General features: G+C 42.6%; 1 pseudogene; it reads left to right on the forward strand.

Moving 5' to 3' along the window:
- Window positions 1-24,415: 24,415 nt before the first annotated feature.
- Window positions 24,416-48,532, forward strand: Nid2-ps13 (nidogen 2, pseudogene 13; annotated as a pseudogene).
- Window positions 48,533-72,089: the final 23,557 nt, after the last annotated feature.

Here is a 72,089-nt window from a genome sequence, read left to right on the forward strand (position 1 = left end):
TATAAGGCTTTATCAATCTTGGAATTTGTTTGAAATTTATTGTAAAGCTTTATTAATCTTTCAGGGAGCCATCTGGCTCCCCCCTCTTTAGAGTCATAAATACAGGTGGACCCTTTTCCCCAGACTATCACAGGGTCAGGACCCTGCCACTGTCCAGTTAGGGGGTCCTTCCAAAGAACATGAGCGTGATCCATCTTGGTTGAGGGGTGCTATAAGCGATTGGCAGCTGAACGCCCTTGATTATCCAAAGTTAAGAAATTCAAAACAAAAAGGGCATGGGATAATAAAAATTTTGCGCTGCCTTTAAGAGAATAAAGAGTTTCTTGGGCAGTAAGCTTTAACAGTGTATTCTTAAGGGTTTGATGTGCTCGTTCCACAATTCCTTGTCCCTGAGGGTTATAAGGTATGCCTGTAATATGTTTTATTTGAAATTGGGAGCAAAATTGTTTAAATTTATGACTAACATAGCCAGGCCCATTATCCGTTTTTAGCATTTTGGGTTGTCCCATAACAGAAAATGTGTAGAGCATATGAGCAATAACATCTTTTGTGGCCTCTCCTGTGTGTGCAGAGGCACATATGAACCCACTAAAGGTATCAATGGTAACATGTACAAATTTTAGTTTTCCAAAAGATGGGACATGGGTGACATCCATTTGCCATATTTCTCCTGGGATAAGGCCCCTGGGATTAACCCCAATGTGTGGCTCAGGAAGTAGGGTCAGGCAGTTTTTACAATTTTTGACAATTTGTCTGGCTTGTTCTCTAGTAATTTTGTACTTAAGCCGCAATGTTTGAGCATTAAGGTGATGGAGTGAATGTGCCATCTGTGCTTCTTTGTAAGGAATCACTAAGAGAAGCAATCATTGTCAGTCTAGTGGCCCTGTCAGCTAAATCATTACCTTTGGTTAAAGGACCGGGCAGATTCGAGTGGGCTCTGATATGGCCCACAAAGAATGGGTTTGGCCGGGCCCTTATGTGTTTTTGTATTTCTGAAAATAGTTTAAAGGTAGGTGTTGAGGGTTGTATAGTAGAGACAGTCTCCAAGACTCGGAGAGCTCTGACTACATAATGGCTATCAGAAAAAAGGTTAAATGATTGATTTATTAATTTAAATATTTCTAAAGCACTATAAAGTTCTACTAATTGGGCAGAAGCGTATGGGGTATGGACAAAAAAAACTTGATCTTTAACAACAAAGGAGGCCTTTCCATTCTTAGATCCATCTATGAAGACAGTTAAGGCATTTGGTATAGGTTTCAGCTGTGTAACCTTTGGGAAGACAAAGGGGGTAACATGGAGGAACTGTAATAATTTATCTCCTGGTAAATGAGTATCAAATGTTCCCTGATAAATAGACAGCAGGACTGTCCAGTCATCATGTCTGTGCTGCAGCCAAGCAAGCTGCTCCTGTGAATATGGAGAAATAATAATATCGGGATCGCGGCCAAAATGGCGAGTAGCCAGCTTAAGCCCCAAGAAAATGGTCTGGCAAATTAAGGAGGGATAAGTAGGAAGTATTTTAGGGGGGGTTGCGGGCAGGTGGATCCACATTAGTGGATGATTATCTTGCCATAGGAGGCCTGTGGGTGTAAACCTTGTAGCGAAAAGGATCAGATACAGTGTCTTGGAGGGGCTGAAATAACCTATGAATTGTTGGCTGATAGCCTGTTCAACCTTTAGTAGGGACTTTTCAGCCTCGGGAGTCAGAACCCTAATGGAATTAGGATCAGGGCTACCCTTCAGAATTGCAAATAGAGGTTTTAAATCACTGGTGGTTAGCTTAAGGTAAGGTCTAAGCCAATTAATATCACCCAAAAGTTTTTGAAAATCATTTAAGGTATGTAGCTGCGATCTTCTAATTGTTAGCTTTTGAGAATAAATGGATGTAGGTTCTAATTGGAATCCAAGAAACAAAAAGGGATATTGCGTCTGAATTTTTTCAGGGGCAATGGTGAAACCCCTTTTTTGTAAGGCCAGAACAATAATTTGGGCTAGTTTTTGAGTTTCCTGTAAACAAGCAGAGGAAACCAAGATATCATCTATGTAATGAATGATGTAAGCAGAGGGGAAACGCAGCCTTATTGGATCTATAGTTTGGGCCACATACCTTTGACATAGGGTGGGGCTATTAGCCATCCCCTGTGGTAACACTCGCCACTGAAAGCGGGGATTAGGGCCCACATGGTTAATGACAGGGATAGAAAAGGCAAAGCGGGCACAATCCTCCGGATGAAGGGGAATAGAAAAGAAACAATCTTTTATATCAATGACTATTTTATAAAAGTCTCTAGGAATAGCTATTGGAGAAGGCAAGCCAGGTTGTAGGGCCCCCATAGGGACCATAGTTTTATTAACCGCTCTAAGGTCTTGTAACAATCTCCAAGAACCATTTTTCTTTTTTATGACAAAAATAGGGGTGTTCCAAGGTGAAGTGGACTGTTCAAGGTGCCCTTGTAATAATTGTTCCTGCACCAACTGTAGGGCCGCTTGAACCTTTTCTTGAGGCATGGACCACTGATCAATCCAGACTGGATCATTTGACTTCCAAGATATTTTATCAGCCTGGAGTGCAGGAGGAACAGCGGTCTCTATGAAAAAAGGTCTTCTCCTAAACCTCCTCTATCTGTTTTGGGCATGGGAGTCAAGGGTTCTGTGATTCCCTGTTCATTTCTACCTAATCCTTTTCCAGGGAGGAATCCTGTCCTTAACATTTGGTTAGTAATGACCTCATTGGGACTACACATCATCACCCCCATCTGGGGAAGAATATCCCTTCCCCAGAGGTTAACAGGGAGTCCAGAAACTACAAATGGCTTAACTGTGCCTGTATTATTCTCTTTATCTTTCCAGGTCAGGAGCTTTGAACTTTGGAGTGTATCCTGTGTTTGACCTATCCCTTTTAAATGTGTGGCAGTAGCCTTAAGGGGCCAGGTTGAGAGCCAGTGTCTAGAGGAGAGCACTGTTGTATCCGCCCCTGTATCTAAAAGGCCCTGAAATTGTTTGCCATCAAGCCAAAGAGACATCATGGGTCTTTCATCAGTTAATTTTTGCACCCAATAAACATCTGAAGAGCCAGGGGAGGAAGAACCACACCCCTTTATTTTATGAGGGAACTGCCCCATGAAGGGAAGCGGTAAGGCCTGTGCAATGCGTTGTCCGGCTCTAAGCATTAAGGGGCCCTGCGTGGCAGTGGCTAGAAATTTTATTTCTCCAGAATAATCAGCATCTATTACAGAGGGAAGGATGACAAGTCCTTGAAGAGCACTCGAGGCTTGCCCAATTATTAAGAAAAACATGCCAGGCGGCGGGGGCCCAAACTTTCCAGATTCTATGATAACAGTCCCTTCCTCAGGGGTTATAATCCTGGTGGTGGAGGAACACAGGTCCATTCCTGCACTTCCTGCTGTTGCCCGGGATAAGTTGGCGTTGCAGGAGCTTGATGCTGCACTTGGGGGCGGGTGGTCACCCGTGGATAGGGGCCCCATTGTGGGGCCCTCCGCTCGTTTCCCTGGACCGCAGGGAGGGTTTGTCCACTAATGTCAGTCTTAGACTGACATTCCCTGGCCCAGTGACGGCCTTTCCTGCAGCGGGGACAAACCCTCGGGGCAGTGGGCCATCCAGCAGGGCTGGGGGACTGGCTAGGTTTTGGGATGTTGCATTCTCTAGCAAAATGACTGGGTTGTCCACATTTGAAACATGTTCTGCCTCTAGGGTGACCAGAATCTCCAGCTCTTTGGAACACAGCCCCAATTGCCAGGCTGATAGATTTAGATACTTGGTGAGAAAAAGAGTCGACATCCTTGGAAAGTTTAATCATGCCTGGGTCTTTGGTCTTGCCTCGAAGTGCGGCTCTACACGCCGAGTTAGCATTTTCGAGAGCAAGCTGTCTAACAAGAAGCCCTTCACTTTCATTTTGACCTAGGATTCTTTCAGCTGCTTCTTGTAGTCTCCCTACAAATTGAGCATAGGGCTCTTGTGCCCCCTGGATTATTTTAGTTAAGGGGGTGGTGAGCGCCTCTGTAGCGGGGACTGCTCTCCAAGCGGACAAAGCCGCCTGCGCCGTTTGTGCGAGTACACCGGGAGACAGCCCCAGCTGTTTTTCCTCAGAGGCAAATGAGCCCCTCCCACATAGCTTATCTGCCGTCCAGGAAGCAGATTTACTTAAGGGATTGTTTCTGTTTCTAGCAGCAAGGCTCTCCGCTTTATCAATAAATTCAGATTTCCAAGTCAAATATTGTCCTCTAGTGAGGACAGATTGTACTACCTTGGTCCATTCACTAGGGGTCAAATACCCAGACCCCGAAAGTCCTTCTAGGATAGCCAAGGTAAAGGGGGCATTCATACCATAATTTTTAACAGCTGAATGTAATTCCTTTACGTGTTTGAGTTTAAGTTTCTTGTATACGGGACACGAGGTCCCACCCTCATCCTGATCAGGGCTTTCCTCTTCCGAATCTGAGGGTCCCTCCTCATAGTCATTTTCTTCTTCACTTTCTTGTTCCTCATTACGGTTACGATTAGTACTGTCTGGCTCGCGCTCGTCTCTGGCCGACCTATTTAGTGTTCTAGTACTGTTTAACTCAGACTCGTCCCTGGCCTGTCTGGCGCGTGCCCTAGTCATAACTGGGAAAGTTAGTTTTGGTTGGGGTTTTCTACTGGCTTTAGCTGGCCCTTTTTGGGCATACTGTCCCTTAGTCATGGTCTCTTGTAAATCCTGGATTTCTAGTGTAAGATCCCCCAATTCCTGCTGTAGGTGTAAGATCTGTTTAAGCCCAGTAAATTGTGCTTGAAGTGCAGTCTTAGTCTGAGTCAGTTCCTCCACTACTGCGACTGGTAGAGGTGCAGGTGGGGCTGACGATATAGGGGGTAGATAAGGTGGGAGGCAGACAGGCCCAGACCTCCGAGTGAAGAAGATCTGAGTCTCCTGTGGCTCGGGACCATATCTCTCTTTCTCATACCTGGCAGCTTCCTCCTCTAATTCGGCCGCGGAGGCGGGATCTAGACCTGACTCAGAGCATTTGTTTTTCCCAGAAAATTTTTTAAGAGAAGGATAAATGGTCTTTGAATTTTTGGACATCTTGGGGTCTTCTAGAGAGCATAAGGCTTTGGATGAGGGATTTCCCTCACCCCCAGGCATATCAATAACAATGGAAGGGCAGGGAGAATGCGGCTCCCCGTTTTCTTTTTCATTGTTAGGTGAAGCCGGCCGGGAGGCTTGTAAGAAGTCCTCTGCGACAGCTAGGAGGCAGGCACTCTCGCCTCCTTCCTCAGCATCTATTATAATGTCTCTAATGATACCCCAGTAACTGAAAAAAGCCACGGACACTGGGTCGCCGGCTTTCAAAAGCCTATTAATCTCCTGACCAACCTTATTCCAAGTATGGGGGTGAATATCGGGGCCACTTAAAATTAACCAAGGACATTTTTCATCTATGAAACAAAAAAATTTGATTAAATCCTTTTTCTTAACTCTTATTCCTCTCTCCCTGAGTAAACGCTTGATTTCTCTTATGAAACAAGCCTCCTTAGACAATACCTTCCCCATGGCAATTAGACGACAATTATTCGACCGGTCCTTACCTCCCTCTCCAGCGACGCACGAGCTATACGGCCTGAAGAGTCCTCGATTCCCGCTGCAGCTCTCTTATCTCCGTCGTCCTGTAGTCGGCCTTGCTTCGGGGTCCCTGTTCAGGCGCCACTTGTCCCCGCCAGCGGGGACCCAGTTATTCAGGGTCCCGAAGAGGCTTTCTACCTGTGGGCCAAAATGGGGGTGAAGAGAAGAAGAAGACCAAGCAAAAGTTCTGTTGTCAAGGTCTCGTTTATTGGGATGAACATTGCAGCTTTTAAGGCTTTCAGGTAGGGGGAGTGACCTTTGTGAAATATGAAGGAGGGGGAGATGAGGGTATAGGCAGTGATAGCTGGAGGCAAAGAGTCAGGCGATGAGGTCAGGTGGTGGAGACACTGGGTGTTGACTGAGGAGATAACTGGTATCTGCTCGAGCTGAGGCATCCCTTGAATGTTATACTCCTGTGCCGTAAATTCATGGGAGAGGCTTTACCCAACAATCTTAAGATTTATGGCAGTCATCTTCGGGGTGAGTCTCTGTGGCCAAACAGCCCAGAGTCACTTTGAACCATGCAGTCAAAAAGCGGCTAGGCCCAAATCCAATATGGCTCCGTGCATATGAGCGTTTAGGGGACCATTAATACTCAAATGATAAAGTCAAGCATTATTAATAGAAATCAAGAACATTTTCATTTTATTGAGAAGGATTACAAATTTATCTGTATCTAGACAAATGAAACTAAACCAGGCAAAAAACAATGTATTGCAAGCCCAAGTCAGGCCTTTCTATCTTAATATGGTTCTTAAAAAGAGCAATTCTAAGCAAAAACACACTGAATTTACAAATCCTTACAGTCTATAATCAGGAAAAAAATAGAGAAAAATAATCAAGCTGCAACTTTGACTTTGACACGAAATAGATATTGTATCATTCTAGGTTGCTTAGGTACTGATTCTGGGTACTGACTACCAAAGTAGGAAATGGCTTAAGAACTATAGAAATTGAATTCATCAGACTAATTAACAAATAAATGCTACAATTTTATTAAATCAGAGTGGCTAACTTTGAAATTGACCAAGGCTGTAATTGGCCAGATAAATATTTCTTAAATAACAAGTACTTACTTAAAGTTTTTCTTTTGTTTGATTTATACCCTTGATCAAGCATAGCTCATATGGACCATGAAAACTCTCAGTAGTAAAGAATGTCATTATATTCCTGATCCTTCTGCCTCCATGTGCCTAGAAATAGAACAGCATCCATGTCCTTCCAAGCTTGGTTAAGGTGATGCTAGAGAGGGAACTCTGGCTTCACAGATACTATGGAAAGAGTCTATCTACTGAATATATACAGAGCCCAATAGAGTTCTTAGGGGTTTTTTTTTTGTTTGTTTGTTTATGTGTTTGTTTGATTGATTGATTTTTGTTTTGTTTTGATATTTTCACAAAAATCATCTACACATTCTGCTAGTGATCTTTGTGGTTTAGATCCTGACATTAAATATGGACTTGAGCAGAAGACCTTGAAAGAGCATACCCCAAAACGGGGAGCCACGTCTCTCGCTCCGATCGCGGGGTGGGGTGCCCCCAGGAATCACGAGTAGCCATTCTTTATGTAACAGCAAGAGGTAGCTTTTATTAACGAGGTCCCTATTAGTGGGATCCCGGGTCGATATGTATCCCACACAGGAGACAGAGGAATCGACCCCGAGCTTCCAAACTCGGGGGATTATATAGGGGAGGTTAGGGGCATTCGTGCGGGTACACATGATTGGTCAATTCAAATGGTGCACAGTTACTTTCGGCGCGAAATTACATCAGCAAGGAGTACATGCTCTCTAGCAGTTCGGCAGGCAGGTAGGGTGGCTCATCTCACTCAGGGGGGTGAAGGAGAGGAGGGGGTGGCAGCAGATGGTCAATGTCCTTGGGGCCGATAGCTGGTTTGGCAAGTCCTATCTCTGGCTCTCCCTCAGGCACGTCCGGCCCTGCACATCCGGACTCTGACAATGAGTAACCTTTTTAAAACTCTAGTTCTACAACCTTAAATATGGACTTGAGCAGAAGTCATGTCCTTTGATGATGGGCATCAGGAGCCCATACTTCCTTCACAGAACTTAGCTTCCACTGAAAAAGGCATCCTTTGAAGAGTTGTGTGTTCGAATAGTCAAACCTTCCTCCTGCTGCACACTCAATCTTCACCTGGCAGGCCCCTCTTCTGCCCAACTACAATGATCCTCCTCCTGCCTACAGAATCCACACCTACCAAAGAAATGCAGGACACTTAGATCCATAAGCACATGACCTTGGTTTCCTTGTATTCCCAATCGTACTGAGAAACAGAAATTGAAGGATATGTATTTATTTATTCTTTAGCAAGCCTGTCAGTGTGCACCTCAGAATTTATAGAAAGTTATAAAATAATGGCAAGGATATTTTTAAGCTTTAGTAGTGAGTCAGGCTAACTGTTTATATATGTACATACATGCATATATATATATATATGTTTATTATATTTTATATTATATATGTTATGTGATAATGGTATATATATATATGTATATGCAGTATATATGTATATATATATACTGCATCCTGAATCCTGCCTACTACACAGTACATACTACATGATACATACTACATACTATACGATAAACACTATATGATATATAATATTGTATATATGTGTGTGTCTGTGTGTCTGTGTGTCTGTGTGTCTGTGTGTGTGCTCTGCCTTCTTTTCTCTCCATGGCAACCTGCATACATATGTTCACATTCACATTTAGGCACATATATGTACACATATTTGAAAATAGCATGATTTATTTTATACCATCTTAGAAATATTGAAAAAGAAATGCAATCTCAGTTTAAATTACATCTGAATCTCAGAGAAGCAACATGAAACAAGTATAGAGCTATTCATGAACTAAACACTTGCTACTTATAATCTTCATGACTACTCTGATGAATGACCATTGATGCGCTCCTAAATTTATCCTAGATTTAGTATTCTTGTTGGTAACTAAGTACTCTGTGTTGAAAACTAAGACAATGTATACATAGATTTTAATAGCTATGTTGCTTAGATGGCGTGTGTAGGAGAGTATGTGTAGCCTTGATATTGGAGTAGAAGACTGGAGTGTGGAAAATAATAGTGAAATATTTAGGTTCTTTGGTTCCAAACAAATAATTAGATCAGCAACACATAAAAATTGATTAAAATTAGAGACTGTGTGTTAAGAAGAGAAAAGGACTCTCAAGAAGAGAAATGGCCAGAGGTGCTGGGAAAGTTTAGAAGCTATAAAACTGTTCAGGCAGGAGCATAGAAAGCATCTAGGGGTCATTTACATAGCACTGGCATTCTTCCCATTAGAGGTTTGGGATTTTCTCATGCAAATTTTGCCAGGTTTGGAGGACTCTCCAATCCTCAGTCACTCACTAGCAACTTTCACATGTTAATCAGATGCTTCTGGTTTCCAGTCCTACATTTCAGACTTAGCTTGGGTTAAGAATGCACTAGTTCGGGTTTGGGGATTTAGCTCAGCAGTAGAGCACTTGCCTAGCAAGCACAAGGCCCTGGGTTCGGTCCTGAGCTCCAGAAAAAAAGAAAAAGAAAGAAAGAAAAAAAAAAAGAATGCACTAGTTCTTGAGTCCATCTCCCAGCTACACTGGTCACTACTGGTACTATGGTAGCAGTAATAGATAACTACTCTAGCAGTAACTGCTTTTATGAGATGAAGGGTCAGTAATAATTCACTGAAATTGGGACAGATCAATTTACCATCATTTAGTTTGAAATTTCAACGTGCCTTAATGGCAATTGCAAATAGCCATTTGCAAAAAGACTTGGTTAATTTAGATGGGTTTCAACCAGTTAGACTACACAGAAAAACCTAAAGATAAATTAGCATATTTATCTAAAGTAACATAACACAAAGAATCTGTTAATAGCTATCATTTGGTCGAGATTATATCTTAGTGCATAGAACAAAAGCAAATGTAGAGTATGACTTTAAAAAAATAGGATGAACAAACATGAACAACGGTTAATCAGAACAAAGCACTAATGAGAAAAACAAAACAAAATAAGAACCTGCAAGATGAACTAGCAAATAGTGGTTGTTGCTCTGAAAGAATGATGTTGTAAGATGTGGACAACAAACACATAAACAAACAGACAAACCAAAAATCCCCACATAACTGATTTAACAAGAAGAGTCAGCGGACTGGTTAACTCTCTCTAGAAATATAAAAGATTTCACCTGCAGCAAACTCCCTCATGCATTCATATAACCACCTGTTCATTTGAATTGTAAATCAATCCTTGTTCCTCATTTCTTCTATGTCTTTTTCATCCTGAGAAATGGTTTGGAACAGATTAGGTGTGCTGGTGTGAAAGACAAATGTCCCCTGTTGTCTCACACATCTAAACATTTGTCCCCAAGCTGGTGGTGATGTTTGGCAGGTTATGAAACCTTTAAGAGGTGGAGACTTGTTAATAGGACTGGGGGTCTCATTTCACTTCCAGTTTGCCTTTTTGTAGTTTATGAACTCTTAGCTTACAGGTCCAGGTACTTGGGGTCATACCTCTACCAACATTATAGACACCCTGTCTGAAAACATAATTTGGAATGAACTTCACCATGATTAGTTTTAGTAATGGTGCTTTATCCTAATACTAAAAAGTAACTAAGATATGATAATTACATAGACCATAGATGATATATAGAGATAGACAGATAATGAATACACATATGGGTAAATGTGTGGATTAAAGATGAGGGAAACAAATATTAATAGATTTATGAATGATTAATGACCAGTCGTCTTTATTCTTAAAGACCAAAGGCTCCTGAGAATTAAATTTCCTTCAACAGGAATGCTGAGCCACCATTAATTTGTATAAACCATGTTAAGATGTGTCTAATCGGGCTTGGGGATCTAGCTCAGTGGTAGAGCACTTGCCTAGCAAGTGCAAGGCCCTGGGTTTGGTCCCCAGCTCCGAAAAAAAGAAAAAAGAAAAAGAAAAAAAAAAGATGTGTCTAATCAGTAATCAGTTGTTCTTTTGAAAATGTTATTTTTCATGTCTAAAATCTTCCAGCTATGTATCAGAGCAGCGTGTCTCTAAGTTTGTTAATATTTCATTTGTGATTCATTTTTATTTTAGTTTATAAATAGAATTATAATTGTGTTTTCATTTAAATAGTAGACCTTTGAAATTTTTATTTTCCATTCTATTCTTCAAAACATTTTCCTTATTTTTGTTTTGTTTTTAATTAACAAGTATTTGTAAATACATCTGAAAAACATCTAGAATTTTCTGGCCATTGAAGTTGCTTAAATTATATATTTTGTACTATGACTTTCTTAGGATTTATTGGTACAGTAAGTTTTTAAAGGTATTTCATATTTTCAATAAAATGAGTAAAAATGCATAAATCTCTTACAAGATGGTAAGATTTAACATTAATGAGATTTCTCACATAGTGTTTCATCCATCTTTGAATGTATCTGACTATCATAAGACTGTACCAAGGAATTACCCAAGCGTCTGCCTAGAGGTCCCAATTGTAAAGCTTCACATACTGTTGGTATTCTAAGCTCCAATCCCCCTTTCCCCCACCCCCAGCTACCTGGGAACCGCTAGGTATGTTTTAGCCCACACTTCCTGGCAACAGCCATCTGTACCTGACAGTGTTAAAGGGCTGCTTGCCCTCTCTTACCCTCTCTTACTTCTCTCTTACTCTGTATTGTTCGATGCTCTTTCCCCTACCACCCATGTGTCCATGGCCAGCCAGCTTTCCACTCTTCTACTCTTCTCTCATTAAACCTCTCCATGTAAAACCATGGTTACTGGGTGTGTTCTGTCTGGGCACGGGCAGAGATTTAAAACCTAACATTGGTGCCGAAACCTAGGATCAAACCAGGAAACTTTACATTGGTGCTGTGATTCAGATGCCCTGTGTGAGGATTTTGATCTCTCCCTGCCCACATGACCTGGTGTCCCTGCCACCCCACCGCTGACCACAGGATGGAGGATAGGCCTTTCCCACTGCATGCCTCTGCTGCCCAGAGCAACCCTCAGCCCATGGGCCTAAGGCACAGAGCCTTGGTGGAGATGGAAGGAACTGTGTGCTCCCACAGCATCCTCCCAGTGCCCGCAGTCCACACTGGGACAGGGATGCAGTTGCGGTTGCTCCTCAACATGTGCTGTGCTGTGCGTTTGCGCTGACTGTGGAGGGGATGACTGCACATGCAGGCCACTTCTGTGCACATGACCTGAGACTGTCACTGTGCGTCCTGCTGTTGGGCCCTGCCATTACATCTGCTGCTGCTTCCAAGTGCATCATAGGGATTCGAATGCAGCTGCTGCCACAACATCTACATCATCGGACCACCTCCTACTGGCAGCTGTGGACCTCAGGACTTCCACCACTTCAGCAGGCCTCCACATCTCTATGATGTCCTGCTTACAGCTGCCTACCAAGGAGAGAGCCCTCTTCAAGCACGTGGTAGTGAGCAGTACCTTCTCAATCTCTGTGTATTTTCTTTATCTCAGAGCTTGACTTTCTATGGTGTACACATGGTTTCAGGGGAGTGTTCTTGAACTTTTGAACCTGTGCTGCCTCTGGGGATGAACTTTTTATTAACTCTCATTCTAGGACCTTTTCCCTTAAGTGAGACTCTCTCTCTCTCTCTCTCTCTCTCTCTCTCTCTCTCTCTCTCTCTCCCCTCCCCCTCCCCCTCTCCCTCTCTCTCTCTCTCTCTCTCTCTCTCTCCTCTCTCTCTCTCTCTCTCTCTCTCTCTCTCTCTCTCTCTCTCTCTCTCTCTGAGACAATTTAATGCCAGGGTGGGTCTGGATAGACAGTTCTCTGTCTCAGGAGCACCTGCTCTAAATATAGCCAGAGAACTGGTCAGGGCAATTTATCCCTAGTCACAACCACTGGTCTTTAGGTCTTTGCTGCCTGTCCCCATTTCCTGGGATGTTTCGTTCTAATTTACACTAAGCAAACAACAATAATTCTGTCTGTCCTCATCCCCAGGCCTCCCCCTCCTCCCTTCCTCATTGTTTTAGCTCCTGGTTTGTGTCCATGAAAAAGCAGGCCTGACCCCATTCCTCAGGAAACCTGTCTATGAGGCCTGCTTTCCCACTCACATGCGAACCATAAGACCCTCATAAAATCTAACTCTCTCTGTGAGCACCAGTGTCCCGGCTGCGCAGGGCTTCACCCATGTGCTCAAGCCTCTTTCTTGCTCTGGAGATCTTTAAAAATGTTCATGTTGTTGACTCATGCTGTTATCTGTTTTGTAAACTTATAAGCTACAGGAAGCCCACCCAGGACTACCTCTCAAGGACCAAATAGACTCCACCCTGACAAATAAATCTGCCTAAAGTTCCCTCTTACTACCTATTTTAAAGGGTGGGATTCCTCTGGGTTTCAAATGTACACCTAAGGGAAAAACTTTTCTTTTCTCCTAAACATGTTTAAACTTATTCTCTGCCTATAATAAATATATAGGTGTGTTCCAGCATCTTGCAAGTCCAGGAACTTACTACACCCAGGACAGCTCCAGAGAAGCAACCGCCAGATGTTCCAATTTCCTCTCACAGACACATATGCTTCTATTGGACCTGTTCCTTCTGACCTATCCTCCAACAATTCGACAGACCCTGGGCAACAAGAAAATAGCCAACTCTAAGACTGGACAAACATCCCCCCCTCATAAATGGCACCAACCTGTCATTCTGCCTTTTTCTCCAGTTCCTGGACTTTTGAAAACCCTATAGGGAAGTGGATACTCCCTTTTATAACACCCTCTCTAGTCATCTTTCGGGTGTTACTATTCACTCCCTGCCTCACTAATCTTGTCTCTGCATTCCTTCAATGACAAATAAAAAAAATTCTGATCAATTTATTAAATAGTTCCTGTTACAGGATTACCAGCCACTGTCCACTAAGGAGCCTAATGCAAACATTTACCAAGTGGGCCCTGATAGTGAAAGTCAGCTGTACCCTGACATTGACGACGCCCCAAGAGAGTAGGAAGTAGCCTAAGAGACAGGGCACCCCATCCCCTTTCACCATCAGCTTCTCCCTCCCTTTTTTTCCCCTTCTTTTTATAATAATAAAAAGGGAGATATATTGTTATCAGGAATTGCCTTTAACTCTAACAGAGATAATGTTTGGTCACTGTTGCCATGGCAACAGCCATACATTTCCAGAAGATCTTTTGGCTCAATTCTCAATCCACCTGGAAGTAGTTATGTCATATTCCAAATAAAAGGCAGACTTCTTCTACCCTCCTCCTCTCTTTTCTCTTCTTTCTCTCGACCCTTCCCCTTGTCTTGTTCTCCCATTCAATCTCTACACATGGAACCATGTTGGTTTGGTGTGCTCTATCCCGATGGGTGCAGGCCGATATTTAACAACAATGATATTAATAACAACACACACACAACTCCAACGATTTTGTTGGCTATATATTTTGTTTAACCTATGCTACATATTTTGAGAGAAAGTCCCTTATAATCCAGGATGGCCTCAAGTTCACTATGTAGTCAAGAATGACTTTGTACTTGTGATTCTTCTTTCTCAATATCCTGAGAATTGGAGGTAAAATTTAAAGCAAGCATTATTGACTGGGCCTGTTGTTGCATGTCTTTCATAGACTCACAAGGCAGAATCAAACAGATTTGCTTAATTTTGAGACTGGCCAGGCTCTAGGCAGTCAGACCTACACAGGTAAACCTGTCTTCAAAACAGTAAAAAGCATACTTCTGAAGCTTCGGTATTGGTGGTAGTTCATGGAGCTAAAATTGTTGTTTCTGTGCAAAGAAGTGGGTTATACTCATAGCAATGCAGAAAGAGACATAAAAGAAATGCAAATGAGATATAACAATATTTCTCAGTGGGTAAAGAGACTTCCACAAGTCTATTATCTAAATTCAAATCCCTGAACATGAAGTGTAAGAAAATAACCAGCTTCCAAAAAGTATCTTCTGACCTTTCCATTCAAGCGTGATCTATGTACTTCTATACACGTGTACATGCACACTGGTGTAAGGACTCACCCCCACACTAATTAGTAAATAAAAGCAAGAAAAAAAACATAGGCATTTACAAACATAGATAACAAATTTTTGTGTGTGAAAAATAGTTCTGTCCCTGGCCACACTGATTCATGTGTGTAGGCATGGAACTCCAATGGTCTAAATAAAGCTAAAACAATTTATGGAACCTACAATGCTCAGATTTATTGGAGTACAGTGGGATAGAAACATTGCCAAATTGTTCAAGATGATGAAATATAAAGGTTAAAGTCATTGTTCTACTGTAATATCTGAACATAAGCTTGTCCATGAAGATTGAAATAAGGCTTTGTGAATATTATAGTGAAGGCCTGCTTACAGATAGTTAAGTTACTTTGCATCTTTAAGGTTCCTGTATTCTCAAAATACAGGATTAAGTGGCAACAAAAACGTAAATTATTTTTTTGTGGGGAAATATTTACAAATATCTACTTGTCCCATATAGGTCGTTTATCTCAATGAACCAAAGAATGTTGTTGGGAATATTTTCAGGAACATTGATGAGGATTTATTTCGGGAGCAGGAAAAGAGTCAAAGAAACCATAGCCTACCCAAACATGGGTGACAACTCATAAGAGCTGGAAGTCTAAAAGGCATCGCACACCTAACTGGCAGCAAAATGGCTCAAAGGGTGTCTTTTCCTGGTGGTTCCATCAGTCTAAGCCTCTTGTTGGCAGGCAGATAAGGTTGACCCTGAGCCTTCTAGAAAGTTTGACTAGCCTCTGTTTCTTCCAGGCTATTAGGCAGTTTCTCCTTCCACCAGCCAGCTGGGTATGTATGAGAATTTGCTTTGCAACTCGTTCTTGCAACAAACTTGGATCCCAGTATTCACATTGGGCAACTCAGAAACATTTATCACTCCAATTCCAGACAGTCCGATATTTCTTCTGACTTCCACAGATACCAGAAACTTATATGACTAATAAACATACATGTAGGCAACTACTCATAACAACAAAAGTTAAATCAATCAATCTATAATGTTTAAAAAAGATGAGTTTTTAATTTAAAGAATTTATATAGCTTCCAGGAAAACTGAAAAAAGGTAGCTCAATGGAAATTTTTTGAGGGTATGGAGATAGGAGGGAGTGCCTTATAATGCTTTGTCTATTTTTGTTTGTTTTTCCCCAACAATTTTTTTTTTAGTAATATATTGTGATTCCTGATTTTCTTTCCTTATGAGGTTTCTGTTTGCCAACATGTATGTCTCTAAGTCATGTATGTTTCTTGGACATTTTTGGCTCCAATTTTTAAAAATTAATTTGTTTTCTTCTGTTCATGTTTGTTCATATTATTTTTCCATTAATTAATATATTCATTAGTTTATATTTGAATTGCTGCCCCTTCCCTATCTTCCCTTACACTCTCCCTACTCCTATCACATCTCTTCCTCTCTGAGAGGGTAGGGAGCCCCTGAGTATCCCCTTATCCTGACCTATCAAGACAGGACTAGGTGTTGCTTCTCCTGTTTCTCCACTGTGGCCATACAAAGCAGTCCAGTTTAGGGAAGAAATTTAACAGACAGGCAACAGCTTTAGGGACAGCTCACATTCCAGTTGTTGGGTAACACACAGGAAGACTGAACTATACATCTGATATATATGTGGGGGGGGGGGGTCTTGGTTAAACCCATGAATATTTCTTTCGTAGCTCAATCTCTGAGAGTCCCTAAATTTAAACTTTAGTTGACTCTAGTGGACTTCCTCTTTAGTTTCTATCCCCTTTGGGATCCTCATCCAACTCTTCCATAGGCACACCTTAAGTCTACCCAATGTTAGTCTGCGTGTCTCTGTGCTGCTGAGTGGACCCTCTCAGAGGATAGTTTTGCTAGGCTCCTGTCTTCAAGCATAACATAGAATCTTTAATGGTCTAGGACTGGTACTTGTACATGGGATGAGCATCAAGTTGGGCTAGTTTTAGTTGCCCATTTCCTCAGTCTCTGTTTCATTCTTAGTCTGAGCATTTCTTATAGACAGGACAAACTTTGAGTCAAATGTTTTGTGGATGGGTTGTTGCTCTTATCCCTCCACAACATGCCTTGTTTCAGAAGGTTCCATATCCCCAGAGATATGTGTCTCATCTATGGTCACCGGCATTGAGTCGTCAAAGCCTTCTCCATTCCAAGTCTCTGGTATGTCTTAGAGATGCCTCCCCATGAAGCCAACCCTGCCAGCTTGAGATATCCATACATTACTCAAAAGATATTATTTCAATTTGGTTCTGTCATGAAATTCCTTGAATGTTTTGAGTTAGAAACTTTTCAGATTTGGTATTATCTTTGACTGATGTATTGTTTGTTTGTTTCTTCTAATGTATGTTCTAATTTGAGATTCTGTATTCTGTCTCTTGTCATCTGTTGGTGGTGCTTGCATTTGTAGATTCGGCTCTCTTTTGTGAGTCTTCCATCTACAATGTTGCCTGTTTGTATTTTTTTTATTGATTCTATTTTTATTTGCAGGTCTTGGACTTTTTATTAGTTTCTTTTTACTGTTTGATTGCATTTTTCTATTTCTTTAATGGATTCATTTGCTTCCTCTTCAATGGCATTTATATTTTTCATTGTATTTTTCTGAATTTCTTTAAGCTATTTATTTATTTTCTCATTATAAGACTATCATTTTCATGAAATTAAAGGTCATAGTCTTGCTCTTCAGGTGTGTTATGATAACCAGAATTTGTTGTTGTAGTAGTACTAGGTTCTGATGTTGCCATATTGCACTACCTTCTATTGAGTGTGCGCTTGTGCTTGCCTTTAGCCATCTAGTTGTCTGTTTTATTGGCTTTCAGGGTACTCCCAGAGAGGAGCAAGCCTCAGGGATTGTTTCTGCCAGGTGGCAGAGGCTTCCAAGGTGCCAGGCATAGCTGTGGAATTAGGTGCAGGATTGCATGTAAAGGTGTGGACCAGAACTTGGAACTCAGAAAAGATGTGGTAGATGTCTTGACTGCTTGGTTTACTGCTCCTGGCAAGTGGGGGATTGTGGTAGGTGGTGGTGGTGATGATGATGATGATGACAATGATGATGATGATGATAATTACTTAGTCCCTAATGGTTTTCTAGTGAGAGAGCAAGAAAGGGTGAAGATTTGCATGGGTGGAAAGGAGAAGAGGATCTGGGAGGATATGGAGAAGTGGAAATTCTAGTTAGAATATACTTTATGAAAAATCATTTTTAATAAAAAACATTTTTCTCCAAAGTATATGAAATAGTGAAATATATAACATAGAATACCTCAATATAATGAGTGTTCTATGTATTCTCTCTAACCAAAAGTTAATGAAATTTAAAATTAACATATGATAGATGATTGCAAATATCAATTTAATAAAGTGAAATTATAATTTAGAGTATAGTTTAGAAGCTTCTAAACAAATTCTCAAAAAGATTTAAATTGTGTTAAATATTCTCAAGTTACTTTTTTTCTCTGAGTAGAAAATGGAAATAAAAATGCCTTGCAAAGAGTTTCTGCTACCTCACCAATAGCTTCAAGTCTCATGTCCGACCCCAACTTTTGGCAGAGACACCCCCAGCTCTGACAATGCCAGTTGTCATACTGGTTTCAGAGCAAACAATAAAATGTGAAAGCATGAATTCACATGCTTTCACATGTGTATGGAATGGTGTTCCCAGCTTCCTTTGGGGTTCTAAACTTAGATCCTTATGCTTATGTATGAAAAACTTTACTCTTTCTCCCTTCTTTTTAGCTCGCTTTTTAAAAGTACATGCAGGACATAGTAAGTGAAACTGTCTTTTATTGCAACACAGAAACAACTTTGTTGACTTATCACCTAGTATTTTTCCTCTTTTAATACTTTAATGAATAAATTTGGGCTATCAATGCATTTTATTAAACCCCCCCCCCAACACACACACCACAGACTTCAGTTGGCTCAAATAAAGGTGTCTTACTTAGTTAGGGTTTTACTGCTGTCAAAAGACACCATGACCAAGCCAACTCTTATAGGGACAACATTTAATTGGGGTTGGCTTATAGGTTCAGAGGTCCAGTCCATTATCATCACAGTGGGAACATGGCAGTGTCCAGGAAGGCATGATGCAAGAAAAGATGAGAGTTCTACATATCATCTGTAGGCTACTAAGAAAAGACTGGCTTCCAGTCAGAAGGAGAAGGTCTTAAAGCCCACATCCACAGTGACTTACATACTGCAAGGCCATACCTTCAAATAATGCCATTCCTTTGGCCATACATATTTAAATTACTATATTATACTCCGTGGCCCACTTAGGTCTTTTCAAACAACTGAGTATATGGTGCCATAAATTGCCATAATATCATGCTTAAACATTTAGGCAAACTTCAAAAATCCCATACACTATGACAGTCTCAATAATGTTAGAAGTCCAAAGTTCAAAAACTCTTCTGAGATTTATCTTATTACTTATCTCTGATATCCAACCCAAGACTGGGAACAAGCTGGCCATACACCAAATATCTCCATGTCTAATGTCAAAGCAGTCTTCAGATATCAAACTCCTTTTTCATTTTTGTTGACTGTGACAAAATTCTTTCTCCTGGGCTGGTTTCCCTTTCTATTAGCAGCTTTTCTTGGAAGGTATCCTATGTCCATAGCATCTTTAACATTTTGAGTACTATAAGTCAACCTCACAGATTCTTGTTCAAATGTCTGGGATCCAAACATGATCTTCTGGTCTCTTCCAAAGGGTTTGGCTTATTTCTTCAGTTCTGCCCTCTGTGGCACTCTATGGTCTCCTTGACTCAACTCAGGTACTATTGCTGTTATGGATGGCAATCTCATGGTACCGGCATCTCCAATACTCAGGGATCTTCTGTTTCAACTATGCTTCACCAATAGACTCCTATAATGTCTCTTTAGTGCCAAACCTCAACATCTTCCCATGACCACTTAAGTATTTGTCCATGAACTGTAACTGATACTGCACCTTCACAAATGACTGTCCCTGGTCTTACCTACTCTTCATGACCCCTTTATATATTCAAAAAGTATTACCTAGGTGATTCTTATAAGTTACCAAGTCCAGCTACAGCATAAGGTACAATCTTCGCTATCTTTGGAACAGAAATTTTTTGTCCTTTCAGAAAACTACTGCCAGACTTCACCTCAGTAATGCTGGTGTCTTTATAATCACCACTAACTTCTTAGCACCGCTAACCACCAACAATTGTTGCAATAGTCCCTTCTGTACTTTAATTCCACGGAACCATGTAGATAAGGCTGCCTTGTTCTGCTAATTGTTATGGCTGGAACATGTCCCTACCCGCTCAAGTCCCCACCCCTTATGCTGTTACAGCTTTCTGTTTTCCAACTTCCTCACTATTTATGCATAGTTGTCCTAGAACTTGTTCTGTAAATTAACCTTGAACACAGATATCTAGATGGTCCTGTATCCAGGGATTAAAGGTGTATACTGCCATGCCTGGATCTAATCTTAGCTGGGTGGGATCTTGCCCTAAAATCTCTTAATCTGTTATCGCCTAGGAAATAGGAAACACCTCTATTGTGCTTCCTGGTGCCCCTCTAATATTTGAACCATATATTTTGTATTTTTCCTTTCTCAGTTTGCTCTTTTTCATTAAAATGTTCTTCATAAAAGTAAGCTTTAGTAACCACACAACAGAATTTATACCTGGCTATTTTGAGATTTGCCTATCCAAAGCAATTATTCTAAATCTTTGCACCTTAACTTCAGGCAGACTCTTCTTACAGTGGCCAAATGCAGCCAGCCAGATTCTTCACCAAAATGCCACAAAAACTGTCTCTGTACCAAATACTGAAATTCTCCAATGAAACCATTTTGGCCAGGTCTGCACAGTTAAAATCACTTTTGACAACAAAGTCTTTCACAATCCTTCTAGCATAGGCCATTAAGCTTCATTTAAAGCACTCCAATACTTTCTAAATCCAAAGTCCCAGAATCCACATTCTTCTAAGCAAAAGCATGATCAGGCCAATCACAACAATAGCCTAGTCCTTTGTGTCAACTTCTGTCTAAATTAGTGTTTTAGGGGACTGGTAAGACGAATCAGAGGTTATGAGCACTGGCTACTCTTCCAGAGTTCTAGAGTTCAGTTCCCATCAACAACATGGTAGCTCACAAACATCTGTAATGGGATCTGGTGTCCTCTTCAGGCAGGCAGAGTATATGCAAAAGGGCACTGATACATTAAATAAATTAAATTGAATTAAATCATTAATAAAAAAATAAATGAGTGTTTTAGAGCTGTTCATCAGACACCATTATCAAGTCAACTATTATAATGACAACATTTAATTGGGGGTGGTTTACAGGTTCAGAGGTTTAGTCCACATCATCAAGCCATTCGTAGACAAGTAGGAGGGACTGAGAATTATACAACTTTATCTGAAGGCCACTAGGAGAATACTGGTTTCCAGGAAACTGGGACACACATACTAGAGACCATACCCATAGTGACATACCAACTTCAATAAGGCCATAACTGGTTTTAATAGTGCAACTCACTGCATCAAAAATATTCAAACCATTACAATTGTTATTAACCCAGATGGGATGCTGTACATTGTTCAACAAACATGTTGAAACCCACCTTCATTTTACCTCCATCCACAGCTATTTTTCCTATGAAATAACAAGAAAAATGAACCATGCCTAGTGAAGACTTGTTGCTACCTCACTACCAGCTTCAATTTTCATGTCCTTCCTTAGTGTTGGCAAAGATCCTCATGCCCCCACCATGGTTGTTGTCATCCTGCTTTCACAACATGGTTTAATTTATTCTCTCTCCTACCTCTGCCTATCCTAGAAGTCAAGGCTGATGAGTAGGAGAAACATAGAGGGAAGAATAAACAAATCTGTCAGGCAGAAAAATAAGACAATAAAATTTATTATAGGTTTTGATGGTCCAATTTGTTACAGAGAATTCAGATATATTAGTGCCTACAGCATTTACAATTCAGAGGCTATTGCTACACAAATGACAAGTGATGTTCCTTTAATTTATTATTGGTCTTATTTACATAGTATATAATCATTATGAAAAATTATAACCATTTTGTTACTCCTCTAACTGAGCTCCCTCAACTTTTCAGTTTCCTTGCATGCAGTTTTCTCAGGTGGCTGTTCCAGGTGGAATATTTTAACATGAAAAAAAAAATTCAACAGCCTCTATAATAACTATATGTTACATGATGCTGGTAAGTCATTGTACTTGAGCAAGTTGTTCTGTATGGTGTTCCAAAAAATGTCTAGTGTAAAGCAGGACACATAGAACACAAACTGTATGTCTTTGTCAGATATTCACTGACCTAAAATTGATAGATCAATAATAAAAAGGTAGATGACATCTAGGTCATAGACTGGTTAATTATATACAATGGTTTACTAGATTGATTGTAGATGATCGATAGTTAATGCGTACAATATGGATGCTGACAAACAAACAGATGGATAGTGTGGTAGTTTGAATGAACACTGAGAAGTGACACTATTAGGAATTATGGCTTTTTGGTGGATGTGTAGCCTTGTTAGCAGAAGTATGTCACTGTGATGGTAGGCTTTATGGTCTCACATATGTGCACAAGTCTGGCAAGTGTGATTCAACCCTTCTGCTGACAGCCTTCAGATCAAGATGAAGAACACTTAGCTCCTTCTCTAATATCATATCTGGCTGCATGCTGTTCCCTGCCATTAGCTTAGTTTCCTTAGCACAGTGTCCTCCTGATTTGGTTATCTATTGATGTCCAGCAACTCCTCTCAAATGAAGTGCCTTCAGACAACACATATTTAGTAATTCTCAGGGTCATTATGAATTAAGAATGTGTTATGGGTTAAATGAGGCCCTTGCTTCAAGGGTCTATCACATGGCTGCAACCAAAGTCAACCAGCGTTGTGGTGCTATCTCAAGACTCCACAAGCTCATTTATACGTCTCTTGGCAGAGTTTGGTTCTTGCTGGCTGGTGACCAGAGGATCTCTGGAGTTCTTTACTATGTGTTGCCCTCCTGATGCAGTCTATGGCTTCCTCAGAACCAGTGGAGATAGGGTGTTGACTGGCAAGCCAGAAAGGCCATTGAAGTGAATTCTGATCACTATGGCCCCATTCTGTTGGTCAGAATTCACAAGCAAGCCTCTCCTTCTCAGGTTGGCAGGGGTGGGTTGTTGGAGAGTAGGAGTGCATGGGAGGATGGGGGTTTATACAAGAAAGAGAACACTAGGAAATCAAGCTGTGGGGATTCCATCTTGGATTTTGGTTTGCCTCTAATTTGTAGGCTAGGCCTCCAGTCAATGTTAGAGCTATTGTTATGCTGGATGGAGGGATGCTGAGCCAGAGGCAGAATGTATGGTGGGTGGAAGAGTAAATAAGGAGACTTTGGACAAATCAAATCGCCTCCTGCCTCTGAGACATCATTTTGTCCTCAGCAAAAGGTAAATACTTGGTCACAGGGGGGCAAATGAGAAAAAAAAAAAGTTCAAGCTTCAGTTTGTTTTCTGAGGGAGAAAACATAGCTCTCTCCAGCTTGCAGGGACAAACTGCTCTGGGCCTTTTCTGTTGCGTTGATTCGGAGACTGTCAGTCTGGTATTTTCAAGGATTTTAGTATTTGGCCCCTTCGGGCCAAATAATAAAGAAATATATTAAATAACATAAAAATAATTAAGAATTACATGGCTGGGATAAACACAACGAGAAAGCTGGTTTTGGGAGTCCTTTAAAGTATCTCTAAGGCTTTTTTAAAAACTACCTTTACTTCTAAGGAGCCTGTGGTGGGTGGGCCTAGCTGAGAGAAAACTGGCTGTATGTGGGAAATTTCAAGCTCCTGATAATAAAATGGTAATAAAATCTCATCCAGCTCCTGAGGCTTAGAGCAGAGGGGATGTTTATGGTGGAGGGGGTTCCCCAACACAGGTGCAGCTGCTTTCCAGGTTGGGAGGTTTTCCAGGCCTACAGGGCAGCTGGGGTTATGGACTCTGTGGCCTCCTGCTAGTGTAGTTCTTTACTCCCAGGCTTTGGGAGAAAACACTCAGTTGTCCCGCCCTGGGGCCAGGCAGCTTCACTCCAGGCTCCAATTGAATGGTGTCACACAAAGTGGGATTCACAGTCTGAGCTGGAGTGGTTTGCCCCAGGGAAGGTAAACAGCTGGGGAGGACATTTCAGAGGGTGGCAGTGTCCTCCCAAAGGTTAGCCAGTGATTGGGGATAGAACTTGGGAGTCAAGCCTTTCACAAAGCCATGCTTCTCACCAGGAAATGTGGGTGGGGCGGAGCAGTCCCGGGATAGAGATGAAGGTCCTTTGAATCTATCAGAGGTCCTGGCCTCTTGCAAGAGGGGTACCCAGGACGCCAGGGCAGGGAACACACTCCAGTGTGTAATCTCATTACTCTCCCTCGCTCTGCCAACCTAGCGCGCACAGTCGCTTACAACCTACAGCTGTCCGCGCGCCTAGTGTCCCTCCAGCCCATGAGGTCACCTCCTGCAGAGCCATAACCCATACTGGAGAGTTGTGGGTAGCCCAGGAGTAGTTGGGACAGCCCAGACCAGATCCGGCCAACAGTCTCACCTTACCAGACTACAGCAGTCTTAGAAAACCTAATGAGAACCAGTTTTAGTGGCCGCTGGCAAACTTTCTCAGACTCGCTGATTGGTCAGTGGCCGAGAGCTGTAGCCAATCAGTGTGGTGGTTGGGCCCACATTGCGGACTGAAGGTCCGTGTGGGCGTCTGGCGGGCACTGTGGCCTGCAGAGACTCGAGGTGTGTAGGGCAGAGCCAGGGAGGAGTGAGCATGTCTTGGGACCTGACAGCCAGGCGGCTGGCACTGCCATCACCGCTATCGCTGCTCCTGGTGCTGGTGCTACTGTCCGGAGCCAGGGCTCTGTGTCCTGAAGAGCTCTTTCCTTACGGGGAGACAGGCTGCCGCGGGAGGGCGACGATGAAAGTTCCGCGGCTGTGAAGCTAGCAGTACCTCTACGCTTCTATGGTGTCCAGTTCAGCAACCTCTACAAAAGTTCAGCTCCCAGAGGTGCACGGCTTGGTGTGGGGTCGTAGTTTCTTCCCCGGGTGTGGAGCAACTAACCTCCATGTTTAACTGTCATTGCCGCTGGGGACCAGGCTTAGCAGCGGCGCTGCAGCTTCTTGATCCCTACTGTGGAGGAATAAGGATCATTTCAAGGGAGAGCTGGAACCGTCCCCCTCTACTTCAACTTCCGAGGCAGGAAGATGAAGTTGAGGCGGCTAGTGCGGTTTGCGTTTAGGGGCGGTGGGAGGCTGTGCATGCAGGCATAGCAATCTAATGAAGGACACGGCGCCCAAGGTGTGCAGTGGTGGAGAAAGATGAGCGGGTTCGAGAGCGGCCGCACCTGTGGGTCGCAGTGCACTTGAGGACTGTCGCCAAAGTTGAGTTTGTTACCCTGGATGTGTCTCAACCTGCAAAGAGGAGGGAGTCTTCTTGACTCAAGTAGAACTCGGACCTTAGGTGCGTTCGACTGGTGGTTGCCCTTGGGACTTGAGCGACCACTGTTTTGCCCTTTTAAAAACGTTTATGTGGGGCGGGATTCACGTGCCACCTCATGCGTGTGAAGAGCAGAGAACAACCAGGTTTTTTTTATCCCACCTTCTGTCAGGTCCTAAAACTCAAGTCGTCAGGTTTGACTGCAGAGTGCCCTTACCTGCTGAACTGTCTCAGCGCCCTGTGGTCTTATTGTAGGTGGGCACCAATGGCATCATCTCCACCCAGGACTTACCCCGGGAGGCTTAATATGTCGTTGATGATTTTCCTACTGACTTCCTAGCCATCGCCCCATTCCTGGCTGACATCCACTCGAGTCACAGCAGTGGCCGAATCCTGTATGGAGGACACCTCCTGGGCTGTGCTGAGTCTGGCTGCTTGCTACCTGTGCACAGGCTTCCTGCTGACCAGGTCCAGCTTCCCCCCTACCCACTTCTTCCTGGCCACCTGGGAGCAAGTGGGCCCCTAGGAGGAGGACAGTCTTGGGGCTGCGTGGTCTGGAGAGGTAAGTGAGGGGTACTCTGCAGCTGAAGAAACAGAAGGGTTGGGCTTGAACCGGAAACTAAGGCATTGGCTAGGAGGCATTCCCTTGATTCTGCTCCTCAACACTAAGAAAATCGCTTAGTAAAATAAGGGACTAAGGTGCAGGTACCCAAGACCCTGAGGGAACTTAAGGCACTTTACAGGTTTTTTTCTTTTTTCTGGAATCACCTATAAGTACACAAATATTTCTAATGATATATTCATCGAAAAAATTAAAAATTTGGGAAATTTAAAAATGAACAACTTTTTTTTTTTTTTTTTTTTTTTTTTTTTTTTTGTATGAGCTGGGTGTGGTGTCACTCGCCTTCAATCCCAGCAGAGTCAGAGAGGCAAACAGATCTATGTGAGTTCTAGGCGAGCCTGGTCTACAAAGTGAGTTCCAGGACAGAATACAGAGAAACCCTGTCTGGAAAAACCAAAAATAACATGTAGGTTCGTGTGTACATTTCTAGCTATTTCTTTGGCATATTGTTGCCGTTGACAACAGTGGGTCCACAGTGCCCATATTTCTGATTCACTTGCTTGTTCTGCTGTATAGTATGCTCTGGTCAGTGTATTTCTGTAAATTTATTACAACCGTATAAAATCTCACCCTTCCTAGTGGTCATTAAGGTTGCTCCCGTGACGTTTTTACTGTAATCAATACTATAAAATGCTTTATAAAGGTTTTTTTTTTCTTTTTTTCGGAGCTGGGTACCGAACCCAGGGCCTTGCGCTTGCTAGGCAAGCGCTCTACCACTGAGCTAAATCCCCAACCCCATAAGGTTTTGTTTTTTATTCGTGTGTGTGTGTGTGTGTGTGTGTGTGTGTGTGTGTGTGTGTGTGTGTGTGTATGTTTGTCTTTCTCTGTGTCTGCTTGTGTTGGTAGGGCCAGAAGAGGGCTTGGGCCCCCTGAAGCTGGAGTTGTTACATACAGGCAGTTGTGAACTGCTTGACTGAGAATGGATACAGAGATTTGAGCTAGCATGCTGAAAGGACTACAAGGTGCTCCTAACTGCTGAGCCACCTCTTCAAAGCCAACACTTTTTAAAGTGTCAAAACACTGCACAGCCTTAGCTGACATCACAGGAAAGTGAGCAAGCATGCCATGAACTTCTTAGTAAGTTCCTTGTAGCTTTCTCCACATTGCCTTCGTAACAGTTTACATACTTCTGTCTGCAGGAGCCTGCTTTGCAGTCTCCCTGGAGAAAACACCAACTCTGCTCTGGCTTTGGTCTTGGCAACATGTGAAGCAGGTATGGGAGGGTGAGGGTAAATCGCCTCATTCCTGGTGTAGGTAGAGACAGAGTCCTCTTGTGAAATTCCACCTGGGTGTAAAATGCCATAGACCTGGAGCAAATCTGTGTTTGCTTTAACTCCCCTAGAGCCTCTGAGCTACAGAAGTGATGTCTTCCCTAAGAGCTTGCCCATTGTTCCTGTCACTGACAGTGGCCGTGTTTGTTCTGTGAACTTGAAGGAAGAGACATGTTTTCCTAAAGCCTGCACCAGCAGAGATGGAGAAATAAACATTGTTTGAAGCTACAGTTTCTTACTTGACAGGTTAACATCCAGTTTTGTTTACTGACTAGCCTTGTAATGCCTTGGGTTTGACATCTCAATTACAGTTCAACAGAATACCTTCGACTCAAACACTGCCTCCTTGGGGCAGGCCAGCCAACTAGAGGGCTAGAGAAGACAGTCCCCACTGTTAAGTTTCATTTGCTCAGTCATTCATTTATACATTCTTTTTAAAACGTTTATCTAATATCATGTATAACAAGCTTATAGTGGAAAAAAATAAACTTTTCTAATACGAACAACTAGGTTGCCAATTCTAATATTTCTATTTTCTTACAGTCTTTTTTTAAAATTTTTCATTTATGAGTGAGAGTGTCGGTGTGCATGCACATGTGTTCATATGCATGTGTGAACCAGAGGTCAACTTTAAATGTCTTTGCTTGGGAGCCATCTTGTCTTTCTACTCAGGGTCTCTCTGGGACCTGGGGCTCCCCAGTTAGGCTAGGCTTGCTGGCCAGTAAGCCCTAGGGATCTGCTTGTTTTTCTCTCCAGAGCAGAGATTACAAATGTGCTGCCACAACCTGCTTTTCATCTGGGTGCTGCCATTCAAATCAGGACTTCATGCACGCACAGCAAGCACTTCATAGGGTGTGCTGCCTTCCCAACTTCTCCTGTAATGTTAAAAAACTTTATGTCACAGGGTTAGGGTTAGGAGCTAGGGGTTAGGGTTAGGAGTAAGGGGTTAGGATTAGGGTTATATATGCAGAGTCATATATATTATATATAATCTCTATCTAAACATAGTTGATATTTGTTGATTCAGAAACTATTTTTAAACATTTTCCTTATATCGGCACTGAAATAGACATAGACTCTAAGCAGAATGCTCTTACTCTGAAAGGCCTCTCTTTCATTTAGTAGGAACACCATTGATAACGTTTTGTTGTGGTAATATGGTAGACTCTCCAGCTAGAGCTTCCTCCTAACCCATCCTGATTCAGGGATTCCATTTGGGTAGGTTTCAGTGAGCAAGCAATTTCTCCAGGATAGAAGGCAGAGCATGTATCAGCCTGTGTGCTGAAGGTTAATGTACTAGGGGCATGGCAGGCACAGTGTCTTTCAGAATAGCAGCGTGTTGGGATCTGATGCAGGAGCACTCAAGGGTACAGACGTTGTCCCGTCTGAGGACTGCAATTGGTTCCTGGAAGTAGGCAGCCTTGAACAATTTGAAGTTGGGGGAGTCTGACGTTTATGTTGTTCCTTTTGTTTTGCTTTTGATCCCCTCCCTCCCGCCATGCATCTCAGGTTGGCCTCAAACCTCATAATGGACGATTATCTTGAATCTCTGATCCTTTGACCTGACTGACCTGTGCTGAGATAGTGGGTGTGCAGCATCACAACCTACCCATTTGATGGGAACTGAACCCAGAGTGCAGGCTGAGCCACAGTCTTTCTGTTGAACTTAGTTAGTAAGGGTCGAAGGGTAAACTACTTAGACAACTGTTAAATAGTCTGTTTGTTCACACCATCAGACTTCTCTTTAAATTTTTAAAATTGTGTTTATGCATATGGGTCATATGCCTACACACCGTTGCATGCAGTGCCCGTGGAATACCCTGGACCGGATTACCTACAGTTGTGAGCTGTCATGTAAGTGTTGGGAAATGAACATAGGTCCTCTGGAGGAAGAGCCAATGATCTATCTCAACCAGGGAGCCATGCCTCTGCCCCCCTCTCCTTACCTTCTTGCAGGACTGTTTTATACTGTCTTCTCAACACAGTCCCACAGGATAAGTACAGTAATTACTGTTTATATCACAGAAGAGAAAATAATTTCCAAATCTGCCTTAAGTGAGGCAAAGTTACCTTAGAAGACATACTTTTCCCCTTTCTTACACTTTTCATGCAAGACCCATTTTCTTTTTTCTTTTTTTTTTTTTTTTTGTGGCTAATCACATTTCTCTATTTATTTATTCATTCATTCATTCATTTTCACACTCCAGATTTTATTCCCCTTCTGGCCCACCCTCCAACTGTTCCACATGCCATACCACCTCACCTCCCCAACCCTCACTCCCCTAACCCGTGAGGATGTCCCCATCCCACCCACCCCACCCGACCTCTAAACTCCCTGGGGCCTCCAGTCTCTTGAGGGTTAGGTTCATCTTCTCTGACTGAACCCAGATCCAAGAGTCCTCTGCTGTACATGTGTTGGGGGCCACATCTCAGCTGGTGTATGCTGCCTGGTTGGTGAACCAATGTCTGAGAAATCTCCGGGGTTCCAGGTTAATTGAGACTGCTGGTCCTCTTACAGGGTGGCCCTCCTCCTCAGCTTCCTCCAGCTTTTCCTAATTCAACCAGAGGGGTCAGCAGCTTCTGTTCGTTGGTTGGGTGCAAATATCTGCATCTAACTCTTTCAGCTGCTTGTTGGGTCTTTTGGAGAGCAGTCATGGTAGGTCTTTTTTTTTTATTATTAACTTGAGTATTTCTTATATACATTTCTAGTGTTATTCCCTTTCCCAGTTTCCGGGCAAACATCCCCCTCCCCCCTCCCCTTTCTTATCGGTGTTCCCCTCCCCACCCTCCCCCCATTGTCCCCCTCCCCCCAACAGTCTAGTTCACTGGGGGTTCAGTCTTAGCAGGACCCAGGGCTTCCCCTTCCACTGGTGCTCTTACTAGGATATTCATTGCTACCTATGAGGTCAGAGTCCAGGGTCAGTCCATGTATAGTCTTTAGGTAGTGGCTTAGTCCCTGGAAGCTCTGGTTGCTTGGCATTGTTGTACATATGGGGTCTCGAGCCCCTTCAAGCTCTTCCAGTTCTTTCTCTGATTCCTTCAACGGGGGTCCTATTCTCAGTTCAGTGGTTTGCTGCTGGTATTCGCCTCTGTATTTGCTGTATTCTGGCTGTGTCTCTCAGGAGCGATCTACATCCGGCTCCTGTCGGTCTGCACTTCTTTGCTTCATCAATCTTGTCTAATTGGGTGGCTGTACATGTATGGGCCACATGTGGGGCAGGCTCTGAATGGGTGTTCCTTCAGTCTCTGTTTTAATCTTTGCCTCTCTCTTCCCTGCCAAGGGTATTCTTGTTCCCCTTTTAAAGAAGGAGTGAAGCATTCACATTTTGATCATCTGTCTTGAGTTTCATTTGCAATCCCACCAACAATGGAGGAGTGTTCCTCTTTCTCCACATCCTCGTCAGCATCTGTTGTCCCCTGAGTTTTTGATCTTAGCCATTCTCACTGGTGTGAGGTGAAATCTCAGGGTTGTTTTGATTTGCATTTCCCTTATGACTAAAGATGTTGAACATTTCTTTAGGTGTTTCTCAGCCATTCGGCATTCCTCAGCTGTGAATTCTTTGTTTAGCTCTGAGCCCCATTTTTTAATAGGGTTATTTGTTTCCCTGCGGTCTAACTTCTTGAGTTCTTTGTATATTTTGGATATAAGGCCTCTATCTGTTGTAGGATTGGTAAAGATCTTTTCCCAATCTGTTGGTTGCCGTTTTGTCCTAACCACAGTGTCCTTTGCCTTACAGAAGCTTTGCAGTTTTATGAGATCCCATTTGTCAATTCTTGTTCTTAGAGCGTAAGCCATTGGTGTTTTGTTCAGGAAATTTTTTGCAGTGCCCATGTGTTCCAGATGCTTCCCTAGTTTTTCTTCTATTAGTTTGAGTGTGTCTGCTTTGATGTGGAGGTCCTTGATCCACTTGGACTTAAGGTTTGTACAGGGTGATAAGCATGGATCGATCTGCATTCTTCTACATGTTGACCTCCAGTTGAACCAGCACCATTTGCTGAAAATGCTATCTTTTTTCCATTGGATGGTTTTGGCTCCTTTGTCAAAAATCAAGTGACCATATGTGTGTGGGTTCATTTCTGGGTCTTCAATTCTATTCCATTGGTCTATCTGTCTGTCTCTGTACCAATACCATGCAGTTTTTATCACTATTGCTCTGTAATACTGCTTGAGTTCAGGGATAGTGATTCCCCCTGAAGTCCTTTCATTGTTGAGGATAGCTTTAGCTATCCTGGGTTTTTTGTTATTCCAGATGAATTTGCAAATTGTTCTGTCTAACTCTTTGAAGAATTGGATTGGTATTTTGATGGGGATTGCATTGAATCTGTAGATCGCTTTTGGTAAAATGGCCATTTTTACTATATTAATCCTGCCAATCCATGAGCATGGGAGATCTTTCCATCTTCTGAGGTCTTCTTCAATTTCCTTCTTCAGTGTCTTGAAGTTCTTATTGTACAGATCTTTTACTTGCTTTGTTAAAGTCACTCCGAGGTACTTTATATTATTTGGGTCTATTATGAAGGGTGTCGTTTCCCTAATTTCTTTCTCGGCTTGTTTCTCTTTTGTATAGAGGAAGGCAACTGATTTATTTGAGTTAATTTTATACCCAGCCACTTTGCTGAAGTTGTTTATCAGCTTTAGTAGTTCTGTGGTGGAACTTTTGGGATCACTTAAATATACTATCATATCATCTGCAAATAGTGATATTTTGACTTCTTCTTTTCCGATCTGTATCCCCTTGACATCTTTTTGTTGTCTGATTGCTCTGGCTAGAACTTCAAGAACTATATTGAATAAGTAGGGAGAGAGTGGGCAGCCTTGTCTAGTCCCTGATTTTAGTGGGATTGCTTCAAGTTTCTCTCCATTTAGTTTAATGTTAGCAACTGGTTTGCTGTATATGGCTTTTACCATGTTCAGGTATGGGCCTTGAATTCCTATTCTTTCCAGGACTTTTATAATGAAGGGGTGTTGAATTTTGTCAAATGCTTTCTCAGCATCTAATGAAATGATCATGTGGTTTTGTTCTTTCAGTTTGTTTATATAATGGATCACGTTGATGGTTTTCCGTATATTAAACCATCCCTGCATGCCTGGGATGAAGCCTACTTGGTCATGGTGGATGATTGTTTTGATGTGCTCTTGGATTCGGTTTGCCAGAATTTTGTTGAGTATTTTTGCGTCGATATTCATAAGGGAAATTGGTCTGAAGTTCTCTTTCTTTGTTGTGTCTTTGTGTGGTTTAGGTATAAGAGTAATTGTGGCTTCGTAGAAGGTATTCGGTAGTGATCCATCTGTTTCAATTTTGTGGAATAGTTTGGATAATATTGGTATGAGGTCTTCTATGAAGGTTTGATAGAATTCTGCACTAAACCCATCTGGAACTGGGCTCTTTTTGGTTGGGAGACCTTTAATGACTGCTTCTATTTCCTTAGGAGTTATGGGGTTGTTTAACTGGTTTATCTGTTCCTGATTTAACTTCGGTACCTGGTATCTGTCTAGGAAATTGTCCATTTCCTGAAGATTTTCAAGTTTTGTTGAATATAGGTTTTGTAGTAAGATCTGATGATTTTTTGAATTTCCTCTGAATCTGTTGTTATGGCAAGACCCATTTTCTGTACACGAATCATATAAGGAGTTACAGTAACAATCGCTGCGCTTTTTCTGAAGACATCTCATAAATAAGGTTAGCTTTTTAGTGTTCATTGCAGCTTTGGTGCTAGGACAGTTCTTGGAGCCATATTCAAAGGAAGTGTGAACTGGAGTGAAGTTGCTGTGAAGAATGCTTCTGATGATAACCTCACTTTGAAATTACTGTTCTGTTGCTCCCAAGGAAAATTCAGCTGAATAGCTAGCCTCTTACAACAGAAAAAACAAACAAATAAAAAAAAAATTAGAGCAGGAAGAATTTGCACTGACGCTCCGGTGTCTTGAGGCTGCGGTGGGTGCCAAGTGTTTTAGTGTTTATTTGACATGAAGGTTACAGCCCCAGAGAGATGAGTTTACTACTTAGGATTCTCATTTTATTAGCAATATTTCATTAGAAACTGTCTTTGTCAGTTTCCTTTTGGTGTCCGTGCATGCTGTACCTGTGTCTGTGTGTGTGCCTGCGCCTGTGTGCACACATGAAGGCACACACAGACATTTATGCATGGCTCACATTTGTGTGGAGATGCATGTGTGGGCAGACCAGAGAAGAACTTTGAGTGCCATTCCTTAGGCACTCTCCACCTTTTAAAAATTATTTATTTGTTCTGCGTACATGTGCATGCTTTGACACTGTGGTAGTCACAGCACAACTTCAGAGTCAGCTCTCTGCTAATCCACCTTCATGGGGTCTGGGAATTGAACTCTGGTTATCAGGCTTCTGAGGTAAGCGCCTTTAACCTGCTGAGCACTCTATCCAGCTCCCTTTCAAATCATTTTCAGGCATACCTCCCACTGACCCAGTCTAGGATTGATTGCTGGGTGACGAGGCTCGAGGAGCTGCCTTCCTTCCTGTGGGACTACAGATCTGGAACTGACAGACACCATGACTGTTTTTGTTCAGTGTGTATTCCAGGGATCAAACTCAAGTCCTCATGCTTGAATAGCAACTCCTCACACTGAAACATTTTCCCAGCTCTTCCTTCAATTTTGCAGTTCTGGGACTTGAACACAAGTTCTCATGAAGGTTAGCTAAGTAAGTCCTTCATGAATGAGCAATACCCATAGGCACAGTAATTCTTTCATTACACCTTCCAGGTACTTGTGTAGTCAGGCACAAGGCAGAAAACACTTGCAGCAGTGGTCTTGGAAGACACAAGCCCTCAGTCTTCATTTTCTAAGCTGTAGATTGACATGCTAGTGCTGACTTTTTGGGGTTGTCATGAGAATTAACCAAGGCAATGTGTTGTTGCTGCCATGTAACGATCTTGTGGTAGAACTCCTTTATGTAAGGACTTGGTTTTTTTATTTCATTTTATTCTCTGTGTGTGTGTGCATGTATGTGTATGTATATGTTTATGTGCTACATGTGAATATGTATGTCTATGTATTGTGTGTGTATGTAAATAATCTATGTTCATGCTGTATATGAAATTGTGTGTCTGCATGTTCATGATGTGTGTGTATGTCTGCATTTGTGCATTATGTGTGTGTTTGTTTATGTGTGTGTGTGTGATGTGTGTGTCTGTGTATGGTTTATGTGTATGATGTGTGTATGTTCATGATGTGTGTGCTGGTGTGTGTCTGTATGGTGTGTTTATATGCATATGGTGTGTGCAGGTTGTGTGTGAGTGTGTGGTGTTTGTACGTTATGTGCATACTGCATTGAGGCCACTTGTGTGTGCATGATATATATGTGGGGTGTGTGTATGGTATGTGTGTAGGACATGTATGGTTTGTGGTTTTGTATGATTTATGTGTGCACATGCAGAGATTGGGAGGAGATCCTCCCGGTACCAGTTCTCTCCTTTTACATGGGTTCCTGGAACTGAACTCGGATTTCAAGGCAAGGGATTTATTTACCTTTTGAGCCTTCTCTGGCCCTCTCTATAAGTACTTTTTAAATGGAGGGTTTTCCAACTTACTGTTTTGGGTTTTTTTCCCCTTCATTTTTCTTATCTTTTTGTAGGGGAATTTGGTGGGGAAAATTCTGTCGCTTTCTTGTCTTTTAACTTTTCCAAACATCCATATTGTTCTTCAGATATTGCCATAGGCTGAATGGGCTTCAGGACTTGTTCCGTTCGATGAGGTTTTGAGCACAGGATGGGTTTTCAATTACTCCTGTGGAAGGCTCTTCTGAATACTTTGAAGGCCCTGGGATTGAACTCTTGCTTTGATAGATTTTTTTTTTATTTTTGAGGTAGATTTTGGCACATACCAATCTCCTTTGCCTGGAAGATTCTGTGATTTCTACATAGTTTTCTTTTTCTTCTTTTTTTTTTTTTGTTTATTTTTTCTTTATTTTTTTTTTCTTAACTTGAGTATTTCTTATTTACATTTCGAGTGTTATTCCCTTTCCCGGTTTACGGGCCAACATCCCCCTAACCTCTCCCCCTCCCCTTCTTTATGGGTGTTCCACTCCCCATCCTCCCCCCCATTGCCACCCTCCCCCCAACAATCACGTTCACTGGGGGTTCAGTCTTAGCAGGACCCAGGGCTTCCCCTTCCACTGGTGATCTTACTAGGATATTCAATGCTACCTATGAGGTCAGAGTCCAGGGTCAGTCCATGTATAGTCTTTAGGTAGTGGCTTAGTCCCTGGAAGCTCTGGTTGGTTGGCATTGTTGTTTATATGGGGTCTGGAGCCCCTTCAATCTCTTCCAGTTCTTTCTCTGATTCCTTCAACAGGGGTCCTGTTCTCAGTTCAGTGCTTTGCTGCTGGCATTCACGTTTGTATTTGCTGTATTCTGGCTGTGTCTCTCAGGAGAGATCTACATCCAGCTCCTGTCTGCCTACACTTCTTTGCTTCATCCATCTTGTCTAATTGGGTGGCTGTATATGTATGGGCCACGTGTGGGGCAGGCTCTACATACTTTTCTTATATCTGGTATAGTAATATTAATATTAGGCACTGGAAATGACATCAGAGGAATAATATCTTTTCAGTATGAAATGATTCTGCTCTCTTCATTCACTCCAGGATTTTCACATTGGGTTTGACAGAGTGTTCTACCTGGCATGCAAGAATGGCATGGTGCAACTGCATTAAAAAAAAATGAACAAATAAAGTGTTTGTTCATTTAGTTAATCTGAGATTTCTTAAACTGTCACTTCATAGAGCAAAGAGGTTATGTCCAGAAGATCTGAGAAATGATGGGTACTGTTTTTGTTTGTTTGTTTGTTTTGTTTTGTTTTTTGTTTTTTTTGTTGTTGTTGTTGTTTCGTTGTTTCTCTGTGTGTTTTTGGTGTCAGGGAGGAGGGTCTTATCTAGAACTGAGGTAGATAGTATGTTGAAGGTTTTTGTTGATGAGGAATTTCATTTGGGTTGGAAGGACCACAGGAATGGGAACTGAGTATGAGTGGTAGGAGAGCTTTCCTTAGTCTGGGCTGCATCCTGGGAGAAGGATGGGAGCATGGAGGTTGCTTCAGAAAAGGATGGAAACATTGTATCTGTAGTCAGGAAGCAGAGAAAGATGGGTGTTGTTTCTAAGCTTTCTTTCTTCTTTGTATGCAGTGCAAGCCTGAGCTCAGGGAATTGTGGTGTCTATATTTAGGGTGGGTCTTCCCTTCTTAATTAATCTAATCAAGATACTTTATCAGAGACATGCCTGGTGACTATTTCCTGGATGGTTGTAGATACCGTCAGATTGACAGCTAATAGTATGCATCACAGCTGGTCCCTGGACGCTTTAACATGGAATGGTGGGTGTTGAGTTGGTGCAGAGGTGACGGTGGTTGATCAAGAACTTTGGATTTAGCTGGAGCTTTTAATTTATGGAGCTAGAGTCCACAGAAAGGGTATGTGTGTAATTTACCACATGTCAGTGAAGACAGAGAGGATAGAGAATAACTAGATATATGAAAATGAGTTGAACAAAACTGCTTAGGTGTCCTTGAAGACTACATATGAAGGAGGATACACTATGCCATTGTGAAAGCATTAGGCATTCTCTTGACTCTGCAGTACCGGGGTGAATTTGGAACATCCCTAGCACATCAGTGTCCCCATGGGAATGGGGAAAAAATAACACAAAATGGTGGTTGTGTTATATAACACCAAACATCGGACGCCAGAATCAGTGGCCTTACACCTCCAGAGAATGTGTCCTTAAGGAAGACTGAGCATTGAACTGTGTCCCCCAGGAAGGAATCACCTCATTTCTTATTTTGTTATCATTTTGGTAAGGCTGGATAGACAAATCCCTTGTTGTAAAGATGACATTCTGCTGGTTGATGTTTTACCCTTGTTGGATGGTATGTTTGAGAAGCCTTCTTGTTTTCTGTTTGAACAGGAAACTGGAGACCTTGCAGCTGGGCAACTCTGACCTGATCCTCTTTGCACTGCTCCCCACCCTGTGGCGAGCTCCTCTCCTAGCTGGCACTCTCTCTGTCTCTTTGGGGAAGTTGGGAAGCCATGACTCTTGTACAGGTTTTGGCAGTGCAGCTGAGGGGTTACCTTCAGAACCTATGTGGAGGACTCTTGGAAAACTTGTATCTGGGAATGTGAGGGCCTTTACCTTTGGAAAAGAGTCAGACAGAATGTGTCTTTAAGGAGGGGCTCTTCAGGGCCTATGAAGTGGCCTCTTAGCGATTGTGTGTGGAAGTCTGTAGCCCTGACAAGGGGTTCATGTGTGGCAGATTTCAAGCAGGTCAACTCTTCCGGAATGTACTTTGGGATCATAAACTATATTAAAAGGAAGTTTTTGTTTGTTTTCTCCTCTGTTATTTGCCTCTTTTAGTGGAGATGAGGAAATTAAAAACTTGCCATCTGAAGTGAGTGCTTCGCCAAAAGGTGACACAGAAATGACATAGAACAAGTAAGGCACTACATGTGCACATTTCCAGGTTAAAAGTCAGGCTCTCCCATCACAGCCTCCTCACTTCTTCCCAGATCCTCCCCACTGCCTTCTGATCTCCACATGTAGACAGCCCTTATCATAGGGAATTTCTCTAAATTTAGAACCTTGGTTCTCCCTTATCTTGTGATGTTGATTGTGGCCATCATATCAGGAGCCTCCACAATTGGTTATTTAAGGATGGGATTATTAGTTCAGCTTTTCATCTCCTACTTGAACTTTCTTGTGACTGAAATAAAGCTTTGGCAGCCTCTGGCCCTACCCTGACTGGTGATGGATAACGCATGTTCTGCGTGTACCTGAGTTGGAAACTTAGAGGTTTTGACCTTTCTGGGGAGGTCAAAACAAGGAAGGTAAGCAGACTCTTCCATTTAGAGAATACGGAGGAGCTACAGATTTTTTTTTCTTGAAACCATATTAATATCTGCATTTCTTTGTCTTATTACCCAAACCTCAAAGCTGTACTTTAGCATTATGTGTCAGAAAGGTAAAAGTGACATTTGAGATGTTCTAGAACAAGACAGAAAAAAACACAAGGACACATTCATTCCTTGTATTCAGTTTTGAGGTTCTTGCTGTGTCAGTTTGTCTTGTTTAGCAAAATGAAGAGGTAATGATACCAATAAGTGATTTCTTTTCCTTCTTGTCATCCACCTTCTTTATAAAGCGAGTATTTGTAAGAGAAATGTCTCCCCAGTTCCCTATTAAATTGTAAAACATATATGATCTAGTGAGAGAAGCCAACTACAGCGTCTAAGACAGTGGAGCATCCCTTAACTAATTCTTTGGTGGAAGAAGGTGGTAATGGCAGAAAACATCCCTTTGAAACTCAGTAAACGAAATATCAGGGAATAATTCCACAGTCACCCTGGTGTTAATTCAGACTCCAACTCTCATCTAGGTCTACTTTGGCTCCCACAGTGTTTATCTTCATTCATTGGCTGGCACTGTGATGCGACCCCACCCCCACTCTGATGTCCTGGACACTCTCCTTTTTCTGTGGCCTCTGCCACCATGCCTGTCCCCAGTCACTCTCCTAAAATTCCACTCCTGGCTGTTTTCCTCTCCTATAATTCAGGCTCTTGGGGCATAGTTTTTTGTCTCTGTCCTGACTGCAGCATCAAACATAGTGTGGTTTAGCGGGTACCCAACCCCGATGAATTAATATTCAGATGGTTTAGTGAGTGGAGGCCAAAGTCAAACCAGACAACCAACAGGAGCCAAATACATACTGGAAAACCAAGAAAGTGGGTGCTGAAGGATGGAAGGGGTTCCGCAGGCAATCACAGTCCTCGACCCCCAGGAGGCAGTGCTTGCTGGTTAGGATTTTCTTGGTGCAGGGAAATATGAACACAGCATCAAAGCACTTAGTAGGAGTGGGGACCCTTAAACACTGTGTGGAGGGCTTAGTGGAGCTGAGCCAGGGAAGGGAGATTAGATCAGAGCATGTGTCCTGGAATGGCTTGTTTAGTAGAGTTCAGATGACTGTCTATTGTAGGGGATGAGCTGTTGGGTCTGGCTGGCTTCCACCATTAATCATTGCCCGACCTTAAGCAAGCCCCTGGGTCTCTTTCTTCATCTGCAATGTGACAAGATAACTCGTGTTGTAAAGAGATTGAAGAGGAAAGGGAGTTTGGCTGTGAGATCAGTAAGGATGCCTTTTGATCAGCTGCTTCCTGACTGAGTGTTGCCTGCAGTAGGCAATGTGTGGATGCATAGATGGATGGATGCATGTCTTGCTGGATGCATGGAAGTTGGATGCATGGATGGATGGATGGATGCATAGCTGGCTGACTGGATGCATGCTGGCTGGATGCATAGATGGATGGATGGATCAATTCATAGATGGATGGATGCATGGCTTGCTGGATGCCTGCTAGATGGATGCATAAATGGATGGATGCGTGGATGTTGGATGCATGGATGATAGATGGATGCATAGATTGATGGATGCATGGATGGTTGGATGCACGGATGGATGGATGCATAGATGGATGGATGCATGGGTTGGTGCATGCATGGATGCTAATATGATATGTGGATGTGAAAGCCATTGAGACACAAAATAAAAACTGAGGGTATAGGAATGAGCAAGTCAATTTTGTTCCTTGTCCAGAACTCTCAAAAGAGTTTGGAGTAGAGAAGCTTACAACCTTATCACTTTTAAATACAGTGTTTTAATGTTACTTGTTGAGAATTTCATACATTGATATAGTATATTTCAGTATATCCACTTCACCGCCTGTATTTGTTCTAAGAATCCCTTGAATACAGTGAAGCCTACTCATGAGTTAGGGGCCACCACTGCAGCATGGTCCACTCACTAGGGACCACACCCCTAAAGAAAACCCTCCCCTAGCAGTTCTCAACTGTCAGAATCTTCTCAGCTGCAGGCAGGGGCTTCACTGCCCTACCACATCCATGCTGGAATCTTGAGTGGTTGGCTCTTCTGCTGGACACGAACTGCACTGAGTTTGGGAGTTCAACGACCATATCATGTGCACATGTCATTGTTTTGACCCAATTCCTTCCGACCTTTGGCTCTTAAACTCTTTCCACCTCTTTTCTTTCCAATATTCCCTGAGCGTTGAGGGAATTTGATATGGTGGGAGCATCTGTGGCTGAGCTCTCCACAGAGAGTTCGGACTAGTTATGAATGTGTATTAACTACCATCCACTGTATGAAGATCCTCCCCCAATGACCACCGAGAGCTGTGTTAATCTATGAGCTTGTAACTGATATAGTTTGATACTATATATCCATTTAAGAAAATAGTAGTTATGGTTCACTCCCAGGGTTTATGAGCCTCTCCGCCATGGTTTCTTGACCAGATTTACAATGCCAGGCAAAAGTTTCCTCTTGTAGTGCAGACCTTCAATCCACCCAGAAAGTGATTGGTGATCCTCATAACATTCCTGCCATTCATGGCATACCCATGAGGACATCCTGCCAGGGCTTTTGTTATATAGCCCTGAGTAGTCACAGTGGAGTGAGAATAGTCTGCATAGCATCTTCTAGCATCATAAAGGGTAGCTAGCAAGGGTGGAAGCTTCCTGCTAAGTACTGTGCAGGCAGGTCTGTGTGATTTTTTTCAAGTTCTTTGACCTACTTGTGTGGTGTCATCTGCTATAGGATCTTACCATCACATTCTGATGGGTAGCCCTGAGCAATGAGAATTGACAACTCTGGTATCATCTCTGTGACATCCTCGACCAACTTGAGAGCGAGGTGTCCTACATCTGGCTCTGTCCTTTTTGAGAACTTGTAGCCAATGGAAGGAGAATGACCCACCTTATAAGTCAATTCCCTTTAAACGTTTGTTGTAAGTTGGCAAGTAGCTTTTCATATGGCTTTTGTATTTTAATGTTCGTGGATGTTTTACCTACTTGTATGTCTGTGTGAGGCTGTCAGAAGTCCTGGAACTGAAGTTACAAGCAGGGGTGAGTTACCATGGGTGAGTAGGCGCTGGGAATTGAACCCAGGACCTCTGGAAGAGCAGCCTGTGCCCTTAACTGTCCGTCTCTCTGGCCCTTCATATGGCTTTTTCAAATATCCTTAGTGTTAGTTAGTTCTTCTTCATCCTCTTCTCTGCAATCCTAAAGATTTTAAACCAGTGTTTCATTTATGCATTATTTAACTATTGTTCTAAATTGGTAGAAAAGATTTAAAAAAATAACACATGGTTTACAAAATTATATTTGTAATTTGAAGAGGGGATTCTAAAGGAGATTATGTTCAAAACCAACATGGGGAAATCCTAAAAAGGATCTGGCCTCCGCCCCCTTGTTGGAATACCTTACCTGTGTTCTGATTTTCTTCTTTTGTTTATTTCTTTATTTAAGGGTGTCTGCAATTCCTTTTTGTCCACAGCTGAACACTCTCCAGGCCGTTCTGGCATCCGATGAATGTGATTCCTATGCCCTCTTTCTCTATCCTGCCAATGGTCTTCAGTTTTTGGAACTCGCCCCAAAGAATCCTACATTGTCCAGCTGCAGCTTCCTGCGAAGGTGGCTTCTGCCAAGGGGAAGCAGATTACCTGAAGAGAAAAGCCCTGTATTTCAGCCTGACAAACAGTGAGCAGTCGGTGAAGACTCTCTACCCGTGAGTAATGTGGAGTGTGTGACTGTGCTATGCACTGGAAGGACATTAGGAGGGACACTATCTCTAGTGGCCAGAAACCATTTGATAATAACCTTTGGTGGCTTCTAAGAAAGGCGCTTGTTCAAAACCAAGAGCTAAGCTGGACCTCTGGAGCTTCAGGCTCTCCAAGATGTAAAAGATTCGTTCTTTTTCCTGCACTATCTGTCAGGCATAGAAACCAGAAAAAGCAGTGATTATATGTTTTTCAGAAATACTGGGGCTTGCTGTGAAATACATTGTTCTTGGAGCTACACAAAAATATCCAGTCATAACTAACTGCCTCAGTGGAAGCTTTTCAGGTTAATGATTTCTGGAGAGGAGGCATCATGATTCAGTCTTTCAAACAGGTATTGTTAAGGATTAAATTATGAGTACTATAATGGGGGAGAGGTAGATAAGGCTTTTAGTCGTCTCAGGTTTCTCCTGGCATCATCACCTGAAATCATGCTGATTGGTTTACCCACAGCGTTGCCAGAGACAAATCCATTTCTTAGTCTCCCCAGTGGGTTATTCTGCTAGTGCTGCAGTAAGCTATTCTACAAGTGTCTGTCCAGTTGGTGCTCATATGAGACTATTGACTTCAGGTGGGCTCTTTTGTCTTTGCATTCTGCAATACCAGCTTAGCCCACAGGAGTTACTTTGTGGCTTCCCATAGTTGCTTCTCAGTCAAACTAAAAGTAGATCGTGGGCAGATAGAGTGACAGAGCAAAAATTTGCTGATCACTTTATCTGCAGAGCATTGTGATAAAACACTTGCAGATATTATCTTAATTAAAACTCTCTCAACTTATAGACGGTAAGTATAACTATCTTCCCAGTTTTACAAATAGTCTTCCCGAAATTATGAAAGGTGCTTATGTCAGAGTTAAATGGCTGAGCCATAGTCAATACAGCTCTGAAGTATGGATACAGGGGTGATCTCTTATGCAGAGTAGATAGGGTGTTTCTTACTTGGATTTCATGTTACCTGGTTGTTTGTATTTTGGTTCATTTTATCAGTCACTCTGGTTACAGCTCATTCTGCCCCTGTCCCGCAATTTTGATATTTCTGGAAAGCATCAAAGGAGACAGTGAAGAACCGGAGTGAATGGATGACAGTGTTTGTGTGTGTGTGTGTGTGTGTGTGTGTGTGTGTGTGTGTGTGTGTGCATGTGCCTGCGCATGCATGTGTGTGAGCACGTGTATGAAGGCCTTTATGGCTCTAGTAGGGAAACACAACTTTCTCCACAGGCTTTTTGCACACACACACAGGCACAGACACAGGGGCACAAACATGCACTCGCACAGCAGCTTCTTATGGCTATGCAGGTACCAATTCTCATTCTAATACTCTGTGATTCTTGGTCCTTCCCAGATGCTGTTGGTGTCCAGGGGACCTGCCTTTAAAAATCATAGTATTTCAAGCACTCAGCCCTATTTCCAAGGGCTCTACATACAAGTGTCCCCTCCTGTTCTGTGATCCATACCGGGTCTTGGTCTCCATCTCACCTGCTGTGTAGTCTAGACTCTAGAACAGACTTAGCAGTTGGCCTCTATCCTTTCTCCTCTAATCTCTTACCCTCTAGCTTAAAGACTCTCTCTCCCCAGGTTGTACCTAGAGCCCCTTGGAAGGAGGGCTGAGTGCTTGAAATACTACGATTTTTGAGACACAGGCGTGTGCCAGAAAGGAGCAGCGTGAGACATGAGTGATTGACAGATTTGGTGTGCCTCACGCTTAATAAAATGAGACAGACTACAGACAATGGAATAACATAAAATGCAAGTCAGAATTACCCTACCACTACTCTGAGTGACAACTCTGCTACCTCCCCTTTCAGCGTGGGCTTTGCCTCCCATTCAGTGTTTCCATACTTAACACTGTCTCCTAGGCTTCTTTCCTCCAGATTCTGTCAGTATCATTGTCTTAAGGGTTGAAACATTGCATCACACATGCCCAGCATTGAGGACAACATTTGTAAACTAAAGTAGCTCAGGATCATGGTCCTAGCTCCCTCTGGATGCTTTGCTGTACCCCTCCAGAAGAAGAACATTTTCCTAGTCCTGGAATCTCTTCCTCCAACAGAGGTCATACATTATTCATGTTTGCAGGCCTCTTCTGAAACATATGCATATTCAGGTAGAGAAGAGAGTAGTTCCTGGGAAAGAATTAGTCACAGGCAGGCCAGCATGGCTGTTCTGTTTTGTGATACAGTTTTTCTTTCTAGGAGACAAATTCTATCTGTGAGCATTCAAAATGACCTCAGTGTGGAGGGTAAATTAACAATTTAGATTCCCACCAGGCACTGTGGCAAACGCCAGGATATTGATTTATGTCTCATTAGAAGGCATTTATTCAGCTCCACTCTTGCATGATTTCTATTTTCCTACTCTTTGAAGCTTTGAAGCTGTCCACTTCCAAACTCAAGAGGTTTCCCAGCTGCAATACCCTGCTGTGGGATGGGCTGGGGCTCCAGGGTCTCTTCTTACTGATTGGTTTCAGTTTTTAAAATTACATTACTGTGTGGGAGTTGGGGGTTGGAGGCAGCTGGTAGGGAGGTGTCTGGGTCGGAATCCAGTTTGTCAGAGTTTGTGATCTCCCACTGCCACGTGGATTCTGGGTATAGCTCTCAGCTTTTGTAGATAAGTGGCTTTCCCTGCTGAGTCATTTTATCAGCCTGGACTTTTGTCTTCTGTGGTATGTTTTATTTGCAACCCTAATTTCTATAAGCACCAACTGAGGGCAAGAGTTGAAGCTCTGCTGGTAGATACTTGCCTTGTGGACACAAAGCCCAGAGTTTTGACCTTGGTACCACACAAACAGGGTTTAGTATCACAGCTGGTATCCCAGTGTTTGGGAGGTGCAGGCAGGAGGAATAGAAGCTCAAGGTTATCCTCAGCTACATGCGACTGTGTCTCAAAAAAATGAAAAGAAACCTTAGCAATTGAATATAGCAAATCACAGAAGGGACAAACACTGACCTGACTTGGGGAGGAAAGGGTTTATTTGGTTTACTGTCCTGGGTCACACAGTGCATTAGAGGAGCCAAGTCAGGAACTAAAACAAGACAGGAACCTAGAAGGAGGCAGGAACTGGAGCAGAAGCCATGGAGGAACATTATTATTGGCTTGGTTCCTCTGTGTTACTTAGCCTGATTTCTTACACAACCAGAGATGGTACCCTAGGGTGGTATCACCCATAGTGGACTGCTCTTCCTCCCACCAATCATTAACCAAGAAAATGCCCCTCCCCCAGACTTGCCTTCAGGCCTGTGTGATTGAGGCAGTCTCTTCTCAGGTCTGCATCAGGGTGACGAAATCCAGCCAGTACAGCAGAGTATCATGAATACACTTGGGTAGACGTAGTGGCTAGTGGACAGTGCACAGAATGAGAGCGAGAAAGAGAACTGAAGAAAACCTCAGCTCTCTTCATTATTGCAGTAGAAACCTAGACTAGAATGATGAATACTTGCCCCAGGGAACAAAGATCTCGTTATATGAATCAGTGGATCTTAATACTTCTTTTTAGCCATTTCCTCTTATTCTTGATTGTTGACTTTTGAGGAAATTACATAGTTTGGGAGAATTTGAGCTTTGGTATTTCGTGCAAACACAGGATTGATATCATTGGCTAGGTCCCGCTTTCCAGAGTCTTTTTTTTGTCTCCATCTGTATTAAATTGGGTGTTTTTTATTTACATTTCAATTGTTATTCCCTTTCCTGGTTTCCAGGCCAACATCCCCCTAACATCTTTCCCCTAGCACTCTATATGGGTGTTCCCCTCCCCATCTTCCCCCCATTACCACTCTCCCACCCAACAATCACGTTCACTGGAGGTTCAGTCTTGGCAGGATGAAGGGATTCACCTTCCACTGGTGCCCTTACTAGACTATTCATTGTTACCTATGCAGTTGGAGCCCAGGGTCAGTCTTTGGGTAGTGACTTAGTCACCTGAAGCTCTGGTTGGTTGGCATTTTTGTTCATATGGGGTCTCAAGACCCTTCAAGCTCTTTCAGTCCTTTCTCTGATTCCTTCAATGGGGAGGTCCCGTTCTAGGTTCAGTGGTTTGCTGCTGGCATTCACCTATGTATTTGCCATATTCTGGCTGTGTCTCTCAGGAGAGATCTACATCCAGTTCCTGTCAGCCTGCACTTCTTTGTTTCATCCATCTTATCTAGTTCGGTGGGTGTATATATATGGGCCACATGTGGGACAGGCTCTGAATGGGCGTTCCTTCAGCCTTCCAGAGCTTTCCTAACCCGAGCTTTCTCTTAGGGTTAGGAGTCGTCTTACACATGGCTGTCCTCTTCACAGCAAGTGTGCCATTGACACTGAGATAGTAGGTGACTGAGCTGGCAAGAGTAGTGCCACATCCCAGCAGAAGATCTTGAGTTTCAGGATAGCTGGGACTATCTGGTGAGACTCCTCTGAGAAAAGAGATTCTTGGGAACTAAGAGGGGTTCATGGTCTACTCTACAGAGAAAATGAAGATCTGTTCCTAAATACTGAGCCTCATTTTGATTAATACATTTGTATCTCACCCATGTTGAACTTTTGCTCAAAAATTGTTTTAGACTTGGTCACTAAAAGTACTGATAGATCTATCATCCTCTGTCATTAATACATTAGTCCATGTGAATCACAGTACACAGAGATGTTTGGAGGACAAAGTTTCTTGTTAGCATGAAATTCTTGCCCTGGCTTTGCCAACTTTTGGCTGTATGATCTGAAGATTAACTAACCTCTCAAAGCCAACTTTTTCCTCACTAAGATCTAGCACAGCTACCACCCCTATCTTGCAGAGCCCAGTGAAGACTGATAAGCACTGGTGTAGGCACGGCTTGTAGAAATCAGTACTATTTAAGTGTTTTAGGGATTGTAAGCTTAAGTAAGCTTGAGTGCGATTTAAGTTTTCATTCACGTAGAGAAAGCATAAAATATTCTTGCATTCCATGTTTGCTCTCAAGACAGCCAGGTTTTGACAGAATATTTGATTTGGGCTTCTGGAGCAGACATATAACCTGATGACTTAGTGTTCCATACACAATGCCAGACAAAAGGCAGCTTATAACAAAGTTCCTGTATGGTATTTCTCTCAGTTACGTAGAAGCTTTGCTTCTGTTTGACATAGCAGGCAAAGTTTGACTTTGATCGTTAAAGTCTTTTGATTTCAAAATAAATTCTGAAGGAGGATGAATGGACTGGTTATAATCCACTCTTTCCTCTGTTCTTAGACTAAGCAACCTGGGGATTCCTGGGGTGTGGGCTTTTCACATCAGCAGCAGGCTGGCCCTGGACAATGTCTGGCCAGCCACAGTCAGAGGTGCCCATTCCACAGCCTGCTCCTCAGTGCTGGAGCACTCGTTCAACCATGCTGCAGCCTTGGAGATCTGTACTGAGGACAGTTTCAATTATTACAATGAGAATGGAGAGGATGTAGAATACCCACCAATTGAACCTGGGGAGGCCCGGGAAGGCCACAGCACAATGGATGTATTGATGTGACTTTCAAATCAAAGGCTAATCCAAGCTGTGTGGATGTTGGCACCATGTCTCCAGATTCTGATCACTCTTCTCCTTTGCCACACCCAGCCCCTGGTAACTGGCCATCCTACCGGGAAACAGAATCGGTTTCTTTGGTCCGTCAAATCAAAGAGGGGCCACCTGTGGGAGAGGTAGAGGTCCTGGATTTCAAGGACCCAGCATTGCTTTTGGATCCAATGGGCACCAGAACCCCAGCTCCTCCACAGGCAGATGCAGCTTTCCTAACTCCAGGCAGGAAACACATTGGGAACAGAAACACCCAGTCCTACCCAGTGCCTTCAGAGCCAGATGTTCCCGTCGCTCCTTTGGAAGGAGAAATCCTTCCTAATTACCCCGAGTCTAGTCACATGCCACCCCTGAGTGGAGGGAGGTATGTGGTAGGACTGGAGGACCACGTGAGTTCTAAAGCTCAAGGCAAGTGCATTGAAAACTGGGCATTTGAGATTTTGTTTAAAGAAAATATAGCAGAGTTGACAAACTAGACATGGTCATTCACCTGGGCCCATCCCTGTACCGGGCAGGCTGGGACAGGCTGGGGCAGGCTGGGACAGAAAGATTGTCTAGGTTCAAGAGTGGCCTGGCCAAATAGAGAATTCTAGGCCAGCCTGGATTATACAGTCAGCTCTCCTCCCAAGTGTAATGAAAAATTTTGGTTTGCAAGTTCACAGAAGGTGAGCCATGTCGAGGCTTCATAGGCATTGCAGGATGGAGGGTACAGCCATTTAGCTTTGACTGTGGTAGTTACCTGTGCAGGCTTAGGCAAACATGCTGAAGAGCCTTAGGGAGAGAACACGGTATAGACACCTGTGTCTGCTATTAGTTCTGGTTCTTGTCCCCACAGCTGTGGCCTTCACCTCCCCTGAACCACCTTATCCTGGTTCTGTGACTCACTAGCACTAAAGGTAGCAGGAAGAAGGCAGGGGAATGCCCAGAGGGAACAACTTTTCATCCACCCTGATGGACTGGGAAACTGGACCTAGATTCATCCTCCCCCACACCTATCTCAATGATCTCTGCCAGGAGGAAGTGGTCACACCTCTCTCCACAGCATTTCTTCTTCACAGTTTTTCTGTCAGTGTTTTGACAAAAACATTAACCTAGCAAAGAGGACCTTCTGGTTCTGCTGGGACATTTTCTGCAGGTTCAGGAGTTGTTTGGAGAAATAGTTCAGGGGGGAAGAAAACACTTTGTGTTTAACAGAGTATAGAGTAATAGTTAGGGTAGGAGCGTTGTTGTCAAGTTTGAATCATGGCCATGGTAAGGCAACTTATTTCACCCCCAAGTCTCTGATTTTCATTTATAAACATATTGCCAGGATTTGTTGTTAGTATATGTTATGTTTTGAGTGCCTTCATTAGTCGGTTCCTTAAAAGACAATTACGGCCATCGTTACTAATCTTTAGAGAATTTAAAACATACCAAACTGGAGGATGGGGCGGGTGGAGAGTGAACAGCTGGGCTGGAAAACAGAGAAACTGAAAACAGAAAGTCTAATTAAAAAGCTTTTGCCTCCTGGCTCCTTTTCTCCTTGATGAAGTTTGATGAGCATTTGTTTTTGTAAAGCCAAACGTGTGGATTGCTTTTAAACGTTCTAGAACTTTCAAATTCTTCTAACAATCTCCAAAAATATTCAGTGTGAGTTCTTTCTATCTAAAGAGATTTAAAGGCAGGAATCAAAAGTTTCCTCAAAGGGATTTTGTGTTGCAGATGTGTTTCTGAGTGGCCTTTTGTTGGGGGTTGTATTTTCCTGGCCCAGGAAGAGCACACAGTTATTGGAAAGTAGGTCTATGTACAGTTGTCTGAAACCTGAGGAGCGGGCTATGGCCCAGCACAAAACTCTAAACTGATCTAAAACCTTCAGAGAGCTTTCTTTTGCAACTCGGTCATGGTTCTTGAAGGGTGAACTTTGTAGATGACAATGTGTCACAGTGTCAAAGGTTGTGCGTGGCTGTTTAAGAGCTCAGAAAGGCCTGAAATGGAACCAGTCACTGGGAACTGAGGGTAACAGCATAACCCAGGAGGGACATGATCTGTGGTATTTAATCAGCTGCCAAATGTAGTCAATGCTGACATCTGAATGCTAGAATGTTTATGAAAAAGACATTCAGGGGGAGATTGTCCAACTGGAAGCTTTTAAGTCTTAGAGGAGAAAAATTCTTTTAAATTTTATTTAAAAAAAATTTATGTGTGTTCATGTGTACAAGTTCATGTGTGGGAAAGCCTAGCACTTAAGAAAGAATGTTTGGTGAGCTGTGTGAAGCATAGAAACATGTAATTGTTATTATTTATGTTCAGAGGAAACGCTGGTGTCCCAGAGTTTTATCTGGCAGCTGTGGGCTTACTCTGGGCAGCTGTTGACCTGGGGCTGAGACCTTCTAGTACCAGCTCAAGGTAGGAAATCCGCGGCTTCTGGTAGTGGATGGACTTGAGTTCCCCCACAGCTCTGTTGTGTAGTTTGAAGACAGATGCTGTTTGAACCTTATTTTCTGAATAGAGAGCACCCTTCCCAATAAATTTTAACTTCCCCTTTAAGCATATAGAATTGGATTTGCTGAGTCAGGGAATTAGGATTTTGTTAAAGGCTCAGAAGATTTCTCTTCTTTTTAGTATTGTTTTCATTAGGGGGTGTGTGTGTGTGTGTGTGTGTGTGTGTGTGTGTGTGTGTGTGTGTGTTTGTGTGTGTGTCTGTGCTCGCCTGCCTGCCTGTGTATATGTATATGTATATGTATATGTGTTGTTTCCACCCCATGGGAATAGGAATAGGAGCGGTGCTCTGAAGTGGCACCCAGGGCAGCTTATGCAGCATGATGGTATAGACAGGTTCCATGCTGCTACCCTGAGCAGTGTTTCTTTGTCCTGAGAGCTGGCTGCAGCCCTGCTCATATTGGGAGCTTTCAATTCCAGGCTGCAGTAGGTTTTTGGTTGTCACAGCAGATAGTATCTGCATTCTCACCACCAGGGAGGTGGGCTCCATTTGCAGAGAGAGAGATTCTTTGGGAAAGACTGCAGCGCATTTGTTAGTCTCAGTAGACTGAGCAGCTGTGAACTTTCCCTTCACTAAGGCCATCCCTAACTGAACCCTCAGGAACTGTTCCCTACAGCTTTTACTCTGGACTAAGCTCACCCTCCCTGTTGCCTGCCCTGATCCTCAGCTTCCACCTGGTTCCCAGCAGCTACGCAAACAGACCAGTTCTTTTAGTCTGGGGCAGGGATTTTGTTGCAGCTTTCAACCTGGAGTAGCAAGCGCTGCTGAGGTGCTGGGGTCCTCGCAGCTGGGAGAACTGAAGTAGAGGAGGAAGGTGCGGCCCAAGGTCGCAAGCTCTGGGCCAGGGTGTGGTGGTCTCACAGGTGGCCATTTCTGAGCATCATCTCTGCTGCTGTTTCTCACCCCGTGGCTTCTGATACTCGCAGGCCGCTTCTGACATTCCCATAGCGACGCAGGATGGGGAGGGGCCTGTGGGCAGCAAGGAGACACACCACCCAATCTGGTTCAGGCGACCCAAGGGTGTCTGTTAGCCCCACCTCCGCCCTCTCCACCATTTCCCACCCCCAGACTGCTGCCAAGCTGCTAAAGTGGTTCTAGCTGTGATAGGCTCCTCCTCTCCAGCCCCTCCTCCCCACCCACCTCTCAGGCCCTCCTGGGATAACTGTCCTCCTCTGGGGCCCTGCACCTGCTCCCAGCCATGGTGGCCAGGCTCACTGCTCTCCTTGTTTACCTCGTTTTCTCCTTGGCCGTCCTGGTCCAGACAGGTAAGGTGAGTGAGGGCTGGGGCACCCGGGGACCCCGCCCTGGTGCCTGGGGGTCGCTCTGTGCATGAGAGGCTTTGTCTCTACCTGGCTGGCCTGAGGTGTGGGGTCGGGGTAGGAATAGGGAGACCTGGTTGCTCTGGGCCTAGGGGTGAGGGTCTAAGATTTTCTGGAACTGAACCAACTCTGCATTGAAGATGAGGGATGGGACCTTCTTAGGGCTGGTATGAAAACACTAGGATGTTAAAATCCTAGCCAAGTATTAGTGATAACAGCTGTCCCCAGCAGTGTACCTTGGGAAAAACCTTGGAAAAAGCAGTCATTTTGAAAATTGGCCTTGAGGCCACCTGCAGCAAAAGCATCTGGAGAGCTTCCCAGGAGACTTTCTGGCCACTTTCATCGGGAACTGGGAGGGTTAGTAGAGAGACAAAGGGAAATTAGGGTGGGGGCAACTTGTACTTCTTAACAGCATCCTACGTGCTTTTTGTGTCTGTCCCTACACTTCTAGAGACTTTGGTCATATTCTGTAGAGGAGGTGGACACAGAAATTGTGCTGAATCAAGGGAACACGTTTCTTTCACCTTGTGCAACTCAATTTGCAGACCATGCCTCAGTGGCATCACCTGGGGTCTGAGGTTAGAAATGCAGCAGTTCCTGAGTTATTGAGACAGATTCAGTGATTTATTTAGCATAGTAATCAGATCCCCAGAATTTGCAGGCACATTCAAGTCTGAGTAGTGTCCTCTTATGATAAATACGATCTGTGATTCATAATAGCATCTTAAGCCTGGACCAGCAGAGTATTCTTTCATTAATTATGTCCCGTCTCCACATCAGGAGGGGAAAAATGGCTTCAAGAAAACACTGCAATTGTACTTGATTCAAAGCAGCGTTATGCTTTGAGTTTTCTAAAACTGAAGGCAAACCCGATCAGTGAGAAACATAGGTTTAGGCAAACCAAACTTGGCCTTAGCACTGACTTCTAGCAAGGTTTATGTCCCATATAAGGAACACTGGGAAAGAGAACTCCTTACCCAGGTCATTATGATAAATGAATGAATGAATGAATGAATGAATGAATGAATGAATGAATGAATGAATACAGAAATGGTTTTCCTAAGGCAACTCTGCTGGTGTTGATACAAGAACCTTTCAGTGAGCTACAGAGAAATGGCCAGTCTGGGTTCTGGGTTGTAGGAACTGATGCTGCAGAGAGTGAAGACAGCCAACACTTGTATCTCTGCAATGACAATATGGTAGAGGAAGAAACCCAAAACAAACATCAGATCTATGTCATGGACTGCTATGGAGGGAAGAAAGCAAACAATCACAGGGATAAAGAGTGACTCATGATTTTAGTCTCCCTTTGGGGATAAAATTTTTATTGTCTAGTGGCCTTTTGTAGAGAAAAGTATCCAGTAGCCCACCTTGAGGTTTGTGTCCCACACTCTGCGGGAGATGACTGAGACTGTAAATGTCAATAGTTTTTCCTTTGCTGAGTTGAAACACGAAGCCCTGTGCATGGTAGATAATTGCATCTTATAGCATGGAGGTTTTGAAACTAGACTGTGAATGCCCTTAGCTTTTCCTGCTTTGAAGTGAGAGAGATGGGAGAAGCTGATAGAGGCGAAGTCATACAGTGATTAATTGGCGGCTAGGGTTTGCTCCCAGGATTCTATGACTCCACAGTCACCATCTTAAAACACGTGGCATAATTCATTTAGACCTGGAGGTTGCCCCACTTCTAACCTTCTGTGGCTTTCTGAAAACGAGTTTTCTAAACCCGTTCAATCAGTCCACAAAATGACTAATATTCACAAAAGACATCTCTGGTCCAGGAATGTGTCCATCTTAGATCAAGGACTACTCCCTGCGTGTTTTTGTGCCCATCATATGTCTTCCATCCTTGTTTGCCTGCTTCCTTTTTTTAAAAGACAGAGTCTCAAATTTGCTCTGTGCTCAAAGCTGGCCTTGAACTCTTGATCCTCCAGCCTCTGCTTCCTGAGACCTAGGCTTACATTCCTGATTCTCTTGCCTCTCCCACCTGAGACTTGGAGTTATACTTACGTGCCACCATGTCTGACATGCATCTTGGTTTGAATCAGCACTACAACTGTTTAGGTTAGATAATCCTCACTTCCAAGTAAGGGGACTGTGGCTACAAGTCAGAAAGAAAAGCAGGGTTCAACCAGATAAGAACGCCACTCTGTGATATTTTTTGTTTGATATTGTTTGTTTCGTGTGACCTAAGAATACTGAACCAGAAATATCTTTGCTTTAAAGGTCGGGACCTAATTTTTCTGTAGTGGGGTCCAGGGAGCTCTGCCCCAGTGTCCCTTTATTCTTGTTCCTGGTCCTCACTAATGGGTTGTACCTGAACAACCCTAGAAGGCGTCTATCTCATGACTCTTGAGATATCTCTGTATGTGTGTGGTTCTAGGGCAGGGAAGAGCCTTGTACATATCACTCAGATGCTCTTCTGCCAAGACACAGGCTAGACCTTGGCAGTGTTTTTCAGATACAGAATCTCTGTGTGTATGTCAGACTAGTCTTGAACTTATAAGCCCCTCCTGGTTGAACTTATAAGCCCCTCCTGCTTCAGCTCTGAAATGCTAGGATAAAAGGTTTCAGAGAGCTTGCAGATGGTTTTTTTGTTGTTGCTGCTGCTGTTTTTTTTGTTTTTTTGTTTTTTTTTTTTTTTTGTAGTTCCCTCTCTTGATTTCAATAAACTCAAACATCAAAGTTTTCTGTTTTCCTTGCTGCCTCAGCACAGCTGTGTTGGAAGAATTGAGGTCAGGGGCCATCTTTGTGGGTTGGTGTCAGCTCCACTCATCTCAGACCTCCCCTCACTCTGGTGAGATTTGGCTGTCCTAACTGTATAGCAAGTCACTGAGATGGGTAGATGTTAGGTCTCACCAGTCTCAGTGCCCAATGACTTTTATTTTATTTTTGTTTTTGTTGTTGTTTGTTTGTTGTTTAATTTGAAAATCTTTTATAACAAAAGTTTTAAGAAAAAATGTGCTTTGATGACTAGTGGAAGATGCACTCTGTCTTATGCCTTAAAAATATTTTTTAACCTGTAATAGGATGAATATCAATAGTCAGAAACCATATTTAAAAAGCACATGAAGGTCTTCAAGTGTTTTAGCATCTAGAGTTGTAAGACCAAAAAGTTTGATGCTTCCTTTTGCAAAATGATACTCAGGAGTGTGGTTTCTGCTGTGCACAGTGTTTATCACTTTATTGTTATGAAGTGATACCCAACTGTCTCCTGAAGTGGCTGTTTTGGTTCTGGCCACCAGCAGTGTACTAAAGGAGCCATTGTGTAATGGCCTTGCCAGCATTTGTCAACTTTATCATGATCTAAACCCACAAGATTTACACATTTATTATACAATTATATTATAATTATATATTTGTAATTATATTTAATTTACATGCTTCTGATTACTACGGGGTTGTCTAAGATAGTTTCTTCTTTAATGAATTGCCTGGTCAAGCCTTTGGCTCAGTTCCTTGTGTATATTTTCTCCCGGTTCCTGCTCACAATGCTCTTTTATTCTGTTTTCTTTGCTGTATTTTTTCATTTTTTTTTTATTATCATTACAATATCTATCTACTGACCTGTCTGTCTTTCTGTCTATCTATCCAAGTCGTTCCCATTGTTTGCCCTAATCTTAAGTAGTATATGAAAGGACTGATAATTTCTTTCTTGACTTATTTTAAAAAGTCAGTATCTTTTGTTTATCAAGTCATGTAGTTTGTGTTAACAGACAAGGACGTAAAATATTCTTCTTTGCTCTCAGTTTATAATCTAGTACAACAAAACCAGGAGAATATAATATAAACAAGGGATTGAACCTAGCATAGTCGCTTACTAGCCAAATGCTTCTGAGCTCTATGCACAGCCCCAACCTTGTCTTTCTAAAATTATGCTTTGTTTTTGAGATCTACTTACCTGCAAGTTTCTGCCACGTACAGCTGAGAATAAAATTTTCAAAGTTTTAAATGCTATTAGGATTCCTCCCCACTGTCATTGATTTTTTATTTTTTAGAGAAGATCTTCCTGTGTAGCTCAGTCTGCCATGAAATCTCAATCCTCCGCCTTAGTGTTTACAGTGCTGCCACTGGAGGCCTGCCCCACTATGCCTGGCCTACCTTGGGCTTTAAAATATTGTTTCAGATATACTTTTTACTATTTTATCACTGGAAATATTTTTCCTACATGCATGGATGTGTATCATGTGGTGCTTTGCGCCCACAGAGGTCAGGAAGGTGTTCGATCCCCTGACACTGGAGTTACAGATATAAGCAGCCATGCAGATGCTGGAAATCAGTTGCCAGCACCCCAGTCAGGTCACTTACAACCACCATAGCTCCGTGTCCACAGGATCTGAGGCCCTCTCTGTAGGGACTGCACTAATACAGATTTAACCCCTCGGCCCCTATATGCATAATTTAAAAAATCTTAAAAGATGTAATTTTCTTTTACATTATTGACATTTCCCATTCAAATGTGATCTCTGTAATTCTTTTAACTTTGGGTTTGTTTTCATAATCTTATTCATTTTCATTTCTCACAGGGCTGTTGCCAAGCATTGTATAGTATAAATTCCTGTTATGAATAGGATCTTTTCCTCCTCCTCCATTTCTCTAACTCATGAATATTGTTGCCTGAGAAAACTTAAGATTTTTTTCATATATCTGAAATTAGCAGCAACACCCTTAACTACTTTTTAAAGTTTTGTGTGTGCATGTATAACATGAACAGCTTCTGATGATGGATGACCCATAGTCTCTAATCTATACATGCATGCACACACATATACACACACACATGAGAAAGAGAGAGCTAGAGAGGCAGAAAGATAGAGAGAAAGATAGAGAAACAAAGACAGAGAGACAAAGACAGAGAGACAGAAAGACACAGAGACAGATGGAGACAGAGAGAGGGAGACAGGGACCACTTCACTGACTGAGCTACATTCCTCCACCCATGTTTTGTTTTGCTGTGTAGCCTAGGAATGTGCCAGGATGCTTGGTTTTGACCAAGTTTTTGAAATGTATAGCTATAGAATACTATCCATTAAGTCCAGTTGAATATATGATTCGTACACAAACAGGTTTTTTGGTCTGTTTTATTTACTGTTATATCCCTAGGACGTGCAAGAGGGTAGGTGTTTTTCAGTTCAGTGGAAGGAATAACAGATAAATACCAAATTTTCCATTCACAAGCACAGAGCTATAGTGATTTTGTTTAGAACCAGGCATAGTGGGGAAGTTGAAGTAAGAAGATGGTTTGTGTGTCTTCTTATTCTCTGATTCCTTTTATATGGTAGCTCTCTGCCTCACCAGGCTTCTTTTTTTTTTTTTTTTTTTTTTTATTAACTTGAGTATTTCTTATATACATTTCGAGTGTTATTCCCTTTCCCGGTTTCCGGGCAAACATCCCCCTCCCCCCTCCCCTTCCTTATGGGTGTTCCCCTCCCAACCCTCCCCCCATTGCCGCCCTCCCCCCATAGACTAGTTCACTGGGGGTTCAGTCTTAGCAGGACCCAGGGCTTCCCCTTCCACTGGTGCTCTTACTAGGATATTCATTGCTACCTATGGGGTCAGAGTCCAGGGTCAGTCCATGTATAGTCTTTAGGTAGTGGCTTAGTCCCTAGAAGCTCTGGTTGCTTGGCATTGTTGTACTTTTGGGGTCTCGAGCGCCTTCAAGCTCTTCCAGTTCTTTCTCTGATTCCTTCAATAGGGGACCTATTCTCAGTTCAGTGGTTTGCTGCTGGCATTCGCCTCTGTATTTGCTGTATTCTGGCTGTGTCTCTCAGGAGCGATCTACATCCGGCTCCTGTCGGTCTGCACTTCTTTGCTTCATCCATCTTCTCTAATTGGGTGGCTGTATATGTATGGGCCAAATGTGGGGCAGGCTCTGAATGGGTGTTCCTTCAGTCTCTGTTTTAATCTTTGCCTCTCCCTTCCCTGCCAAGGGTATTCTTTTTCCTCATTTAAAGAAGGAGTGAAGCATTCACATTTTGATCATCCGTCTTGAGTTTCGTTTGTTCTAGGGATCTAGGGTAATTCAAGCATTTGGGCTAATAGCCACTTATCAATGAGTGCATACCATGTATGTCTTTCTGTGATTGGGTTAGCTCACTCAGGATGATATTTTCCAGTTCCAACCATTTGCCTACGAATTTCATAAACTCGTTGTTTTTGATAGCTGAGTAATATTCCATTCTCACCAGGCTTCTTATTCATGAATTTTCATAACAGCTTTATTTGAAATTGCCTGATACTGGAATGAACTCATATGTTCCAGACAATGGAATGAACTGTAACAATCACTTGGTGCACTCCGTTGGGAGAGAAAGCTTCACAGTTGGGATGAATGGACTCAGACAGTGTTGAACACTTCAAGCAGTATGATGCCACAAGTATGACTTTGTTGGAATTACCTCACTATGGAGCCAAAAACAAATTAGTGGCCATTTGGGTTCTGAGGTGGGTAGTGGATGGAGACCTAGGAGAGGTAGAGACAAGTATGTGTGTTAATCGGAGGCAAGGAGAAGGGGCCCTTATAGTGATGTAACTGTTCTTTGCCTGGACTGTGGTGGGGTCACATAACACATTTGACAAAAGTATGGCTGAGCAAACATTCTCCAATGAGCTAAGGTAAAACAGCGGAAGTCTAAACCCAGTGTACGGTTGTGTGAATTTCAGTATTTTTATTGTGATGATAGACTATGTCTTGCCATAACATTATGGCAAGGAAGCTTTTGGAGGAAACTGAGCGAAGCACAAGAAACCTCTTCTGTTGTTTCTTACAATTCTGTGACCCTGTAGTTATGTTGGTAAACTTTTGAGATCCCGTGACTCAGTAATTCTGAAGACATCTGCATACATGTCATGGGTAGAGGGCAACACCATGTGTCTTCAATTGTTCTCTACTTTAAAAAAAAATATTTATTTATTTGCCCTTTTGTGTCTGTTGTGGCTGCTCATACATAAGTGCATCACTAGAATGCAGTGCCAGAAGAGGGCGCCAGATCTCCTTGAACTGGAGTGCGGGTGGTTGTAAGCCAGGTAACACATAACCAGTGCTAGATTTACAGCCGAGCACCACCACATCCGGCCTTTATATGGCTGCTGCACACCTGAACTCAGGCTCTTATGCTTGTGCAGCAGTAACGTTACTGAGCGGTCTCCCTGACCCTGATTGACTGTTTGAAATAGAATAGGCTTTTCTGACATTGGAATCTTAGCGCCCAGTTCCTCGTGCTCATGTGCACAGCTGGTTTCATGCTTGAGCAGTCAGGCTTAGGTTTTGGTTGGAAGCCATTTGTATTTATGGTCCTTAAGACATAAGACCTCCCTCTCTCCACCTCACACCCTGAATACTTGGCCATTTTTCATCCTTCTTCTCAGCACACATTATACAGGGCATCACTGATGCAGATGGGAGCTGCAGAAGTCCTGATCCACTAAGATGTGAGACATGTCATCTGCTGACTCCTGTGGTCCCTTAACGAGCCACTCTGTTAGGCTTCCCTCACCATGATGCACTTTATCCTCTAAGACTGGAGTCAGTGTGAGGCCTTCCTCTGTAAGTTGCTTCTGTCAAGTGTTTGTCCCAGCCACAAGACTAGAAGTCAGAGAGTGGAGAGATGGGCTGGGCTGTTCCTCACTTGGTTCAGAACTTGCTTGGTTCCTACCATCAGATAATCCCAGGCACAGAGACTGCACTTACACATGCTGTCAAGGTGCATTCTAGCTGCAGCATGGCTCAGGACTCTGTGCCTTTGCACCTGACTGATAGCCCACTGCGTAGCTGGACTGCATCATAGGAGATGACCTGTCCTTACCTTTCTCTAGTTTTACTTCTCTCTTCTTTCCTTCTCCTCTCTCCCCACCCAGTTTCTTCTTGTATTCCTTTCAGCAGGCTGGATTTGCCCCAGTGATCCTGCACTTCTGCTTGTCATGCAATGGAAGATAGCTGTGTTGCTGTCTGCTCAGTAGTGTTACAAGTGATATGTGATTGGCCAGCATCACCCTTTTTATTGTTCTTGGGTAATTTTCTGTATTCCACCTGTTTCTCCGGAAAATAGATGTTTGAGTTGCTTTGTTTTTATTACAAATGAAACATGTCTGAGAGACCAAGGAGGGGCATTCCTGACTAATGGAGCACATATATGTCTAATGTCTTAAGAAACTTCTGGGGGTTTCTAAAATGTTCCTACCATGTTACACTCTCAGTAGCAATGCATGGCACATTCCATTCTTCCTAAGATTAAGAGGAACTTCCAGAGAAACAGAAGTGGCTTAAATCATAAAAACAAATTCACTGAAGAAGAGCTTTGAATCACTAATAAATGTTGACTGAAACACAGAAAAATGGTAGAAGCACTTTGGAATGCCTCCTGTGTCTAGCTAGTGTCTGTGGACACCCATGTGCTCTCTTTTTTTTTTTTTTTTTTTTACTGTTTCCCAGGTGTTTGGACAGACCAAGGATACAGACATGCATGCTTGAGGACATAATGTTTTAATGATACAGATGTGTGTGGCATCCAGCTTGAAGTTCTCTGTAAACAGGGCCAGCTGTTCCTGACATTTTCCTCTTCTCTGCTTTTTCTTTATATAGAGGCAGATAACGAAAAATGATGATTTCTGTTCCCTCTGATCAAAGACTGTTAACCTTTCAGCTATAGCCTTATCACAAAGCCAAGAACTACTCATTGAAGGGGGGAAATGGGCCTGTTGACATTTTACAGGATTTTTTGAAATGTTAAAGATCTTTTTGAGGGTGGGGCTAAGGGCACAAACACCTGTAATGTGTGCACTGTCCTGAGTGTCCTTACATTCTCAGGAAACAGGCGGCTACTACTTTGTCTATACTCTTGGAACAAACACATACCCTCCTGAAATGACCAGAGTTTTTTGTGCTGATAGATGGGGCATGAGGTAGACTGGGCTGAGGCCTTCACAGCCTCTGTTGAGGGAGTAGTACTGGAGGGGCGAGCCTTTCTGTCTGGTATTCTTAAACAATGCTTGTCATTTGGGGCTCTGGTATGTTGCTTAGGCTACAACTTGGCAGAACACTTCCATAGAGCAGGACACACAGATTCGTATGGTACCAACATGGCAGGAAAGCAGTTTTCTGAGGGAGAAGGTCTCATGTTTTTTTTTTTTTTTTTTTTCATTCACTTAAGAATTCAAGAGGAGGGCTCAAACCCTCTGCACTCTGTAATTTTGGTCAATCGTCATTGGCTATCTGTTAGTCTGGCAGGCATGAGTTGTAAAAACATGAAAACAGTATTGGAAAAGGATGTTCCGGCTCAGGGGGAAACCCAGGCTAGAGGCTTTGCAAACTTGACTTTAAATATCTTTTTTCATAGAACTTAGCACAGCTAGTGATGCTGGGGGTGGGGGTGGGCAGTGTAGGGAAGAAACTTAATTATGCAAATTTTGATCTTAAAGCTTTATTCGTATGTTTCCTGGCAGGCTGTTCTTTAATCTCTAGAGCAAGATTGCTCAGAATTTCCATATATTCTCATTAATTTCATTAAAGTTATAGCAAAGGTTGTTTTTGCTATAATCAAGAGTGATTTTGATTAATACTTAGGAAATCAAACCCCTCGCCAGCAGTGGGAATGAGAACAACCTTCTCAGTCAGTCGTCCTTTCTCTTCCTTCTCTCCCCTCCTTGCAAAAGGCCAAAGATACAAATGCACCGGAGGGAGTTTTAAGAGTCTCTTTGCTTTTGCAGATAGTTCTAAGGAAAACACTCCAAAATGGGAGTCCATTTTCCTCTCCCTTGAGTGCGAAGAAAGAACACATGAGTGCACACCAGCCTGCCTTGGCTGGCAACCAACAGTGCCAGGAGCACACACCCTCTCTTACAGGCTGACGGTTAAGTCAGCAGAGAATGCTGGGAAAATCTAGAAGATGAAGAAGGTAACATACCCATGTACCCATGTAAAGAGGACATGAAAACCGCAGACAGGTATTAGATAAAAACTAAAGGACCAGTCGAAGATGATCTATCTTTGCTTTTAGAAACCATACCTATTGAGGCATCCCACATTATAACCTACTTTGTCTTCAAAGCATAGTTTGACACGTGTGTTTTTGTGCTTATGATCTGTTCATAAGCGTTCATTAGTACACTGTGTACAGTGTGAGGAGGAGCAGGTCATTGTGGGAGAAACAGATACTGGAAAGCTAGTCATTTGACACGCTATAGTTTCTAATGTTTCAACCACACCCTCCTCCATTTTCCCTCCCTTCTTTCCATTCTTTTGAGTACTGAGGCTGGAAACCATGACCTTGTGTGTGCTAGACAAACACTCTATCAATGATTCTGTGTTGCCTCCTTATTGATCTGTGTAAATAATTTTTGATCACAGGATAGGTGTAAAGTAGTGTATCTTCACTATCTCCTCCTTCAAGGAGTGCTCAGTACTCTAATCAAAGACAGAACCCATTTGTCCATTGTCTTTTACCTTGCCAACCTCTATGGTTCCTGCTTTTAGAAAAAAGTGGGGCCAGCTTACAGGTTCAGTCCGTTATCATCAGGGCGGTTCAGGGCAGCGTCCACACAGATGTGGGGCTAGAGAAGCTGAGAGTTCAACATCTTCCGAGGGCAGATAGGAGAAGACTGGCTTCCGGGCAGCTTTTAGGAAGTGTTGTCAGACTACTTCTTATGTTTGGACACTGTAGGTATCTGTGTTGCACTGCTTTCTTAGGGCTACTGGGACACAGTGGGGTTAAAGTACTACATTAACAACTGGCCACACAGCAACATTTGATCCATTAAAGACTGAATACATGACAGTATGTATTATTTACTTCTTTATTGCTTTGAAAGACACCATGGCCAAAGCAAATTAAAAATAAAATTAGGATGATGTTTCCAGAAGGTTAGAGTCCATGATGGCAGAGAGAAGCCCTGGTGTCAGGAGCAGCTGAGAGCTTTTGGGTAATTTAGTGTGAGCATGAGTGAGTGTGCATGTGTGTGTGTGTGTGTGTGTGTGTGTGTGTGTGTGTGTGTGTGTGTGTGCATGTGTGAGAGTGTGTACATTTATGTGTATATGTATGTATATGTGTAAGAAGAGACAGAGAGACAGAGAGACACACACACTCAAAGAGAGATTGATATATACCATGGTGGCTGTGGAAGTCCAAGAAAAGTTATGGAGTTGGTACTCTCTCACCTCTCCATCGGTTCAAGGAATCGAGCTCAGGTTGTCAGGGTTTCTGCTTTTTATGCGGAAGATAACTGTACAGTCAACTGGATAACTTAACATTTGAAAAGAAATAATAATAATTTTTTTAATATTCCCCAGAGTAGAATTCCCCAGAGTTCAAAATATCAGCAGAGCCATACTCCTGAGTGCTCCTGGATTTGAATGGAATCCTTCCTCCCCCCCACTTCCCCCCACCCCCGCCATTCTTAACTACTTTGTATCTCACTAAAATATAAGAACAGCTAACCAGTTTCCTGTTCATAGATGTGATGTCTTGGAAGCCTTTCTTCTGGGTTTAGGTTAGTGTGAGCAAAGGATATATCCCTCAGGTGAGTGGAATGCCATCCTTTGTCACCTCAGCTTTCACAAGTCCTTTGTAAGCACAGTAATTGCAAGAAGCTGTGCAGACGACAGGGCCATGGTACAATGTTCACAAATGCCAATGTGTAGCAAAGGCCTAATAATACACTAGGTGTGAATTATGAACCTCAATTAAGGCCTTTGCCAGTCACATTGCCCAGTTAGAATATACATAATTGTAAGTAGGACTCCATTTTTTTTTTACAAAAAGAATAATTGCTTGTTAAAAGTGTGACATTCAAGAGTTAGCAGAATAGGATGTGGAAAGATTTCCCAATGAATACTGCAGACCTCAGAAGAACAAAGGCGAGCACGTGGTTTATTTTAAACAAATGTTACCTGTTGTGGAAACTTCTTTCAGGCAAAGAATACAATGTTCTTACTGTTCTCCAGGCCTGTGATGGATTGTTATATACATAGGAGAAAGGGGGAAATAGTCTCTCTATTTCTGCTTTGAACTTAGATGCCTTAAGCAACACAAATCAATCCATTTACATTTTGGGTATTAGGTGGCTGAAAGATTCCCACTAGAATAAAGTTCAGCTTTAGCAGTGTTGTCCTTCTCTGAAGGCTCTAGTTTCTTTGCCTTTCCTGAGTTTGTTCTTAATGTTTGTTTTGTTTCATTTTGTTTTGTGAAATGTGTCTTCATCTTATGGATCATGGCTCCTTCCCCTGATCCACTGACCACATGTTGTCTGATTATCACTCTTCTTTTCTTATCATGACCCTAGAATTCACTTTGAGCCAGTCCAGATAATATAATAACTGTATCTCCAATACCTTAGAAGCTAGCTTAGTTATATTTTATAGTGATTTCTGCCTCGTAAAGTATCAACTGTGTATGCCCTGACATTCAAAATGAGAACACCCCTGAGGGCTTGCATGCATTACAGGAAATTGAACATTATATCATTACCATTGTGTCATGATGTCACACTGTTTTTATTTTACATAAAACCACAATAGATTCTCAGAAAAGATCATATCTAGACAACTTCCATATATGGTTTTAAAAACAGTATAAGATCTTATGAAAAAGAGAAATGAAAATTCCACAATATGTGTGTTAAATGAGGGGTCAGGTGAAATGACTCAGAACCATTGCAGGGGCCTAAGTACTTTTTCCTTCCACTAAGTGGTGGTTAATGAGCACACAGTAAGCTAAATGGACTGTGCATGCAGTCTTCTTCTTTTGTAGCCTGGGTTCTGCTATTTTTCCACAGGTCTGTTATTCATGTTTTTGCATGTGTCTCATTTGGTAATGTCTATGTTCCTCACAATGCAGGTCTAGGTATGACAAACATGTTGAGTGTACAGAGGGGTTGTGTCTCAGCGGCTCTACCACACATGTCTTGCCTGAGGCCTCTTGGGCATTCTTTGTGCAGAAATGTTAGAACTCATCTACTCAGTGATCCCACAGGGATGGGGGGTGATAGCCAGGACAAAATGATTCTGGTTGGGGGGGGGGCATGATGCTTTAAGTGTGTTTTAAAAATGATCTCTTTTAGTTTTGAAATTATAACATCATCCCAACATTTCTCCATTCCCTCCACTTCTCCTCCCACCAAACCCTTGCATGTGGGCTGGAGAGATGGCTCAGTATTTGGAAGTGTATTTTACTCTTCCAGAAGAACTGAGTTTGGTGCCTAGTACCCTTGGCAGATGGTTCACAACTGCCTGGAATTCTATCTCACAGGCTTTGATGCCTCTGGTTGCCTTGGGCATTCACACATACACAGGATGAAAATAAAATAAAATAAAATGTTAAAATGACTCCCATCTACTCTTGCTTGTTCTCTTTCAAGTCCACGACCTCCTTTTTCATTAATTGTTGTTACATGCAACTATGTATAGATTTTCCTACATACATAAATATAACCTATTCAACCTGTCTGATGTTGCTTGTATGTTTATGTTTTCAGTGCTGACTACTTGGTATTGGGTAGAAATTGACCTGCTCTTCCCCGGGGAAGACTATCTCTCTCTCACCATTTCTTAGTTCCATGTAGTTCATTGTGTAGAGTTGAGGCTTCACGGGCTTTCATCCACTTTGGCGTGTCTATTAGCTTGGTAAATCAATTAATTTATTGAGGCTTGGTTACTGAGAAGAACCTGTGTGACTGAAAGGCAGCTGCATTACCAAAAGCTCACCAGAGAGGCTGGGGAGAGGATTCAGTCCATAAAGTGATTGCTGCATAAGCACAGGAGTCTGAGCTCAATACCGAACAGCCACGTGACAAGCCAATGCTAGTGGCACACACTTGTGCTCTCATTGTTGGTGAAAGGAGGAGAGCAGATCCTTGGCACTGAGTAGCAAGCTGACTTGACTTAATTGCTATGTTCTGTGTATGTATGACAGATTGTGTCTCAAAAAAGAAGGGCCTTCAAATACCCACAAAGGTGTGTGTGAACCCAAACATAGAAACATACACACACACACCTGCACATACATCTACAAAGTTTGGTTTTGAAGTTCCACCCCAGCATGGGTGATGGCTCACCAAAGCTGTAGCCATAGAGCTCTCTGAACAATTTAGAGGTAGCCCGAGGAACCAGAGGCATTTTGTTAAGTTTTATATGCCCTACGAGTCTACCTTCTCACTCTAGGAAGGGATTAGCAGTGACTGGCTTTATGGAGAACCATACTTTGAGCTGTTGGAAGGGACAAAAGTCCTTAAACGGTGTGCAGTAAAGAGTCACAGGGTAGGTTGTAGCTGGACTGGAACTAAAATCCTTGCCCTGCCTTGGCTAGAGCTGCTTCACTCCAGTCCGATTCTATCTTCAAGAAACCTCCTTCATTATATACCTTCCTCCTCTTCTTTGAGGTAGGGTTTCAGCGTGTAGCCCTGGCTGGCCTAGGACTTGACACGTACACCAAGTTGTACTTGAAATCGCTGTGCATACCAGGCTCGCCTTGTGCCTCTAGTAGAACGTCTGCTGACTCCCAGTTCCTGGGAGTAGAGAGGCTCTGGAGAGGACCTGTAGTCAGTTCCCAGCATCCACAGGATAACTCGCAGATGCCTCTAAGTCCAGTTTTAGGGGATCCGATACCCTCTTCTGATCTCCAAGGATTCTCGCACACTCGTTGTTGATTGTGTGTGTGTGTGTATTATATTAATAACATATATTAAATAAATGAAAAATATATTTATATATATTTCTTGCCTATATAGGTGCATTATATCACTCTTTGCCTTTGCTGAGGAAAGGTTTCCTCTTTCAAATTAGCTGCCCCTAAGCCATCATCCAGCTCACACACAGTCTTGAATCTCCTCATGAGTAGCAGTAATTAGATGGACCAGAATGTGACAAGGGGAGCGGAGCAATAAAACAGGCGAAGTAATGTCGCATTATTTCCAGACTGGTATCTCAGGGAAAACTGCTTAATGGGCTGCTTGTTCTGTAAGTTGGGTTAGCATTCAGGTATGTGTTTCTGGGGTAGTGCTTTGGGCCCAGGGCTAGAGAGAGAACTGTCCATCTCACTGGTTTATGGTACTGTTAGTGTCGGTCAAGAGGATAAGATCTCCGGTCTGAGTGGAGACTGGTTCGATCCCTTTGGTAAGGGATCACCACAGAAAGGTTGGCTCACCAACTAAAACCTTACTGAAAAGATAGAATGGTTTTTAAAATGAGACACTGTACTTTTCTTTCCCACGATCCCCACCACCATTGTTCAGAGGCTTACCGACCAGTCATGTAAAAGGTCCTAAGTCTACCCTATGACCAAGTCAGAAAAGCATACATATTTTTCACATTTTCTATCTCTTTTCTAAGTGTTCTTTCCTTAGTACTGGGGTCTTTATCCCCAGTATTTTGGGCCTCCCTACTCTTTCCTTAAAACCTGTAACCCTACATATGGCTGCTTGCTGGCCATTAGCCTAACCTCCATGGCAGCTTAAACAGCACGCCTTGGCCCTTCTCTTTTCTCGTCCTCTGGGAGCTGCTAGGGCTTTACAGCCTGCCAGTCCTGGGGGTTCTTCTTCTGAACTCTAATAAATCGTCCTTGTGGTTCTTCGTGAGTCTGTTTTTAAGTCCTGTTGTCTGTATGACTTGGAATCCCAGAGGGGACCTTAATCTCCCCTGTGTCACTGTGGGAGTTGAACTTGATAATACTGAATCCCATGTTCAGGATTTGGAAGTAATATGTAAAGGACTCTGAAAAGAAGCAAGAGTTGGCTACTGGGCTCTAAGCTTTTGGCTCAGAAACCTTTTCGGTGCATTTGTAAGCTTGGCACTAGCAGTAATTGCCAGGTTGTGGATAGGGTCCACATGACCTTGTAGCTTTGGGCAGGTTGAGTATGGTACACTGGGTGGTTCCATTTAAGAGGGGCTCACAGTGCTGTTTGGAGTGGTATATGGGAAGAATTGGAGGGAGGGAAGGGAGAAGTGTTGTAGTCATAATCTCAAAAATAAAGGGCCTTTTGCACACACCAAGTAAGTGTGCTATCACCAAGCCATTTCCCTAGTCTAATAACGTTTCCTGTATTCATTTACCTAGAGAAAGCTTGAGTTTTTTTCCCCATACCTTGGCTACTGTGAATAGTTGTGCATTGAGCGTGAGCGTGCAGATGCCTCTGATTTACCAACCTCAGTTCCCAAGCTTCATATAACTGGATTATAGGATAATTCTATGCTTACTTTTCAGGAATGTCCATACCATTTTCCATAGGCTAGGACTAAAGCTAGCTTCATTGCACTTGCAATATTTTTTTATTAACTTGAGTATTTCTTATATACATTTCGAGCGTTATTCCCTTTCCCGGTTTACGGGCAAACATCCCCCTCCCCCCTCCCCTTCCTTATGGGTGTTCCCCTCCCAACCCTCCCCCCATTGCCGCCCTCCCCTCATCAGTCTAGTTCACTGGGGGTTCAGTCTTAGCAGGACCCAGGGCTTCCCCTTCCACTGGTGCTCTTACTAGGATATTCATTTCTACCTATGAGGTCAGAGTCCAGGGTCTGTCCATGTATAGTCTTTGGGTAGTGGCTTAGTCCCTGGAAGCTCTGGTTGCTTGGCATTGTTGTACATATGGGGTCTCGAGCCCCTCAAGCTCTTCCAGTTCTTTCTCAGATTCCTTCAACGGGGGTCCTATTCTCAGTTCAGTGGTTTGCTTCTGGCATTCGCCTCTGTATTTGCTGTATTCTGGCTGTGTCTCTCAGGAGCGATCTACATCTGGCTCCTGTCGGTCTGCACTTCTTTGCTTCATCCATCTTGTCTAATTGGGTGGCGGTATATGTATGGGCCACATGTGGGGCAGGCTCTGAATGGGTGTTCCTTCAGTCTCTGTTTTAATCTTTGCCTCTCCCTTCCCTGCCAAGGGTATTCTTTTTCCTGATTTAAAGAAGGAGTGAAGCATTCACATTTTGATCATCCGTCTTGAGTTTCGTTTGTTCTAGGGATCTAGGGTAATTCAAGCATTTGGGCTAATAGCCACTTATCAATGAGTGCATACCATGTATGTCTTTCTGTGATTGGGTTAGCTCACTCAGGATGATATTTTCCAGTTCCAACCATTTGCCTACGAATTTCATAAACTCGTTGTTTTTGATAGCTGAGTAATATTCCATTGTGTAGATGTACCACATTTTCTGTATCCATTCCTCTGTTGAAGGGCATCTGGGTTCTTTCCATTTTCTGGCTATTATAAATAAGGCTGCGATGAACATAGTGGAGCACGTGTCTCTTTTATATGTTGAGGCATCTTTTGGGTATATGCCCAAGAGAGGTATAGCTGGATCCTCAGGCAGTTCAATGTCCAATTTTCTGAGGAACCTCCAGACTGATTTCCAGAATGGTTTTACCAGTCTGCAATCCCACCAACAATGGAGGAGTGTTCCTCTTTCTCCACATCCTCGCCAGCATCTGCTGTCACCTGAGTTTTTGATCTTAGCCAATCGCACTGGTGTGAGGTGAAATCTCAGGGTTGTTTTGATTTGCATTTCCCTTATGACTAAAGATCTTGAACATTTCTTTAGGTGTTTCTCAGCCATTCGGCATTCCTCAGCTGTGAATTCTTTGTTTAGCTCTGAACCCCATTTTTTAATAGGGTTATTTGTTTCCCTGCGGTCTAACTTCTTGAGTTCTTTGTATATTTTGGATATAAGGCCTCTATCTGTTGTAGGATTGGTAAAGATCTTTTCCCAATCTGTTGGTTGCCGTTTTGTCCTAACCACAGTGTCCTTTGCCTTACAGAAGCTTTGCAGTTTTATGAGATCCCATTTGTCGATTCTTGATCTTAAAGCATAAGCCATTGGTGTTTTGTTCAGGAAATTTTTTCCAGTGCCCATGTGTTCCAGATGCTTCCCTACTTTTTCTTCTATTAGTTTGAGTGTGTCTGGTTTGATGTGGAGGTCCTTGATCCACTTGGACTTAAGCTTTGTACAGGGTGATAAGCATGGATCGATCTGCATTCTTCTACATGTTGCCCTCCAGTTGAACCAGCACCATTTGCTGAAAATGCTATCTTTTTTCCATTGGATGGTTTTGGCTCCTTTGTCAAAAATCAAGTGACCATAGGTGTATGGGTTCATTTCTGGGTCTTCAATTCTATTCCACTGGTCTATCTGTCTGTCTCTGTACCAATACCATGCAGGTTTTATCACTATTGCTCTGTAATACTGCTTGAGTTCAGGGATAGTGATTCCCCCTGAAGTCCTTTTATTGTTGAGGATAGCTTTAGCTATCCTGGGTTTTTTGTTATTCCAGATGAATTTGCAAATTGTTCTGTCTAACTCTTTGAAGAATTGGATTGGTATTTTGATGGGGATTGCATTGAATCTGTAGATTGCTTTTGGTTAAATGGCCATTTTTACTATATTAATCCTGCCAATCCATGAGCATGGGAGATCTTTCCATCTTCTGAGGTCTTCTTCAATTTCTTTCCTCAGTGTCTTGAAGTTCTTATTGTACAGATCTTTTACTTGCTTGGTTAAAGTCACACCGAGGTACTTTATATTTTTTGGGTCTATTATGAAGGGTGTCGTTTCCCTAATTTCTTTCTCGGCTTGTTTCTCTTTTGTATAGAGGAAGGCAACTGATTTATTTGAGTTAATTTTATACCCAGCCACTTTGCTGAAGTTGTTTATCAGCTTTAGTAGTTCTCTGGTGGAACTTTTGGGATCACTTAAATATACTATCATGTCATCTGCAAATAGTGATATTTTGACCTCTTCTTTTCCGATCTGTATCCCTTTGATCTCCTTTTGTTGTCTGATTGCTCTGGCTAGAACTTCAAGAACTATATTGAATAAGTAGGGAGAGAGTGGGCAGCCTTGTCTAGTCCCTGATTTTAGTGGGATTGCTTCAAGTTTCTCTCCATTTAGTTTAATGTTAGCAACTGGTTTGCTGTATATGGCTTTTACTATGTTTAGGTATGGGCCTTGAATTCCTATTCTTTCCAGGACTTTTATCATGAAGGGGTGTTGAATTTTGTTAAATGCTTTCTCAGCATCTAATGAAATGATCATGTGGTTCTGTTCTTTCAGTTTGTTTATATAATGGATCACGTTGATGGTTTTCCGTATATTAAACCATCCCTGCATGCCTGGGATGAAGCCTACTTGATCATGGTGGATGATTGTTTTGATGTGCTCTTGAATTCGGTTTGCCAGAATTTTATTGAGTATTTTTGCGTCGATATTCATAAGGGAAATTGGTCTGAAGTTCTCTTTCTTTGTTGTGTCTTTGTGTGGTTTAGGTATAAGAGTAATTGTGGCTTCGTAGAAGGAATTCGGTAGGGCTCCATCTGTTTCAATTTTGTGGAATAGTTTGGATAATATTGGTATGAGGTCTTCTATGAAGGTTTGATAGAATTCTGCACTAAACCCGTCTGGACCTGGGCTCTTTTTGGTTGGGAGACCTTTAATGACTGCTTCTATTTCCTTAGGAGTTATGGGGTTGTTTAACTGGTTTATCTGTTCCTGATTTAACTTCGATACCTGGTATCTGTCTAGGAAATTGTCCATTTCCTGAAGATTTTCAAATTTTGTTGAATATAGGTTTTTATAGTAAGATCTGATGATTTTTTGAATTTCCTCCGAATCTGTAGTTATGTCTCCCTTTTCATTTCTGGTTTTGTTAATTTGGACACACTCTCTGTGTTCTCTCATTAGTCTGGCTAAGGGTTTATCTATCTTGTTGATTTTCTCAAAGAACCAACTTTTGGTTCTGTTGATTCTTTCTATGGTCCTTTTTGTTTCTACTTGGTTGATTTCAGCTCTGAGTTTGATTATTTCCTGCCTTCTACTCCTCCTGGGTGTATTTGCTTCTTTTTGTTCTAGAGCTTTTAGGTGTGCTGTCAAGCTGCTGACATATGCTCTTTCCTGTTTCTTTCTGCAGGCACTCAGCGCTATGAGTTTTCCTCTTAGCACAGCTTTCATTGTGTCCCATAAGTTTGAGTATGTTGTATCTTCATTTTCATTAAATTCTAAAAAGTTTTTAATTTCTTTCTTTATTTCTTCCTTGACCAGGTTATCATTGAGTAGAGCATTGTTCAATTTCCACGTATATGTGGGCATTCTTCCCTTATTGTTATTGAAGACCAGTTTTAGGCCGTGGTGGTCCGATAGCACGCATGGGATTATTTCTATCTTTCTGTACCTGTTGAGGCCCATTTTTTGACCAATTATATGGTCAATTTTGGAGAAAGTACCATGAGGAGCTGAGAAGAAGGTATATCCTTTTGCTTTAGGATAGAATGTTCTATAAATATCCGTTAAGTCCATTTGGCTCATGACTTCTCTTAGTCTGTCGACATCACTGTTTAATTTCTGTTTCCATGATCTGTCCATTGATGAGAGTGGGGTGTTGAAATCTCCTACTATTATCGTGTTAGGTGCAATGTGTGTTTTGAGCTTTAGTAAGGTTTCTTTTACGTATGTAGGTGCCCTTGTATTTGGGGCATAGATATTTAGGATTGAGAGTTCATCTTGGTTGATTTTTCCTTTGATGAATATGAAGTGTCCTTCCTTATCTTTTTTGATGACTTTTAGTTGGAAATTGATTTTATTTGATATTAGAATGGCTACTCCAGCTTGCTTCTTCTGACTATTTGCTTGGAAAGTTGTTTTCCAGCCTTTCACTCTGAGGTAGTGTCTGTCTTTGTCTCTGAGGTGTGTTTCCTGTAGGCAGCAGAATGCAGGGTCCTCGTTGCGTATCCAGTTTGTTAATCTATGTCTTTTTATTGGGGAGTTGAGGCCATTGATATTGAGAGATATTAAGGAATAGTGATTATTGCTTCCCGTTATATTCATATTTGGATGTGAGGTTATGTTTGTGTGCTTTCATTCTCTTTGTTTTGTTGCCAAGACGATTAGTTTCTTGCTTCTTCTAGGGTATTGCTTGCCTCCTTATGTTGGGCTTTACCATTTATTATCCTTTGTAGTGCTGGATTTGTAGAAAGATATTGTGTAAATTTTGTTTTGTCATGGAATATCTTGGTTTCTCCATCAATGTTAATTGAGAGTTTTGCTGGATACAGTAACCTGGGCTGGCATTTGTGTTCTCTTAGGGTCTGTATGACATCAGTCCAGGATCTTCTGGCCTTCATAGTTTCTGGCGAGAAGTCTGGTGTGATTCTGATAGGTCTCCCTTTATATGTTACTTGACCTTT

Source organism: Rattus norvegicus, chromosome 1, assembly GCF_036323735.1.
Source record: "Rattus norvegicus strain BN/NHsdMcwi chromosome 1, GRCr8, whole genome shotgun sequence".
NCBI classification, from domain to species: domain Eukaryota; kingdom Metazoa; phylum Chordata; class Mammalia; order Rodentia; family Muridae; genus Rattus; species Rattus norvegicus.